This window comes from Manis pentadactyla, chromosome 5 (genome assembly GCF_030020395.1).
Source record: "Manis pentadactyla isolate mManPen7 chromosome 5, mManPen7.hap1, whole genome shotgun sequence".
NCBI lineage: Eukaryota > Metazoa > Chordata > Mammalia > Pholidota > Manidae > Manis > Manis pentadactyla.
The window spans coordinates 98,257,418-98,329,506 of record NC_080023.1 but is presented as its reverse complement, the minus strand read 5'-3'; positions in this window follow the sequence as shown (position 1 = coordinate 98,329,506).

Below are 72,089 nucleotides of genomic sequence, written 5' to 3'. Positions count from 1 at the left end.
CAATTGTAAAATAAATAAGTAACCAGGATGTAATGTATAGCATAAGGAATATAGTCAAAATATTGTAACAACTTGGTATGGTGATAGATGGTACCTAGAATTATCATGTATATAAATGTTGAATCACTGTGTTGTACACCTGAAACTAATGTAATACTGTGTGTCAACTACCCTTCAATAATAATTATCTACAAAAAAAAAATGAGAGCATTTATCAATAATATACTGTCACTTCATAAAGAGGAAAATATTTCTATGATGTAAGATGTAATAAGAAAATATACAAGAGGTTAAATTAAACAAGCATTGACTTGAAGTAATAATAATTATACCTAATTTGTTGATATAAAAACACAATTTAGATACTGAACAGCAGTGATTTTGATTAGCAGATTAGGTTTAAAAAATTCTACAGACTATTGTTTAGCAAAGTGAGAATAGTGACAACTTCACACTTGGTAAAATGTTATTTTAAATTAGATTCTATTAAATTATATGTTATATTACTTATCAGAGTCATGAGACAAATACTAAAGAAAAGAAAAGAGTTCACTAGATGAGGCAGGAAGAACTAGAATGGGAAAACATGTTACAGAAACAGAACAGTTTATACAACAGTCATATAGTAGAAGAAAGGTTATCTTTTATGAATAACAAAAAAAATCCATGTCAATCTTTTAGAAATGACTGTGTGATGATTAATTTTATGTCAGCTTGGCTGGGCTAAAGAATGAACAAAAAGTTTATAAAATATTATATTTCGGTTTGTTTGTGTTGGCATCTGTGGATGAGACTACATTTGAATCAGGAGACTGGGTACAGATAATCCTTCCAGTGCAAGTGAGCATTATCTAATCCAGTGAGTAGAACAAAAAAGGCAGAGGAAGGACGAGCACACCCCTGCTTGAGCTGAGACAGCAGCACTTGGGCGCTGGCATATCTGGTTTTCCTGATTTAGGACTTGGACTGGGAATACACCATAGGCCCCTAATTATCAGGCCTTTGGACTCAAATTACACCACTACCTTTTCTGGTTTTGTAGCTTACAGAGGGCAGGTCATGGGGCTTCTAGACATCCATAACCCTGAGCCAATTCCTAAAGCAAATCTCCTCATATATATATGTGTCTCCTTCTGGTTCTCTTTCTCTGGAGAACCCTGACTAATACTAACAACTCAGCTTCATTCAGAATAGCTCCTATGTAAAACAGGTAAAAAAGCTAGAGAAAGTACCGGCTTTCATGCTCACACTTACTCTTACTCTCGCCCTCTCTCTCTCTGTCTGAAGGTGTTAAAGAACCACAAAGCAACCAGAACATGAGAGACCAGGGTCCTGGAGAAAAGGGACATGCATTGAGATAAGCATTACAAGTTTGGGAGTTCTCTCCCTTGAAGTATTTGTCAATTCACAACCACTGCAAGTCCAAAAGGATAAAAGCCAGAGTAGAAATCTGAACTAAAGGATCAGGAACTTCAGTGGAATTTAGGGGAGTTTTACATGAAAATACTATGGTCACAATACATAGACTTTAAGAATATCAAAGAAGCTAGGTCTTGAGTGGTGAAGTTTTGGTCATAAGAAGATAACACTGAGACCAGCCTAACATTCTGCATCAGTGTTTAATGAACTGGGCTAAGGGACTAACACTTAGTAGGAAGTCTTAAATAAGAAAACCAGAACATATGGAGGTCAAAGTTTACCAAGGAGTAGAAATATTGGTAAACACCATATCCCAGATTTCCTTTTAAAATTAAACAGGAAATAAACCAATCTTTACAGAGGCTAAAATTCAGGTTTGAAGGGATTCAAATCCAGAAGTGGATCTGCTGTACTTTATTGGCATGCTAGAGAGCAAAATGAAATTTTTGAAAGAAGGTAACTTTGGAAAGACTTTACGTTATCTGCAGCTTTCCACATAAGCTATCCAGCTTTTAATCAAAATCATTAATCATATTAGTGGAAAGACCCAAATGCAAAATTAAGAAGAAGGAAGACAAAGAGGAAAAGGAGGAGAAGAACAAGAGGAAAGCAGCAGTAAAGAAGGGGTGGGGAGAAAGAGAGAGGGAAGGGAGGGAGGGAGGGAGGAAGGAAGGAAGGAAGGAAGAAGGAATGAAGGAAGGAAGGAAGGAAGGAAGGGAGGAAGGAAAAAGGAAGAAGGAAGAAGGAAGAAGGAAGGAAGGGAGGAAGGGAGGAAGGGAGGAAGGGAGGAAGGGGCGAAGGGACGAAGGAAGGAAGGAAGGAAAAATTTACAAAAACAAGTTAATGAACTTACCATGCATGGATTCTAAATTTACTGTGCTTTTTTTTTTCTTTTTCAGAAAATAGATGTTGAAATGGAGAATGGAGAATTTGCAGAACATTTGGGGATAAAATAAGGGAGTCTAAAGAGTTGGTAGATTGCTAACAAAAAAAACAGAAAAGAAAAAATAATCAATGGAGAAGGTAGTCCAGAAAAATAAAAGAACTGTAATAAAAAATTCAGTAGAATGGTAGAATTTCTTAGTAAGAGAATGTGTAAGCAGTGTGATAAATCAACAGAAATTATGTAGATCATCATGTGGAGAGAAAGAAAAATGGAAAAGACTATATAGGACATGATGACTCCAGAATAACCTAAATTCTGAAACCTGTCGAAAATACTACAAAAAAGAAAAATTTTAGTTCAATAGTTCTCATGAACATAGACATAAAAATCTTAAGCGAAATATTAGCAAACTGAATCCAAAGATATATCCAGAAGTTCTGAATTAGTTTAACATTTGAAAGCCAATAAATATAATTTATCACATTAGTAAAATAAAGAAGAAACACTGTATGATCACCCCCAAAATGATGGAAAGGCACTTAGTAAATTTTATACCCATCATAAATAAAACTCTTAGCAAATCAAAAACAAAAAGGAACTTCCCTAACTTCATAACAGCCATTTATAAAAGAAAATATGCAAATAGTCAATGAGCATATAACTACCAACACACATGGTAATTAGGAGCATGTGCTAAACTATACTAACATATTTTTACATACCCATTAGGATGGCAAAACTGAAAAGACTAAAAGTACAAAAAACTGGGAAGATTGTAGAACAACAGAATCTCTCACATACTTACAACAGGAAGGAGAATTAGTAAAACTACATTCGAAACAGCTTGTCAACGTATGAAAATGACTACACAAATGTACTACATCTCCAAAATTTCACTCCTATTTGCATAAATAACACAAACCTGTGAATACATATACAGAAGACATATACAAGAATGCTAGCTATAATATTATTTGTGACGTCGAAGCACCCAAATACCTATCAACAATCTACAAAGAAAATAAATTTTTGTTTCATGCAATAGACATGAATCTCATCTTAAGTGAAACATGCCAAAGACAAAATAAAATATGTCATTTACACATATTTCAAACATAGAGAAAGCTAATCTATCATGTTAATAATCCAGGTAGTTACTCTTTAGAAGGGAAGGTCATGTGGTGACTGGTAGAAAGCATGAGGAAGTTTTTGGGTTGCATTCAATGTTCTATTTCTCAAGAACGTTGTGGTTGCATGTAATTCTGGGGAAAAATATGTTCCCAGCCCAGAGCAAATAACTTTTGAAGCCAACATCAGTCAAAGGGAGAAATAAAATGGGAGAAGTTCTTTGCTTACAAGCAGTCATCTATTTCTTACCTGTGTCTCTTGTGACCTGACTACAAAAGGACCCCACCAAACCTCTCTGGTCCAGATATGTCTTTGCTCCCTCCACCTTATAATCACCTATTGATATGCAGATGGCTACTTCTCTCCACCCCATGGAAACATCTATTGATATGAAGATACACTAAGGCCATGTGAGAGATCCTGGAAATACTGCAATTTTACCTACATTGCATGCGTGATTACATTAAGAAAATCACTAGATGTACACTTATGATTTGTTCTTTTATCTGAATGTATACTATAGAACAATAAATAAATTTATTTAAAGTATTAGTGTTGGTCATGGTATCACATTGTGAGAAGATGCTAGGGACATGTAGAGGTCAGATCATATAGCACTTCATGAAGCAAATATTAAAGATTTTTATGTTTAAGAACATTGAAGAGCCATTTAAATGTTTTAATGAAGGGCTTGGTCTTATGGTGACACCTGCAATTCAAAATTTGATGAAGAAATGGAAAATAAATTGCAAGTGGGAAAAGTAGATTCTGGAGAATAACTAATATTCCAGAAGTTACATGACAGTAACTTGGACTACTTTGTGTATGTGTGAGGGTGTTTGTGTGTGAGACATTATCAAGAGAAATTGGTAGATCTAAGAATATAGGTCATACCGATAGGGTTTCATCCTGGGCTGGATTTTGGTGGGACTAGAGAAGGAAAGTAAGGTTTAAATTTAACTTCTAAGTTTCTGTACTGTGTAACAGAAGAGTTGGAAATGTCTTTTATTAATAGGTAAGTATGTAAGATGTGTACATAGGGAAATGTAATTTATTTTATGCTGTAGAATGTTGAGTGTGAAGTGTTTTAATGAAATTCAAACAGTGATGCCAAATATGAATTTCCCATCGTGAGTTCTGGAAAGAGATCAAAACTAAGAATGCACACATAAGTTTTCTGTCTTTAAGTAGATTTTGAAACCAAAGACATGGATAAAATAATTCAGGGAGAGAACATGGATAGAAGTCTTTTTAGGTCTAAACCTTGAAGCACTCAGTTTACAAAAGTGTTGAAGTTGAAAATGAGTCTGCAAAAGAAAAATGTGAATGAGTGCTCAGTGAAGCAAGAAAATAATGACAATACTGTAAGAGAGAAGACAGAACAAATGGGAATCCAAGAGCAGAAAGGAGGAGGGGCTACTGTGGGTGGAATGAGGGGTGCAGTCAGTGACACTGTGGCTATGGTTTAATTTAGTAGTGGGAGCTGTTTTGGTCATTAAGACAGAAAACTGTTATAGTCATTTGCTGGATGTGTAGATGATAGCAAAAATGGGCAAACTTGAGAACATTGCTTACGCAGGAGAGTTTACCTCTCGTCACTCACAGGGAGATGTGGGATCAGCAAGATTTTGTTGTCGTTGCTGATGTTGCTATTGATGTTTGGATGACGAGATTTGAGAACATATTTTAAAAATGAGAAAAAAAATCCAATTGTGGGAATCTGATTGCACATTGAAGAGAAAGAATAGATAATAAGCAGCAGAAGAGAAGATCACTGAAAAAGATCCAAAGCACAGATTGAAGCATTCTCCTGTCTAAAGGATGAGGTGCTCACCTGCTGGAGCAGGTGGTTGGACTCCAAATCAATGGGGTTTGAAATTGGGGAAAAAAAAAAGGTGCCCAAATATGTGATTTTAGAATGAATTTTAAATATACCATTTTTAATGTAAAAAATTTATGTTCAAAGTTTATATTCTACAAAAGCCTTGTTAAGAAAGTATGTATATTCAGAATTGTTCAAATAGTATTAAATAAATTAATTATTTTAAAATAATTATTTACCATATTTAGTTAGGGCAAGTCATATTACTTATATATTTGTCATATATACTCCTCACAGCACTCCATATAAAAGTGTTACTGATATCAGCATTACATACGATTTAATAATTTCAGATTTTAGGGAGATGACATTTCTGGTAATGAAACAATTATAACCTCAAAGTTTTGAGTTCTTTTTGAAGACAGAAGGTCTAAATATTTTGCCCTTCATAATTTTAAGATAAAGTATATCATTTAAACTATTAGGATCATTTTATAGTAATAAGTGTTAATTTATAGAAAAATTAATTAATTAAAAGAGTAACTCTGTATCTCCATAACCCAACCTTTTTCTAATTTTCCTTTAGCTGGTTTCATGTTTTGGATATAACAAAACTTATTTTAATTGCCTGAATTCTATATTGGGAAGGCATGACACGCGTTATGCAATGCTTGCCTCTGCAACTATCAAGTTGTCAAAATAACTGTAAGCACTGAATTCTGATTCCAAAAGACATCCCTTTGTTAAAATCAGATATTTTCATATTTCAACAAGAAGGATAAATCTTGAAGTTCATACTAACAGAAACTTTACAGCTACCAGTTAGAGGACAAAAATGATTTAGCCTAATTTTTTAAAAATCTAGGATAGATAGGTATGATCTATTCATGTTCTCAAATACCATAAACTTCAAGGAATATATAATAAAACATGGAATTACAAGGGAAAGGAAGGACTGCACAAGTTAACCAAATTTAAAAAGTAACACGTGAATCTAATATGCTTTAATATGCATTGCAATTTTACTACCAGTGTCAAAGGTATACTAAATTTAATACTGCAGATAGAAGCTTCATAAGGCAGTGCTATAAATTTCACATTATATTTCACTTATTTGTGGAATATAAAAACAAAGCGAAACAGGAGAAACAAAACAGCAGTGGACTCATAAGACACTGAGATGGGACTTAGTGGTTACCAAGGAGGAGGGGTTAGGGTCCATGTGTGGGAGGGAGGGAGGGGGATTAAGGGGGACAAAAATTCTCAATCATAATATAAATTGTTCATGCGGATGGCAGCACAGCATGGAGAACATAGCCAGTGATTCTGTAACATCTTCCTGTGTTGACAGATTGAAACTGAATTAGTGGGGATGAGGAGTTACTAATATGGGTAACTGTCACACCACTGTGTTGTATATTTGAAACCAATATAAGATTGTGTATCAACAATACTTCAATTAAAAAAAAGTCAGTGAAGATTCTTTCCCAGGAGCCACAGGTAATTTCCTTCCATGTTTTATTCAACAAAATTGGCTTATAGCCCATCCATTAGTCATTCACCCTGGGTAAGGGATGAGAGGTATTAGTCAGAGTGAGGAAATCAGGCTTCCCAAGGAATTCCAGGGAATGACGGGGCCAATCTACTAAAAAGCCCCAAGTGTTCTTGGAGGAATAGTGGAAATCCAAACTAAAATTGTGGAACTGTTACAAATGAAAGTGAAGAATGTAACTGAGCCAAAACTGGCAAATGTGGCATATATACACATGCATATTATTACAATTTAATGTTTATTGCAGAAAATAATAGAAAATGTGAATTATTCTATTTTCTGACTCTCAAGAGATCTTAGTCATTCTTATTGACAATAGCCAAGTGATGAAAAGACAATGAAAATAACGTATATTTAAAAAGCATTTCAAGTGTTCAGAAACGAACGAGTTCTGCTCAAAACACGTAATTTTTATTAAAATTACATCAAAACTAAAATTTTAGGCTCTTTAAATGGAGTAAAACTTATTTTTATAGGAGAAATATTATGGGGAAATTTTATTCAGAAAAAGCAATTAGATGGAATTACAATTAGTAACAAGCATATTACTAGTGCAAATTGTCAATTTCCCTTTTCCTTCTGTAGTATTGGCTCTTACATATATTTTGTATCTGGGGTGAATAAAAAGGCTAAAAAATAAGAAATCTTTAATTCATTTGCTTAATTTTTTTCAGAATAGTTTTACATGTGTGTAGCAGGAAATTTTACAATTCTAAATATACATTCATCTTTCCATGAGAGGAAAAATGTGCTAACATTATCCCTGGTATTTAAAATAATTTAGCCAATGTTACACTCATATATCTTAGTATTTATTTTAAATGAAAATGCTAATTTTGATATTTTCCTATTATATTTAATCTCTTGGTTTACAGTTTTATAGTTTATATATATAGTTTTCAGTACTAGAAGATGAACAATTCACAAATAAGATCAGTCTTCTTCAGTTTTAAAGTTATCAGTGGTAAGTACAAACAGTGGAAATACTCTGCCCATTACTACATGGTAATCTGAGAACTGTGCTTGTAACAATGTTCTTGGCCTTCAAACTTAAAAATTTTATATGCAAAACATTATAACCTGAGCCTTCCAGGATAAGACTGGTATAGCTTTACTTATAAAATTTTTAAAAATGCATTTGAAGAGAAGGCTTATTATCTCATTAATGTGCTGCCGGTCCTGTTTTACTTTTGCACTTGGCAATAGCTATGACAGCTTTGCAAGTTTGGAAGCTCTTTCTGTCTGTACTGGGGTAGGAGGAATTGGTCTCCAAAATCTGTATATGAGTCGAGAATAAATTTCAGGATATATGATAGAGCCAGAGTAGAACAGCAGGGATTATACTGAGGGATTAACTACAGGTGAAGTGAAGAAATATTGAATGGAAATAAGTGTGAGGAATCTCCTTTCTTCTTTTTTATGAATTCAGGAATGGAAGTAACTGAAAAATCTAAGTAAGGACAATACTGAGCCTAGGAAAAGAGAAGATTGTGTTTGAAGAGATAAATATAAGGAGAAATTAAAAGTAATTGTTAAAGTTTTTCCATCAATTAATTCTGTTCATCAGAATGGGTGATATGAATGAAATATAATTTGGGCATGATCTTTGTACTTTGTTTACTTGCTTGCAAAATTCTTTCTTTCATATAGTAAGTAATGAATGATTAAGTGAAGAAAGGAAGAAACTAACACATAAGGGAATTAAAGAAAAACAGAAACACTACCTTGTCTAGTTCCACTGCTGGCACTGGCCAACTAACCATAATGGTCTAGCACATGGTTTCCTAAGGAGAAACTATAAAAGTCATCTCTCACCAGGTGGTATAAAATAAATTTTGAAATGATTCAAGATTTTTCTGAAACTTTTCCAGCAACCTTTTGCAGGTGTTTTTAATAAAAAAAACATACCCATCTGCGAATGTTTACACACAAAGACTGTATCAACAGATCCATAGATTCAAAACAACCTAACACTCAGCAGGCTCCTATTATGTGCCTAAGCATATGTGATTAATTTTATTTACAGTAGTTTATTACTGTCTATATTTATTCATGAATGAGACAATGAAGAAGATACGGACACAGCTGTCTGTGATTTAGCACTCAGATTTTTTGGATCAAGCAACTAAGCTATCACATACTTCTTCAAAAGGATCTTACGAAAGTCATCGACCACCTAGAGCTCTCAATGTTTTGCTGATTGCCTTTTGTACGGCATTTCCCCTTTATGAGAAGCATTACTGCATGCGTGCTACATGTGGCCATGTCTTTACTGAGGCACTGCAGTAGTGCTGATCAAAACCCAGAGATAAATCTGTAGTTCATATAATATGTAAAAAGGAAGAGGGAAGAATAGATAAATCTTCATATTTCATTTGCATGGACTTCAACTCTATCTTCATGTCAGCAGCACTGAAGGGAATTTAACACCTGCCAGTATAGTGCCTATCAGTTAAACCAACTACCTCGGATGGGGGTAGGCCATCTGCTTTTTTTTTTTTTTTAATTTATTTTTCACATCTCCTCAGATAATTCCTATGTGCAATTAGAGTTGAGAAATCCTGTTCTATCGAGAAAATGTACAAACTATTTTGAGGGGAATGTAAAGTATATTAAACATCATAAATAAAAATTTTAAGAAAATAAGACAAAACTAAATTGGGTATAAAAATTAGGAAAGAACAATATTATAAAATGATACCAAATTTGGTATGTTTTAACTTAAAGGTAGGTTATAACAAGAAGAAAATGTTGAACAAAGGGATATAAAATAAACATGTTTGAATTTCCATAGCAGGCCAAGATAAATGGAAAAAAATGAAAGATTAATTTCAGAGAAGACAGAAAGAACAAAATACCTCTACAGTATTTATAAGTTATATTCCAAATCTAACTGATAATGATAAGCACAGTCAAAGATTTAGTGGTATTGACAATTATTTTAGGGCTCTTGACCCACCTGTAATGCATAATCTATAGCTCTACTCAAAATATTTTTCTTATCTTCTAGCCAGTGCTATTCCTTGCCACTCTGTGGCCATAACTGGGTATGTTCTGCAATGTAATCCCCTCGACTTCTACATGGTGGCACTGCTTGCCTTCTTTTCTACTTAACTCTCTGTGGTAATATCATAATGAGACTCCCCCCAAAACTATGAAGGTATTCTCAAACTTCAGTGTATCTAGCTCTAGTTCTTTAGAAATCATTGTTTTGCTGCATAAACCATACAGACTTTTGTTACTCACAATATGGTCCAGGGTCCCAAAGTACTGGCATTACTCAGGAACTTACAGAATTGTAATATCATGACTCTTACCCATGACATATTGAAGCAGAATCATTAAATACGTTTAAAGGTTATTTGTTTGCAAATTAGAATTGAGAGGCATTGATACAGACCACTTATGCTGAGTCTTGCGGTAAAACCAGATTCACTATTTTATCAAACCATTAGGCTAAGGTATCATGCTCTATGTACCCTTCTCCCAAAAAGTTCACCCCACTCTGCCATGCGTTCATGTATTTCAGGCACAACCCACCTGCTTGCTTGCTTTCCAAATCCAAAATTCTGCATTCAAATCTCAGAGCTTTCACAGCCAATCTCTTGCATCTGCTTGTTGGCAGTGCCTATCACAATGGGCTGAATAGAAAGGAACATATAATCCCACGTTACAACAAGATCACCCTTAGGCCTTGTTTAAAAGTTGTGAAGTGTAAAGACCCACCAGCCTACAAGAATAGGTGACTCTAAGGCCATCATGTTTTGATTTCTATTTTAATATATTACTGACCCCTCTTCCAAATTATCTTTGGTATTTTTATTTCCATTCTGCTTTGTGCTGTTTCTTCTCTTATCTAATGCTCTTCCTTTCTCTCCCCAAATCATGGAATTTCCTCTTTTGACTTTGTGCTCCATAATCATAGAACTCTTCTCTACTCCCAGTTCTTCTATGAAGGTTCTTTTCAACCGTATGCCTTAACTGAAATACGGCCTATCCCCCTGGGCTTCTTTCCCCTGCAATATCAAGACAAGACAAAGATGGTTATTTTTTCAGTATCTCATATACATTAGGGTCAGGAGTTGTCTACTTTCTCCTCACTGAAAGTATCATATTACTACTACTCTATCTTCTTGAATGAACACTACTTCCTTGAGACAGATACACTTTTGTTTGTATCGCTATGTTTCCTTGCTGTTATTGACCCATTTCTGTTAAACTTATCAGCCTTCAGTGTATGTAAAGTTTGGAAATTGAATTAATCTTTATTTCCAATTCCATGACCTATAGTCATGTGGAATGCCTTAAATATCCACATAGACAATCTATCCAATATAACTATCCAATATCAAAAACACTTAGTTTTTTGTCTTCTGAACTCCAAGAATCTTCTTCAGTGGAGCTCCCTACAAACTCCCTTGTTCATGTATGAATTTGGATACCCACCCTGTAACTCACTATTCCTACTCTGAACTTAATATTCTACCCTTTTAGGTTTCTTACACCATCAAAATAGCTATACTTTGACTTCAGCAATACTTTCATACAATTTATACATCTAAGTTGTATAATTTCAATATCCCTTACTCCACTCTCCTTTTCCAGCTAAATCACATGTGCTATCTTTTAAATACCCTCTTACTGATATCTGGTATGTCTCAGATTCAGGTAATTCAGGAAACTTTTGTATATAGATTATATGTAAAACTGTGGATCTGAATGGAAAGAGAAAAGCTGTTGAAACTTGGGTTATGCTCTGCATTATCTCACTCAACATGACTTACAAGGCTCGTACATGCTGCTGTTCTAGGTAGTATGCAAAGTTTTATACTGGGGTCTGTATCGGTTGAAAAAGTCTGAACACGTTTATGCAAATTTTATTTCCCTGTTCATGGCATACATAAGTGTAATTTTTAGAATCATGTACCTCAAGAAAAAGATAAGTAAGTTCACAGACAGAAGAAACCAGTACTTTTTATCATGACCCTACATCTTTCTTTTCCATCATGGTCCCAGGGCAGCTTGTTTTCATAAAGGAGGCATTCTTCTCCAGGGTAAACATGGTTGCCAGCTCTTGACTAGACTTTGTTACAAGTTATTATTAAGTCTTTTTTTATTCTAAAGTCAAGGGGGAGAGTGGATTTTAGTTCATCACTGAGCGAGGAAAGATATGCTAATCTTAGCAACCAACTACAGCAACAGCAAGGACTTCAGATTTTAGGAAGTACATTGCACAAGGAATGTACACTTGAGACAAGAAAAGCCTAACTGGTTTTCTGCAAAACCCATATTGAAACAGGAACCTACCTTAGATTAACTCAGAGGAGATTTAGGCTTAATAAAGATTGGCCCAGCTGATTTATTCTACTTAGAAAAAGTTAATTCATGTCATTGAATTATTGATATGGGTAAGCCTCAGTAAAAGATAAAACATTATCTCTGATTTATTACATATTTGACTCAAAACATGCTATCTAAAAATGTATTAAATATAAATTTCAGTTTGTCATTTCCTCATGAACTGAAGAACATTTTTCAATTCAAGAATACTCATTTTTCAGTGATATTAAAAATATGACATAATATCCTATGTTCTCTCATTGTAAGTTGTACTGTTAGAACTTATTCATATAAGAACTTATTCATGTACATCCACAAAACATTGAAAAAAAAGGGCTAACAAAAGGGAAAAGACAATCTTTTATTTCTTAAAACATCCAACAGAGAATAATTACAGATTAAAGTCCATACAATACTTCTCAGTGACTAAAACTGTAGGTAGCACTGTGGTTCTGATTGAAGTTTGGGTGTTTTTTTAAAGTTGAAACTCATTTATAGACTGATGGATTTAAGAAAATATTACCTTATTCTATAAAATTTCTGTAAAAAATGTTTAAAAGGGATGACATGCATAATGCTCACCATTCCCTACAGTCTTATTTAGGGTCTCTTTTACATGTAAATTAATTCTAAAAAATTTTATCTGTCATTACCAATATATCTACATCATTGTACTTCTCATCAATTTACCTTGGGTAACAAAACCCCCTAAAGGAAAATACACTGAAATATATATTTTATACAATTAGGAGTACTATGGAGTGTTAAAACTGTGTTTAAAATATAACAGAGTAAAAAAAAGTCACATTTTATTAAAATTATAGGTGCTATGTCTAATATAATAAATCTTTTTATTTCAAATAGCATTTCAAGATAGTGGAGTAATTATTATAAAATAGTTAATTTACTTCCCAGTATCTCAAATAGAAAATATTTCATATTAAAGAAAAGTATTGGAATTTTGGGAATTTTTGTTTCTCTTTTTCTGTCTTTAGTATGTTTACCCTCACATACAGAAATTGGTGTGAAAGTAAAATAAAAAGACAAATCTGCTATTCAATATGATCGATTTTGATTCATGGACAGCATAAATAAACAGCACTGAAAAAGAAACTGGCTTTGGATATTGCCATTTCAATGAACTAAACATGCATATTTACATTCTCCCAATAGTACTTTAAACTGACAAAGGATACAAACAAAAGAATAACAATAACAAAATAAATCTTTGGTTGTGTAAGCTCTGTCTTAAAAATAACCACATACCATGGTTTTCTGTTACTAAATCTACGATGTGTCTGGATTGAAAAGCATAGCTCTGGGCTGATAGTCACATCCACTTTATTAAAAAAAAAAACTGCTCCTCATTAAAAAAAAGTAAAAAAAAAGAGATGGACAGGTCCAAAGGATGTAGTTGAAAGCTTCATCTCATTGATACTCTCAGCCAGCTTCCAATTATATCTCTAAATGTAAAACTGTAAAAGTCATTACAGAATCAGAAACTAGTGTGCACCTAAACTACCCTCAAATTTTACTTCTGAGTCCATCCAAAAAAAAAAACCGCTCTCAATAAATAATTCAGCTGGAAAAAGAGAAGATTTAAAAATGTTTCCAAATATGCTCAGTTGCCTTTGACAAAGCTTGAAAAATACTTTTCGAGAGAAAGTGATCAGAGCAACATAAGCTGAAAGATATAAGCCTTCATGCATTAAGGATCATACAGCAATCAAAAGCTGGAAACTTCACCTGAGGTCAGCTTAGTCCAGGAGAATACAGATCCTCAGAGTCATAGACACTCTAGAATCAATACAGAAGACTCCAAAAGATGAAATTGTATCAGGTGTGGAAAATTGCCATAACAGCTGGAACTATAAGCCTGGATATTGAAAGATGGCATAGATAAGCATGAGTTTGGAAAGTGGATGCAATACGAAGATAAATTGGAATATGAGAATGATGGCAAGGGGCCTATTTTTTTATCAGGATTATTTGAGACATCTTGATAGTCTAAGATACAAAAGTGGAAATGGGGTAGATAGGGCAGTTTGCACAGAAATGTGTGGCATAACAGTCACATGGGTTAAAGATAAGCAGAAAGGAAACAACAAAAACTACTTTAAAAAATAGTGGTATATTAATTTCCTTGGGCTGACATAAAAATATACCACAAATTGGGTAGTTCAAACAATGAAATTTGTTGTCCTCAGACTTAGAGAGGCTAAAATTCCCAGCTCAAAGTGCTGGCTGGTTATTTCTGAGGACTGTTTGGAAGAATCTGCTCCATACCTCTATCCCGGCTTCTGGTGACTTGTTGGAATTTCTGGTGTTCAATAGCTTGAAGAAGCATCACCCTGATCTCTGCCTTCATTTTCACATGTTCTTCCCATCTGAGCATCTTTGTTCAAATTTCTCCCTTTAATAAAGGCACAAATCACATTGGATTAGGGCCCTAACATGTGTCAGTATGACCTCAAATTAATTACTTATTCAATGACCCTTTTTCCAAATAATGTCACATTTGACATTCCAAAGAATGTCACATTCTGAGGTGCTGAAGCTTGGAACTTTATCAATTTTTGGGGTAGACACACTCAACTCATAATTAGTGGTGAAGAAATAAACTTGTAAATTGTAATACGATATTAATATTTTTGCATAAATTTGTATAATGAGCAGTGATGTGGAATAAACATCCAAACAACCCCAAACTAGGGAGGAACAAAAATGTGAACATTTCTTGTGAAATTCAGATGCAAATATATTTACTTCTGTGTATTAAATATTTTTTAGTTTGTGATGGGTGGGCACAAATTCTAGAATGTTATAAATGGGTGGGTAGTAGAAAAGTTTGTTAGTTCACTCCAGAAATAAAACAAGAAAAGGGTTACCATAAATCATGAAAAAGTATGTAATGTATACATTGTTTACATCCATTAAAAAGCAGAGGAAATTGGGTTAAAAAATTCACTTTATGTTAGCTTAGGAAACATCTAAAAACAGAACAAGGAAAGTTGAAAAGTAATGCATGGGAAATGATACATCAAGCAAATGAGATTCACAGATGAATCAATATTAATGCCATACAAAAGAAAAAAAAAACTTACAATAGCACCAGTGGGCATACTTCATGTTGACCAAATATATAATTTAATAAGAATCTGCTATAAACACTTATACATGGAAAAGCATAGCATCAAAATATGTAAAATTAAAAAGTAAAAGATGACAAATACAAATAGTGGAATAAATTTTTAAAATTAAACTTTTGTAGGAAAATATTTCAGTATATAGCATAACTGAAAAATATAATTTGCAAACTAAATTAAATAAATCTATTGACCTTTACCCAACAATCAGAGAATACATAATCTTCCCGGGGGTGTATATTGCCCTGCGGAGGGCAATCTTCAAAAAAGAGAGCAGAAGCACTAGCCTTCCAAATGAAGGAATAAGCCATTCCTACAGGCTCATGGTATCCAAGGGAATCTGGAGATTCAAGACTTTTAGGTTTATCTGTCCAGTTGTTACCATCTGTCATCTGATTCTTTTCTGATAAGGGCCTTGACCTTGACAGATCAGGCTATTTTCAGCCTGACCTTAACTTTCTTTGAGCTTTGATACTTACCAGTCAATCCTGAGCCTAATCTTGATCTTCCACTTAGGATCAATGCTTGTGGAAGGTAAATATAGGTGTGTGTGTGTGTGTGTGTGTGTCTGGGATTAGGTAGAGGGAGAAAATGCAATCCCAGTGAAAATCTCATCTATCCCAATGTGTGGTTCTGGAAGGGAAATGGCTTTTCATCATTACCAAGAAGAGAGGAAATTCCTTCATTAATCATCCTGGTTCCAAGCCAACTTGAGAGGTGGGTGTAAACTGGGGTCATGGGCCGGCACTCTGGACAATTTAAAAATTCTGTACATATTCTATGTATATATCTGTGTTTAAGAGAAGTGGGTACTTTTCAGGATCAATTTTGCCATATAAAGAAATATCTGCATATATGAATAAAAGACATAATCATAATTTTGGAGGACTTTAAACACATATATTGGAATAAAGAGTTTTCACATTTATGATTTAACAATTATCAGTGTTGTAATTAGCCAACAGAGTACATTTGATGTTTTGTTCTTTTAATTTTTTTCCCTTACACTAAGATTTGTAGTCATCTGATTTAATGACAATTCAATTTTTAAATTAGAGAAGATAATTAAAATGTTCTGTTAAACATTTTGAGAATTGGGAGAGTAAAATTTGGATAATTTTACATAACAAATATGCTGATTTTCTTAGTAAACTTCCATTAGTAACAAAATCGTTAATCTCTACAACCTTTAGGAAAAAGTCATTTATGATCCCTGGAAACATTTTAAATATATCAGTGAAAATTTAGTCTGTTTTTAATTGTGCCTTACAAAAGTGATGTCAAACTCAAGCTTGGCAGAGAGTCAGTTTCTGACCATCTCAACTAACACATACCCAACACTAACAGAAGTTCCCCAAGCTTTGCTTTGCTTTTCATGATACAGCAAAGATCAAATTTAAGGCTATTTTAAGTAGCATTGTTTACCCTAGTGATAAAAAATAGGTTGAAAAGGCTAAATAACTAGTGGCATGTATCTAGCAAAGGTGCAACTTTAAATTGACAATTTTCTATGAAGAGGAAAAATAAAAATAAAAAGGTGTTAGCCTTTATTTTTTTATTGAACTAAAATTACTATAATTCAGTATCTTAGGTACACTTAATTCAAAAGCGCAAAAAGAAAAAGGACAAGTGAAATAAAGGTAGTGCAATGGAGACTTTCTCAATATAATATTATCTTAAATTTTAAAAATATGTTTAAATATTTTGTTTTTAATTCATGTGGTCAGACTATTTTTAAATAAAACTTATTTATAAATTGTACAAAAGATATATTTACTTATTATTCATCTATATCCAATTTACATGCAATTTTCTTTTAAACAGCTTTACTGGTTTTCTTTTTGTCAATATAATAGTAGTATGTATGAATTGTCATAAAAAGTTTGCTGAACTATGAAATGCTTTGTTTTTTAATATTTGGAAATATTCATAAAGCTGTGTACTTCAAACTTATGTTTGTGATTTATTTAATTATAATTTGACAGTTATACATTTTTGTCTCAGACTTTTATTATAAAATAAATGCAATAATTAGTTATAATGCTAATTGGACTCCCATGAAATCTATAATAATTTTGTCAAAGAGTACATATTATTTAAAAAGTACTCTAAAGTTTCAATTGCTTTTCAATTGTTTTACTTTAATGTGGGATTTTTTTTCTTAAAATAATGTTAATTTTAACATGTTTTTCTTGTTTTCAGAATTCATCTCTAAGTTTAGATTTAAAAAATATTACATAATCTTTTAGCTAAGTACGCCAAACTTTGTCTTCCTAACTTTTAAAACATCATACTTGTATCCAAATGGCAATACAGTGTTCTATGATGGCTAATTCAAAAACTATTTATATATTTAGAAGCCATTCCTTGACACTAGTTTTGAATTAAGAAGTTTTTGATTAAATGATACTTTACTTTTATAGATCTATTTGACCTAGTTTTCCAATAGTCTTAAATTTTCAATGCATTTTTAGTTGTTTTTACCTCATATTTATCATACTTTAATGTAGATTTCATATACTTATGTATATGAAATATGTATCCTTAAATATTTCTTTTCCCCTATGTTTTTCTCAAACCTTTATGATTTTATCTGAAAGTTACCACCACCCATTCATTTCTGTAACTCTTTGTAAAATAACTAGCTGAAATACTAGATAGTCTGTTTCACTACCTTATTATTTTCTCATCACTTTGACTTTACTTTTTGCTTTTCACCATTGCTTTCATGTTGTTACTTTTTAAAAATATTCACATCTTTTGTTAAGCAAATTCTTCAGTTTTGTGTATGAACACATTTTTCTTTAGATATAGAAAAATATAACCACTACCAAAGAAATCTTGCACAGGGGAATAAGAAAACATGCATTAGAATGTTTATTGCCATAGGATGTCTATTAGCAAAGAGTTGGCAGTAATCTACCTGCTTGTTCCAGATAATTTTGAAGTGATTTGTATGTATGCATGTGATAGGATAGTATCTAGTAATCACAAAGAAGGAATATTTATTCATATAAAAATAAGACAATATCAAAAGTAAATTTCTGGATGAAAAATAAACAGGAAATGAATTTATAGCAAATTATTACTTACAGAAAATTTAAATACATAGATCAATATTCTTTGTGGAAATATGTGTGTGTGTGTAAGTATATCTTTGGGAGTTGTATATGGGTATACATGCACATGTGCAGAGCTAAATAACCATACCACAGTATATTCAAAGAAAATAAACACAAAAGATGGGGTGTTAGTAGTGATTAAGGACTAGGACCAGAAGTAAAAATAAATTTTTAAAAAATGTTACATAATAATAATAAACCCAGGTGTTTGTTTAACTTTTTACTTCAGAGTACTAAAATAAATACATAAAAATTAAAAACAATAATTCATCATGGTTTCATGATTTGCTTGGGAATCTTTCTTTAATAGTATGGTAGTTTTTTATGTATTTCATGATTCCTTCTAAAATATTCTTCCTTCCTACTTCCTTATGGACAATATTCTGAATTCAAAAAGATGTCCCCAAATCTTTTGTTCCTCTAATCCTTTTCATGGTAAATATTTGCACTTGGCCAGAAAACATGCCAAATATAGACATTTTCTTGAAAGGTTTGCATCCTTTGTTTAACTAAAGTTTTTATTTTGCAAGGACTGTAGATTTACAAACATTTGTAAGAAATGATACTGTGTCCTACTTCCACATGATTTACTTTTTTCACCTAGTGTAACTCTGGAGATTCATCTGAGTTACTTTGTATATCAACAATGTGTTCATTTTCATTGCTGAGTAGTATTCCATGGTGTGGATATACCACCTTTTGTTTAACCATCTGTTATTGGACAAACATTTGGGTTGTTTCCAGGTTTTAGCTATTATAAATAGAGCTGCTTATAAACTATGTGTAGGCTTTTGTGTAAACATAAATCTTCATTTCTAGGAGAAATAATTGCCTAGGAAAGCTAAGAGCAATTTGAAAAAGAGAAAAAAAAACATTTGGATATGCTCTTTCCATTCTCCTTTTCACCCTCACTTTTAGGTAATTTTACTGTTTGTGCACCAACTGAGCAAATAGCTCTTACTTACTCTGCTTTCTCCCTCTTACCTATCATTGTTTAAAGCATAAAATTTTCTTTCAATTTTAGAGGAACTACAATTATGTCCTGAGGATCTACCACTAAAATACTTGTATGGCAGCACATATTATGCTCTGTAAGTCTTATTTAAGGTTATATTTTTTTATCAGTTAACACTTTTCTTTGTCACGAATGAAATCCCTTAGTAGGGAATTATCTTATTCCTTCATAACCTAATTCTATTTGCCAGTAACATTTTAGTATTCACACCAAATGTATCTGTTCCTTTTCTTGATCCATTTTAAGCATATTTAACCAGATTACATCTGGAAAATTTTATTTTGTTCATTTGAGGAAAAAAAGAATATCTTCCAGTCTTGCCATGAAAAATTCAATTTTTCAAAACATCCTCATACTCCTATCTTTATTCTGATGTTATTTTGACTGTGATTTAAATAATATCGTCCTGTGGTCATTCCTACTGTATATTATTTGACAACCTAAATATACAATCTCTTCTTGGACAGAAATTCAGTGTTTATCTAGTGGACCACCTACAAAGTCTTACCTTGTAAAGTCATTCACTTAATGAATACTTGCCATAATTTATATGTAACTCTGGGGAAAAATCCCAGGGCAAAATACCTTTGAAACCAAAATCAGTCAAAGGGAGAAATAAAGTCGGAGAAACCCATTTATTTCTTACAATCAGTAGTCCTGTTTCTTTCTCGACCTGGCTGCAACAGAAGAAAGAGCTCCACCCAACCTCTCTGATCCAGATAAGCCCTTGCTTGCCCTTGTAATTAAGCACTGATATGGAGATGGCTACTTCTCTCCATCCCTTGGTAACACCTATTGATATGGAGATTCACTAAGCCCAGGTGAGAGATTTTGGAAATATTGCAATTTTACCCACACTTCATAATATATATTACATCATATATTTATATACAGAAGTGTAATATGAATATGTGTATAGCATCATATCTTAGTTATCACAGGATTTTCAGAGAGCTATTATTCCTTTATGAAAATCATTATACATCAGTAAACAGCAAAGCTTCCCTTGAGAAGCCATGCCATTTTCTTGTTTTTATTTCTCAATTTCACTTCTTCAGTCTACCTTAGTGTGGATAAAATGAAAGTTACGGTGGCCAGGATTCTCACCTGGCCCTGGTTGACTAGCTCAGCACACACATGTGGGCAATATGTTGTTATTAACTCTATATAAAAGAGTTGTGCCCAGGGCTCTGGGTGACACGGTAGCACAGCTGCAAGACTGCAGGAGAGCAGAGCAGAGACTAGAGTGGTGGCAGTGCTGAGGACAGAGGCCCAGAGGATGGCTGTGTGGGACAAGAGTCCCAGAGGCAGAGACTGGCTTGCTGTATGCAGACTAAGACCAAGAGGATGGGATTTTAGTGATTGACCTGCCACCTGGAAATAAAGTTGGGTATAACCCTTTCACCCCAAGAACATTCTACTGTCATTTCTTTGGTCACACTGAATCCATAGTGAACTTGCCCGGGGCTGAAACCCATTGACAAAGACACTTAGTTACTCATGTTAGGCTAAAGGTTTAGTAGATTACAGAAATATGGAAATAATATATGTTAAACTGCTCTGATGCTTATTTAAATTTATAAATAGATTTCCATTACTGTACCAAAATAGAGTATTTATGCAATTTGCAGAATTACCTAGACTATAGACTCACAAAAATAATAACAATTTATTGGTTAGCATTAATCAAGAGCATTATAAAACTAAATTTAACAATAGCTTTTTCAGACATCTCAGTATGAGATTTTAGTGGGATGAGAAATAAGCAGTAAAAGGCAGAGCCCCTGGAGTTAGCCAGTCAATATTGTACTTTGTTCTTGTCATTTTCTTATAACTGACAAGCTCTTTTACTGCTTTCAGTGCCCAGAAAAATCTTACAGTCATGACATGTTGACATGAACAGGTGGAAGAAATATGGATCTTGCTTGAATAAGCAAGACTCTCTAAGTGACATAAGCATGTGAAACATATTGGCTTTAATGCACCAGGGTTTTGCAAGAACAAGCAATTAAGCATTCTTAGACTCTTAGCACCTGTGGCAACGCCCGTTCCAAATTCATTAAGCAGACATCTGTGTTCAGAGGAAGGTCTGTTGATTTTGTATTTGCTAACATGAAAACCAAAGCTAATTTACACATTACTACAGTAAATTATAAAAGAAAAGATAACCGTTTCAAGAAGTTTGGTTGCTGTTGTTTTGTTGTTGTGGAGTTGTTTTATTTTTTCCTAGTCCACAGAGAACTTTGTAGATTTAAATGATATAAAGGGAGAGGATTTCCAATTCCCAACATAATTTTCAAAGTATGTATAGCAATGATAATTAATTCTATTGTGGTCTTTGAAAATCTGAAGAAAGCAATAGAATATCTCCTCAAAAATTCCATGTAATCTCAATATTTTTCATATATTTCAACAAATATCAGTTGATAAATAAGTTTTTTTAAGAGACTAGAAAAATGGTTTAAATATGGTAGAAGCTTATTTGTCTCTCTTGCAATAGTCTAGTTTAAGAGGAATAGATGGGCTTTGATCAAGATTTCATTCCTTTGTTTCAACACTATAACCTAGGTTGTTATTTGCATATCTATGGTCAAAATACAATCACTGCTATGTTTGTATTTCAAATATAAACAAAAGAGGGAGAAAACATGGGGCACAAGCAAACTCATTTGTATAATTTTTAAGCAGTAGGTGTATACATAATTTTCACTCAAACGCAACTCATCAGAAGGGTAGCTAAGAAATAAAATCCATAGCTGAGTAACCAGTTACACAGCCAAACTACAGTCTAATGGGGACACTATTAATTAATAGCAACATGCCAAAATCAGGTTCATTGAACTCTGGTTCTTTCTATAGACAGTTTTCAAGGACATTAACACCTTAATATTTCTTACAAATATGTTCAGATATGTCTGAAAGTTTTACATAATTCCTAAAGGAGACTCCTGCCCCCAAAATTTTTCAGAAAACATTCCCTCCTCTACTGTGCCCTTATCATCCAGTTGTTAATGTCAAAGACCTGGAAATAATGCTTGATATTTTTGCTCATATGATCCCGACATTTAGGTCACATGTTTTCATTAGTTCTTCCACCAGATATACTTCTAAGTCAGTCAATTTCCACAAATTTCCACAATCACCAACCTAGTCTAAGTTATCAAAGATACCATCATTTCCATGACCCTTATTTTAAGAGCCTAACTTGTCCCTGATGTCCTTTTTTGTTCCTTTCTCATCCCTTCAAAGATAGTCAGATTTATCTCCCTAATATTAAAAAAATAGGATTATATGACTTCTCAACTTAAATGTTTAATGGCCTTTCACTTATTTATATCATATTTAAGATTTATTAATGTGACATGCAAGATCATGCATTCATGATACTGTCTCTCTAATGTAATTTCAGGACAAACCATTCTGTTCTCCAGCCACCAGACTCTATAATCTTTCTCTGTCTTCAAATACACCAACCTATTTCCCAACTGAGAGATGTCACTATGCTTTTTCTTTTATTTTTTGTGCTTTCCTCCCACATTTTCAAAATATTTTATTGAAAATTTCTTCTAAATGATTTAAAATTAGTAATACATGTATTCAGGTATTCTAAAAGGACAATATGGATTTTTCTGGTTCATATAAGTTATTTGCATTATTTATCTAGTTCTTACCTTTCATTGATACATAACATCTATATTGCCAAAAATTCTAATGAAATTCAGAAAGCCTCTACTATTTTTATTGCCTAGATTGTATTAACCCTACTAGACTAATGAACTCTTGCCTCTTTTCTGCTACAAAACATGGTACCAAATGTGTTTTGAGGATTTATTAAAAAAGCAGCATCTACCATGTTAAGCATTAAAGGAACATCAATTAAAATTTGCTTTCTGTCAAGAAATAGCTTATTTCAATTGTCTTCCTCTCCATTCTGGCTTCTTCATCTAACGTCTTTAATATGTCCTTAAAGATGCCGAAAGTTGTTAAGTATTTATAGTACTTCTGGTGCCCAGGAGGAGGTTATCACCCATCCCAAATATATAGGTTCCTATTATACTAGAAATATATATATATATATATATATATATATATATATATTTGCTTTCAAAATCATAATAGATTCTATAATGAGAGGGGTTATTTTCACACCTTGTTAAGCTTTGGCCTCATGGTTCCAATCCTACACTGCTTATAAATATATAAAAATATCACCTCCTAACATTTGCCCTAATATACTACAATAAAATATTTAATTTAGAATGCTTTAAACTCCAAAATAACAGAAATATCCAACTCAAATTATTAGTTTAAAATTGTAACCCCAAAAAACTTAAGAGTCCAAGTTTGTGTGAGGAATTCTAGGCATAAGAAATACATATGTTGATAAATAGAAAAACTGCTGATTAATTTATTTTCCCCATTATTAGCAATTACCAAATACATACAAATATGTTTTAATAAAGATTATAGACAACCTAATCCTCTTATTTTGAGGAATAAAGGAAATATTAAAATGCCAAATCTGTATGTGCCCTAAAATAATATTAAATAAATATAAAGCAAAACTTGATCAGGCTAAAAAAAAGTAAACAAATAAACATAGAAAATTTAACCCTCCTCTTAACAGAAGTGAAAAAAAACTAAACAATATAAAGAGCTATTCAAACTGAAATGAGTAAAAATGTTGGAAATAATATAGGAAATAATATCAATGCCATAAAGAAGGAAGGAGATTATCCAGAGACAGACACCCCCATATGAAATCAACTTATTAATGAAATAATCAATACTGTTCTGCACTGCAAAAATTATAGCGTTTTCAATAATTAGTGCTGAGTCAATTGGCTCCTCTGTGGAAGAAATGTATTCCTAAGTCACAGTATTCATAAATATCAATTTTAGTTGCATTATGATTACAATGTGATAGATAAAGCAATAAACTTTCAGAAGCAATATATAAGAATGATAAGCAAAGATTTCTCAAATAGGGCACAAAAACATTAACTATAAAAGGAAAAATTATAACACTTGACTGTATTAATGACTAGATCTTCTGGTCATCAAATATTCCACTGATACAGTGAAAAAACTCATAGTGAGAGAAGATATTTTCAATACTTGTATCTGAAAAATAACTTGTTTCCAAAATGTACACAAAACCCCTAAACATGAATAAGATAAGGCTACCCTTTTCAGTAGCAAAAAAAAGGCTGAAAAATGTAACACATGTTCCACATGAGAGGCTATCTAAACAGCCAAACGATACATGAAAAGATATTTTATTTCATTAATCATTAAGGAGATGCAAATTAAAACTACAATAAAATACAACTACACACTTGTCAGAATGACTAATAATAATACCAGTGTTACTGAGAACATGGAACAACTTCAAGTCTCAGGTACTGCTGGTTAGAGAGGAAAGAGACAAAACCACATGCTGGTGTGCTATGACCCAGCACTTCTATGCCTAGTTACATATGCAGAAGAAATACTGATATAGCCACTAAATCAATTATACAATCAATTATTAGAATGTTTATGGCAGCAATATTTAGAATTGATAAAATCAATAAGAATGAAAAAATTCCAACAGTGATATGAATGTTAGCTACAGATACAGTGCTGAGTGAAAGAAATCAGACAAGAAGAACATAAACTAAAAAGTTCAATATCACTCTAATGAAGTCCTAAAACAGCAAAACTAAAATATAATATTAAAAGTTAGGATGGTGGTTATCCTGGGAGACACAGTAACTGGAAAAGGAACAAGGGGGTTTCTGGAATTCTGATGATACTGATTTAATGATTTGGGTGTTTACAACTTGTGTTCAGTTTGTGAAAATTCATCCAGCTACGTGCTTATTATTTCTATATTTGACTTTGATATAAAATTTACATAGGACATATTGTAATATAGTCAATTTCTTCTCTCATAATTGGTTTGTTTAAATTTTGTGTTTCTTCCTTGGTCAGTCGTTGAAGGTTGACTTTTTCTAGGAAGTTGTCCATTTCTTCTAGGTTTTCCAGCTTGTTAACATATAGGTTTTCAGAGTAGTCTCTATTAATTCTTTGTATTTCTGTGGAGTCTGTCATGATTTTTCCATTCTCATTTCTGATTCTGTTGATGTGTGTTGATTCTCTTTTTCTCTTAATAAGTTTGTCTAGAGGCTTATCTATTTTGTTTATTTTCTCAAAGAACCAGCTCTTGTTTTCATTGATTTTTTCCATTGTTTTATTCTTCTCACTTTTGTTTATTTGTTCTCTGATCTTTATTATGTCCCTCCTTCTGTTGACATTGGGCCTCATTTGTTCTTCTTTTTCCAATTTCGATAATTGTAACGTTAGACATTTGGGTTTGTTCTTCCTTCTTTAAATATGCCTGGATTGCTATATACTTTCCTCTTAAGACTGCTTTCACTGCGTCCCACAGAATTTGGGGCTTTACGTTTTTGTTGTCATCTGTTTCCATATATTGCTTGATCACTATTTTAATTTGTTAGTTGATCCATTGATTATTTAGGAGCATGTTGTTAAGCCTCCATGTGTTTGTGAGCCTTTTTGCTTTCTTGGTACAATTTATTTCTAGTTTCATACCTTTGTGGTCTGAAAAGTTGGTTGGTAGGATTTCAATCTTTTTGAATTTACTGAGGCTCTTTTTGTGGCCTAGTATGTGGTCTATTCTGGAGAATGTTCCATGTGCACTTGAGAAGAATGTGTATCCTGTTGCTTTCAGGTGTAGAGTTCTATAGATGTCTATTATGTCCATCTGTTCTAGTATGTTGTTCAGTGCCTCTGTGCCCTTACTTATTTTCTGTCTGGTGGATACATCCTTCATAGTGAGTGGCATGTTGAAGTCTCCTAAAATGAATGCATTGCATTCTATTTCCTCCTTTAGGTCTCTTAGTATTTGTTTCACATATGCTGCTGCTCCTGTGTTGCGTGCATATATGTTTATAGTGGTTATATCCTCTTGTTGGACTGAGCCCTTAATCATTATGTAATGTCCTTCTTTATCTCTTGTCACTTTCTTTGTTTTGAAGTCTATTTTGTGTAATTCTAGTACGGCAACACCTGTTTTTTTATCCCTATTGTTTGCATGAAATATCTTTTTCCATCCCTTGAGTTTTAGTCTGTGCATGTCTTTGGGTTTGAGGTGCGTCTCTTGTAAGCAGCTTATAGATGGGTCTTGTTTTCTTGTCCATTCAGTGACTCTATATCTTTTGATTGGTGCATTCAGTCCATTTACATTTAGGGTGATTATCAATAGGTATGTACTTATTGCCATTTCAGGCTTTAGATTCGTGGTTACCCAAGGTTCAAGGTTAATTTCCTTACTATCTAAGAGTCTAACTTAACTCACTTAGTATGCTGTTACAAACACAAACTAAAGGTTATTTTCTGTTTCTCCTTCTTTTTCTTCCTCCTCCATTCTTTATATATTTGGTATCATATTCTGTACTTTTTGTCTATCCCTTGATTGACTTTGGGTAATGTTAATTTAATTTTGCATTTGCTTAGTAATTAGCTCTTCTACTTTCTTTTCTGTGGTTTTATTAACTCTGGTGACAGCTATTCAACCTTAGGAACACTTCCATCTATAGCAGTCCCTCCAAAATAGACTGTAGAGATGGTTTGTGGGAGATAAATTCTCTCAGCTTTTGCTTATCTGGAAACTGTTTAATCCCTCCTTCAAATTTAAATGATTATCTTGCTGGATAAAGTAATCTTGGTTCCAGACCCTTCTGCTTCATGGCACAAAATACATAATGCCACTCCCTTCTGGCCTGTAAGGTTTCTGCTGAGAAGTCTGATGTTAGCCTGATGGGCTTTCCTTTGTATGTGATCTTATTTCTGTCTTTGGCTGCTTTTAACAGTCTGTCCTTATCCTTGATCTTTCCCATTTTAATTACTATGTGTCTTGGTGTTGTCTTCCTTGGGTCCCTTGTGTTAGGAGATCTGTGGATCTCCATGGCCTGAGAGACTATCTCCTTCCCCAGATTGGGGAAGTTTTCAGCAACTACCTCCTCAAAGGCACTTTCTATCCCTTTCTCTCTCTCTTCTTCTTCTGGTATCCCTATAATGTGAATATTGTTCCGCTTGGTTTGGTCACACAGTTCTCTCAGTATTCTTTCATTTTTAGAGATCCTTTTCCTTTCTGTACCTCAGTTTCTTTGTATTCCTCTTCTCTAGTTTCTATTTCACTTATCGTCCCCTCCACCGTATCCAACCTGCTTTTAATACCCTCCATTGTGCTCTTCAATGATTTAATCTCCAACCTGAGTTCATTCCTGAGTTCTTGAATGTCTCTCCGTACTTCCATTAGCATGTTGATGATTGTTAGTTTGAATTCCCTTCCAGGAAGAGTCATGAGGTCCATATCATTTAAATATTTCTTTGGAGTTGTATTAATAATTTTACTCTGGACAGGGTTCCTTTGGCGTTTCATGTTTGTATATGTCACCCTCTAGTGTCCAGAAGCTCTATTCTGGAGCTGCTCAGCCCCTGAAGCAATGCCGGAGTTGCAGGGGGGGCGTACTGCTTCCTAGGGGGAAGAGATAGCTGTTCCCTGCTTCCTGGCTGCTGTGCCTGTCTCCACTGCCTGAACCAGTGGGCCGAGCACACAGATATAAGTTTTTGTCCCAGAGCAGCCGGATATGGATCCCTGCAAGCAGGGATTCCATAAGCAGCCGTAATCCCAGTCTCCCCAGGAACTCCACCTGTCCCAGCTTTCCAACCCTGTAATCAAAAGAGTATGATGAAAGCACCATGAAATGTAGGTTTGTGCTCCCAGCGCAGATCTCCAGAGCTATGTATTCAGCAAACCCAAGCCTTCTACTCCCTCCCTGCTCCATTTGTCTTCCTCCCGCCGGTGAGCTGGGGTGGGGGAGGGGCTCGGGTCCCATGGAGCCACAGCTCTGGTATGTTACCCCTGTTCGGTGAAGTCTGCTCTTTTCTCCAGGTGTGTGCAGTCTGGCACCATCCTCTTTCCTGTTGCTCTCTCAGGATTAGTTGCACCAACTATATTTTCTAATGTATCCAGTTTTAGGAGGAAGCCTCGTCTCTTTCACACCACCATCTTTAATCCTCTCAACATATCTTTTTAATTGTGCATTAATCACAATTGCTTTGAAATAATTCCTCAACCCCTGGCAAACTCTTTAAGCTTCAGCCACTTAGATCTGAAAGCAAAGCTTGCAGAAACAATTTCCAACACTTTTTTCCTCTAACCAGACTGCTTTCTGAATGGACCATGTTAATGATAAGACAGTGTTCATCAAATATCTTGGTGGGTTTGGGTACATACAATATCAGAGTAGGAGCCAGATATAATAAAACTGTTCCATATAATCGTAGGAGCTTGAAACTGGGGTATAGGGATCAAAAAGTCTGATTGTATTAGTCTCTCTTGCCCTCGTGCCCCCTCTCCCTTTCCATCTCCCTCTCCCTCTCCCTTCCCTATGTATGTGTATATATATATATATATGTATATATATATACACACACACACACATATATATATGTATATATATATATACACACACACACATACATACACCAGCATATAGTGCTGACTTGAAACAAACAGATCAGACATCCTCAAAGTTTTGGAAACTGTATGCTAAAGAAAAAATATGCCCAAACTGCATAATCCACTCTAAGGACCATGAAAAAAGGCATATTTTCCAATACCTACATCCAGAGGGTCACAGAGAACAGTACAGTTTATTTACTTTTACAAATGTCAAAGGCCCAGTTCATAAAATACAATGGATACTATGGACAGAATGCTTGTGTTCCCTGAAAACTCCCACTGTGAAGGTGCTTGGAGGTGGGTCCACTGGGAGTTGATTAAGTCATGAGAGGGGATCCCTCATGAATGGTTTTAGCACCCTTGCAAAGAAGACCCCAGAGAGCTCTGTCATCCTTTCACCACTGGAGGACACAGAGGGGAGATGGCCATCCATGAACAAAACTGAGCCCTCAACATTTCCTAATCTCCAGACTGTGTGAAATAACTGTCTGTTTTTTAACATTTTGTGGTGGTTTTATTAATAGAAGCCCTAATGTACTCAGATGAGGATGATGAAATTATGCCAGGCAGGTGGCTAGATAAACTAAGGAAATAATTCATTTCACTTCTGTAGTAGGAGGTTTCCTAATTCCTGCCAGATAATCTTCTAATCATTATCAATTAATAACTATTCAACCAGTCTTCCCATTTTCAGTGACTGCTTCTACTAAGGTTGTCTGCACACTGTATGTTGGGAGGAGTAACTCCCATGTATAGGTTTGGGCTACTATATATTGAAAGTGGGTTAAATTTAGGGAGGCCATGAAAAGCCACATTTAAACTGATAGAGAGGTTTGTACATCATCCAGATATTTGGAATTTGAAGTGGATATAGTAATTATATGAGATTTTGAATTTCTCATACCAGTAGGAAGTAAATGTATTCTTTGCATGGGAAGAAGGGAGATCAGAGTGTCAGTCTATGGTGAGACCATTAGCAGCACACACACACACACACACATGCACACACACTCAAACATACAATTTGCTTTCCTCTTATTCTTTGGAATATTATTTGTTGGGGCAAAAAGCTTTCTAGGAACAGTTTATTACCTACTTTGCTTTGTTGTTGGGCCAGTGGAATGTGACCAGAAATAATGTGTACTAGTGTGGGTAAAATTGCAATATTTCCAGAATCTCGCCTGGCTTTAGTACATCTCTTTATCAATAGGTGTTTCCAAGGGGTGGAAAGAAGTAGCCCATCTCCATATCTATAGGCAATTACAAGGGACAGTGAGGGACCAGAGAGGTTGGGTGGAGTTTTTGGCTCTGCTATGGCAGCCAGGTCAAGAGAGACACAGGACGACTACTTGTAAGCAATAAATGAGTTTCTTAAACTTTATTTCTCCCTTTGGCTGATTTTGGTTTCAAAGGTATTTTGTCCCAGGATTTGCCCCCTGGAGTTACAACTAGTGACATCTCAGAATCTTAAGTGATTGATTTACTTTCCTCTGTTCCTCCATCCAACTAGTAGAAAGCTTCATAACTCAATGTCATTCTTTGACACCAAAGATGTGCCAGAGGATGGTGGGCCATCTGATGCAGGAAACTTGGGCCCTTGAGAATCTATGGAGAGTAGAGATGCATGCACACCTTAACCATTCACACCTGATCAGCTACATGAAGATAAACAGAATCCCTCTTCAAAAGTCAATGAGTTTGTGGGATTCTTTGTTATAGCAGCTTAGCTTTTGTTCTAACTACTGCAGGTTGGCATAAATATAACACTGGAGATTATAGAGGCCAGAGCTAAGGAAATATAAAGTTCAAGACTCAGGGAATTTACAGAAATCTTTGAAAAGCATAAACCTGAACACAGTAAAATCCAAGGTTAATGTTAGACCATACCTAGATATAAAGAATGAGACTTCCTTAGTGATAAATATGTCTTGCAAGTAAAACAGCATGCTATCTTTTATCTCCCTACTTCAAATAAAGGGATGGATTGGATGAGGCACTAAGATTGGTTTAGGTTTAAAAACAGCATGAAATCCAGAAATGAAGTGAAAGTCAGTGATTCCTACAATGTTGGCTATTTGGTAAAATCACAAATATACATTTTAAACATCTCTTAAAATTACTGCCAAAATTCAGTGTCAAATTAAAATGTTTAGTTGCCTGACACCCTCATTTCAGTCACACATATCACTTTTGCCTTGATTTCTAAAACACAGAAAAAAATGTGCTACTGCCAAAGATGTTATTAGATGCTTCCAAATGTTAAAGAACTCAGCAGAAAATTTTGAGCTGAAGATTATATGGAGCTAACCAAGAGAAGTTGATTTTTTTCCATGCCATCTCTTAATGTTTATAAAAAAAAAAGATGTAAATAAAACTGAGATCAGCACACTACCATTTGTAGGTTGACTTCACAGTTCCAATGACAGCTATTTTTCTTTGCTCAAAATCTAAACTAAAATTATATTTTAATATTGATCAGGAAAAAAATAACACATATAGAAGTCATGACAATTATTTTATTATTACATAGGTGGTGCTTAAATGATCTGTTATTGAAAACAAAGTTTTATTTAGAATTTAGGGTAAATGAAGATCTGGATCTGATTTCCACTAGGTACTAAAGCCATGATTGCTGTGACAAATATAGTCTTTTTTTTTTTAAGGGAGAAAGCAACATTTATAAGATATAGCAGAGGATGAGGTGAGCAGGCTATATAAAACAAAAGAAAGGCTGATGTTGGGTGGTATTCAGAAAGAATGCAGAGGGACTTTGAATCTGGGTTTTCTTACTACTTGATGTCAGGGAGGAGACAAAGGCAATTTAAATTGTCACAGTACAAGTTCCTTTTAAAAAAAATTTTTTAAATTGAATTGTCTGGCTCCTACATGAACAAATTCTTCCTCAAATAAAAGTCTATAAAATAGATTGTGATAGAAAACTTTGGTGTACGATGTTGTGGCAATCCTGTAAATCCTAGAAAACACAAACACTAAACATTATTATTTTTTTGATATATAGAGCACATTTGGGGTGTATTACTGTGTATGATATATGTAAAAGTGTTACAAATCTTTTTTCTTAGGGTCTTTTGGTTACCTAGTAACAGAAGAATAGAAGGAGTGGTAAAAACAGGTCACCATTAAATGAGGGATTTTCTTATTTTTTATTTCAGGAAATATTGTTTGAAGATAATAATAGACATAAATCATTGATATGCTGTGCACTGTGGTGAGGCAGTCTAACCTCTGTAAACAATACCATTTTTTTATATCATTCTTTAACCATTTTTCTCCTTCTGGAAAGATGTCAAATATAAAATAAGTAATTTCTCTGTGCTTCTGTAAATGTTAACAATTTTTTCTTAATAGCCTATGAATACTTCAAATTATATATGAAGTGAAATAACATTCATTGCACATTTGGAGGTACCGCCAATGTTTATTACAACAATAATCACTGTTCTGGGACTTCCAAACTCAAATGAGTCATTCTTACTCTGCAAACAAAAAAAAATATAAAATGCATTACTTCATTAAGTTTTGATTTTATGTTAATGGCAAATGTAAATATCTAGGACATTTAATTTAGACTGATTTAGGTAATCATTTTGTAGGTGTGCTACATTAATTATAATCACATTAGTTCAGTGATATTCTAATTATGTGTTTGTTTACATAAAACAGTTTAGCCTGAAATCATTGAGGATTTCTTTCTTAGATTAGATCAAGAAGAGAAAAGCACTGTAATGATTTATTTTCATTAATGAAAAGGCATGACATTGGGTTTTGCTTCTAGATACCCAAATAGCAATTAATAAATGTGAACAGAATACATTTAAAAAATGCAAATATCCAAAGGCATCGAAGAATAAGTAAAATAAAATAAAAATAAAAATAAAAACAAAAACTAGAAATGAACAGATACTGAAAAGAAGGGAAATATGCAATGGAACATTTCCATTTATATGACTTTCCACAAAATGTATAGCCTAGTTGCACACTAGAGGGTAAATAGAAATCCAGCAAAAAGCAATGGTGTTGCTGGTAACAAACTGAAGAACTGCCAGAGCTATTGTTAAATGAGGGGACAGAATCTGGTAAGGAAAGGGCCATAAAAGGGAATTGTCTCACATAAATGGAAGAGATCACGGGATTCTTAGAAGGAAAAAGCTGGAAGACTAAAAGAACTAAGCAAAGATGTCAGCTACTGCCCACCAAAGGAAAGACAATGTTTGAAGTCTGAGTCCAGTCAAGGTAAATACCAGGTAGACCAAAAATCATCAATCATCCTAAGAGAATAACAGAATCAAGAGTTTCTAAAAATCTCTGATTCACAATACCTTGTCTACAGTCAAAACAAACAGGCAAAAAAACTAGGCAGCAGAAAAAAATATTAAGCTGTAGTTAAGATAAAAAGTAGTCAATAAAAATTAACCCTTGAGTTGGGACATAACTTGGAATTAGTAGTTAAGAAATAAAAGGAAAATATGTTTACACTGAATTTACAGGCTGGTAAAAGCAAGAGAAAAAAATTGAAACTATAAAAGCAACCAAATAAAAATTCTGGAACAAACTGTACAGTACCTGTAAAGAAAAATATGATAGCTAGAATTAATAAGAGATTAGTGATAGCAGAAAAATGAGTAATTGAAATTACAGATAATCCATAGATTTCCAATGTGAAGAATGGATTTTTAAAAAAGGTTAAGGGAATAATAGATTAGTACTAAGATGTGGAACAATATCAAACATCTAACGTGGCACTGGAGTTCCAGAACAGTAGGGAAGAAAACAATATACTAAAAATAAATAAATAAATAAATAAATAAATAAATAAATAAATAAATGAGGCCATGAATGTTCTCAAATTTTGTGAAAAATATAAACTTTCATATTCAAGGAGTCCATCAAACCCAAATGAGATGAATAGAAATAACCAAATAGCAAAACAAACAGGTACAACATATCATACTGGTAAGAGAAAATTGAAAGCAGACTGAAATACCATATAATATATGAAGAAACAATGATACAAAGGATGCCTCAATTTTCATATACAAAAAATTGGAAGATATAAGACTATGGAATGAAATCATTAAAATTCTTAAAGAAAAATATTTCACCATATAATTCCATTTCCATTTTTAAAATCCTTCAAAATAAAATCAAAATAATATCCCTTTCCTTTGAATGACATCTGAGAGAATTCATCATTATCCAAACAATTACATGAAATTCAAAAGCAAAACCTCCAGGATGAAATAAAATGACAAAAAGATGGACACTTAGATCTATAGGAAAGAATGAAGAACATAAAGAATGTTAAACAATAATAAAACAAAAAGGCCAAAAATTCTTCCATTATTTTTGTCCAATATTTCAATAACTTTTTCAATAATTGAGGGTCAAAATAATTAATCAGTAAGGATATACAAGAACAACACTACAAACAACACTACCAGAAACATGACTTAGGTTTCATTAATAGAAACCTTCACCCAATAATAGCAGAATACATATTTTTTCAAATGAATATCAAACATTTTTCAAGAGAGATCATTTTCTGGGTCATAAAATTAATCTCAATAAGTTTGAGAAGATCCAGGTCATAAAATATGTTTGTCAACAACCATGGAATTAAGTTGAAAACAATAACAGAAATATCTGGAAAATCCATGTCTTAGGGTTCTCCAGAGCAACAAAACCAATTAGAAAGAAAGAGTGAGAGTGAAAGTCATTATAGAGTTTATTGTGGGATTACAAGAACTTGGTTTTCGTGATTACAGAGGCTGGGAAATCCCACAATCTGTCATCTGGAAGCTTGGGACCCAGGAGAGCTAAAGACATAGTTCTGGTTCAAGTGCAAAGTCCCGAGGACCAGGAGGGCCAAAGGTGTAATTCAAGTCCAAGAGCTGGAGACCAGTGTTCCAGCTCAACAGTCATGAAGAGGGAATGAACTCTCCCTTCCTCCACCTTTTGTTCTATCCAGGTTCTCAAAGAATTATATCATGCCTATAGATTTAGAGAGGGCAATTTCCCTTATTAGCGTAACAATTCAAATGTTAATCTCATCCAGAACACCCTCACAGACACACTCAGACATAATGTTTAACCAAATATCTAGGTAAATCTGTAGCTTAATTAAGTTGATGTATAATATTAACCATCACAATTCCCAAATATCCTGAACTAAGCTAAGTAACACACATCTAAATAACCCATGGATAAAAGAAGAAATTAAAGTCAAGATTTTAAAGCATTTTGAACCAAATGAAAATGAAAATACAGTATATCATAATTTGGAGGGATGCTGCTAAATCAGTACATAAGTGACAATTTATAACATATAGTGCCTATATTGATAAAGAAGAAAGATCTCAAAACCATTACCTCATTTTCTACCTTAGAAAAACTAAAATAAATAAACTAGTGAAATCCAAAGTAAACAGAAGGAAGGAATTAATAACAAACAGATTGTAATCAATAATAAGGAAATAAAAAATCCCCATGAAATCAAAAGCTGATTCTTTGGGAAGAAAAATGCAAGTGATAAACTTTTAGCCAGACTGATCAGGAAAAAGACCTAAGACACATTTAAGCCATAACAAGAATGAGAAAGAAGACATCATTGCAGACTCTAAAGGATATTTGACAGATAATAAGAATATCATTTGTCAGTTTATGCCAAGGGGATTTTACATCCATTTAGATTAAATGACAGACTTATTAAAAGACATAAATTACAAAATTTCATTCTAGAAGAAACAGATAACCTGAATGGCCATGTGCCTACTGCAGCATTACTGAAAATCTTTTCTCAAAGAACCTTCAGGCTGAGAGAACTTTGTAGTTAATTCTCCCATTTGTGGGAGAAATAATACCAACTCAGTACAAACTCTTACAGAAAACTGGAGGAGTATCTCCAAACTCATTTTACATGGCCAGAGTCATTATGATGAAAGGAAAACTACAGACCAAATTCCTTCATGAACTTAGAGGTGATAGTAAATCAAACCCAGCAATATGGTAAGATGATAATGTCTTATGAACAAGTGGAGTTTATTCAGAAATATGAGATTTGTTTAATATTTAAAAATCAATGTAATTCACCATATGAAATAATTTAAAAGGAATAATGGTAAAAACTTCCAGCAGGTTAGGAATAGATGGAAACATAATCACAAAAAGGGCATTGTGAAAAAACACACAGCTAACCACATGCCTAATGGCAAAGATTGAAACCTTTTTCTTTAAGTCAGGAGGGTAATAAGTATGTTTATTCTTACCAGGTCTATTAAACATTTTATTGGAGATTCTAATCAGTGCGATAAGACAAAAATAATTCAGCCATAAAAAATAATATTTCCTTCAAGTTCCTGCTCCAGAATCTATTACTTTCCCAAGAATACTTCCCATGAAACTCTCTATTTTTTTTTCACCTTGATTCTTACGCCATCAAACTTGAATGTAGCTAAGAGGTCTCCTTTGTTTCTGCCATGGTTATTTTCCAAGGATCTTTCTCCTAATCCTTCATGGTCAAGTAGGAACCCTTAGTTTTGAATCTCATGATTTCAATTCTCACACTATATTACATATGGAACCTATTAGTGTTGCTATTATGTATTAACCACCAGGATATCCCCCCCTTTTTTTCCAACATGTTCAGTCCTTGGCTCAATGTATTCATCTGATAGTGTGTCTTTGATTGGCAGCTTCACCTCACACGTGACTGCTTCCCCTGCTGCTCTTGCTCTCAGTTCTTTGAGTCCCCTCCTCAGATGATCAGGCCCTCTTCCTTACCTCAGCTTTCCACTTCCAAAGTGTATGCAGCAATTGAAAGTTTGCTATAATCATAAATCCATGCATGGCAACATAGGAATCGCTATATTTTCAACTCTTTTTGAACTCTGACTCCAATAATGATTCTCCCTCTTAGTACCTCTAATCCATTGATCCTGATTGCTTAGCATTGCTCCTCACCTCCTTGAATCTTCTCACTCCTTTCCACTCAATTCAAGCAATGATAAAGCTTTATAGTCACTCTTGTGCATACTCTCTACTCCTTTGCCTTGTTGAAGGAAGAGGACATTCCTCAGTATGTGAAACAAAAAGCTGGATTTACTGCTTCTAATTGAGGGAGAACTCTGTTTTGTTGAACACAGTGTCTCTGAATGAAGCAAGCTATAGAACTTCTGTAGAATTTGGAGAAGTATGGATTTCAAAGATTGTAGACTTTCAGAAACAGTGATATTTAGGAATGGTGAACTTCAGCAGATAAAAGGTTGTTAAAGTGGTGTGGCTGATGCTGACTGATTGGTGATCTTTCAAAAGTGAGGGAATGCCCCTAACTGGACTGCTTTCAGAGCACTGGTAATTGGTGCAGAGTTGTCATCGATCAATTAGACCGGGTTTACCCCTAGTTCTGGTGTTTTTGTTCATTTGTGTTTGTTTTACTGTTGCAAAGGGGTAATCAATATTCTTTCTTGAATTTGGAGTAGAGGAACATTTTTGTCTTACCCATTTTTTTGTTGTTGGAAAACAAAAATTATGATTAAATTCACTTTTTCCCCAATTAAATTCAATTTTTTCTCTGATTAAATTCAGCTTTTTCTCTGATATGTGTTTGGAGCTATATAGCTGAATATTCCCAGAGAAAGCCACAAAACTACAATGACTGGCTTCATTGATAATTCATGGTCTGTTACTTTAATGACAGCAGAAAATAATACTTACAAACCTAATCTGCATATTCTTCCACTTCTCTCAACCACTATTTTACATCTTCTCCTTCCTCCTCAAATTATTAACACCTTTCCTCCATTCTCACTTGCAAGACCATTTTTCCTATTTCACTGAAAAAGTCAAGTTATTAGAAGAGAATGTCTATAACTACCTTATTATTAGAGACTTCCACAAAGATTTTGTCTTACTGATTCTTACACTAGGTATTCTATCACTGATCCTTTCTAAAACTATACCTTAAATTTCTGAAATATATCCCATTCCTTCACGTTAAAAACAATGATTTAGAATTTTCTACTCTCTGACATATTATTAGTATTTGTTTTATCTAAATGATTCCTATTCACATAGAAACTTCCTATTAGTTCTTATATTCTTTAAAAAAATATAAATGCGAGGGGCAGAAGATGGCGGCATGAGTAGGGCAGCGGAAATCTCCTCCCAAAACAACATATATCTATGAAAATATAACAAAGACAACCCTTCCTAGAATAAAGACCAGAGGACACAGGACAATATCCAGACCACATCCGCACCTGAGAGAACCCAGCGCCTCGCGAAGGGGGTAAGATACAAGCCCCGGCCCCGTGGGAGCCGAGCGCCCCTCCCCCCAGCTCCCGGCGGGAGAAGAGCAGGCAGAGCGGGAGGGAGACGGAGCCCAGGGCTGCCGAACACCCAGCCCCAGCCATCCGGGCCAGAGTGCAGGGCGCTTGATACTAGGAAAACAGGGCAGCAAGAACAGTGAGCAGGCACTGGAGGATGGGCGACAGAGGGCATAAGAAAAGCGCGCGACCATTTTTTTTTGCTTTTCTGCTGTTTTGTTTTGGCGAGAGCTTTTTGGAAGTCTTAAAGGGATAGGGACCCCAATACTAGGGAAAAAGGGCAGAAAGACCGGTGAGCAGAGGCCTGAGGCTGGCACCGCAGAATAAAGAAAAACGAACAACCACCTTTTTTTTTTTTTTTTTTTTTTTAATTAAAAACTTTTTTTTTTTTTTTAATTAAAAAAATTTTTTTTTCTTTTTTTTTTGGTGGGCGTTGTTTTGTTTTGGCGGGTGCTTTTTGGAAGTCTTAAAGGGGCAGGGCGGGTCACTTAATCCAGAGGTAGGGAATCCGGGATCTCTGGGCACCCTAACCCCTGGGCTGCAGGGAGCAGGGAGGCCCCTTACGGAGATAAATAGCATCCCAGCCGCTCCTGCTCCAACGCGACTCCACCATTTTGGAGCAGCTGCCCGAGCCAGGCCACGCAAACAGCAACAGCGGAGATTAACTCCATAGCAGCCGGGCAGGAAGCAGAAACCCTGTCTGCGCGCAGCTGCGCAGCACAAGCCACTAGAGGCCGCTGTTCTCCCAGGAGAGGAGGGCCACAAACCAACAAGAAAGGAAGCCCTTCCAGCCGTCACTCGTCCCAGTTCTGCAGACTATTCCTATCACCATGAAAAGGCAAAGCTACAGGCAGACAAAGATCACAGAGACAACACCAGAGAAGGAGACAGACCTAACCAGTCTCCCTGAAAAAGAATTCAAAATAAGAATCATAAACATGCTGACAGAGATGCAGAGAAATACGCAAGAGAAATGGGATGAAGTCCGGAAGGAGATCACAGATGCCAGAAAGGAGATCGCAGAAATGAAATAAACTCTGGAAGGGTTTATAAGCAGAATGGATAGAATGCAAGAGGCCATTGATGGAATTGAAATCAGAGAACAGGAACGCATAGAAGCTGACATAGAGAGAGACAAAAGGATCTCCACGAATGAAACAATATTAAGAGAACTGTGTGACCAATCCAAAAGGAACAATATCCGTATTATAGTGGTCCCAGAAGAAGAAGAGAGAGGAAAAGAGATGGAAAGTATCTTAGAAGAAATAATTGCTGAAAACTTCCCCACACTGGGGGAGGAAGTAATCGAACAGACCACGGAAATACTCAGAACCCCCAACAGAAAGGATCCAAGAAGGGCAACACCAAGACACATAATAATTAAAATGGCAAAGATCAAGGACAAGGAAAGAGTGTTAAAGGCAGCTGGAGAGAAAAAGGTCACCTATAAAGGGAAACCCATCAGGCTAATGTCAGATTTCTCAACAGAAACCCTACAGGCCAGAAGAGAATGGCATGATATATTTAATACAATGAAACAGAAGGGCCTTGAACCAAGGATACTGTATCCAGCACGACTATCATTCAAATATGACGGTGGGATTAAACAATTCCCAGACAAACAAAAGCTGAGGGAATTTGCTTTCCACAAACCACCTCTACAGAACATATTACAGGGACTGCTCTAGATGGGAGCACTCCTAGAAAGAGCACAGCACAAAACACCCAACATATGAAGAATCGAGGAGGAGGAATAAAAAGGGAGAGAAGAAAAGAATCTCCAGATAGTGTATATAACAGCTCAATAAGCGAGCTAAGTTAGGCAGTAAGATACTAAAGAGGCTAACCTTGAACCTTTGGTAACCACGAATTTAAAGCCTGCAATGGCAATAAGTACATATCTTTCAATAGTCACCCTAAATGTTAATGGGTTGAATGCACCAATCAAAACACACAGAGTAACAGAATGGAAAAAAAAGCAAGACCCATCTATATGCTGCTTACAAGAAACTCACGTCAAACCCAAAGACATGTACAGACTAAAAGTCAAGGGATGGAAAAACATATTTCAAGCAAACAACAGTGAGAAGAAAGCAGGGGTTGCAGTACTAATATCAGACAAAATAGACTTCAAAACAAAGAAAGTAACAAGAGATAAAGAAGGACACTACATAATGATAAAAGGCTCAGTCAAACAAGAGGATATAACCATTCTAAATATATATGCACCCAACACAGGAGCACCAGCATATGTGAAACAAATACTAACAGAACTAAAGGGGGATATAGACTGCAATGCATTCATTCTAGGAGACTTCAACACACCACTCACCCCAAAGGATAGATCCACTGGGCAGAAAATAAGTAAGGACACGGAAGCACTGAACAACACAGTAGAGCAGATGGACCTAATAGACATCTATAGAACTCTACATCCAAAAGCAGTGGGATATACATTCTTCTCAAGTGCACATGGAACATTCTCCAGAATAGACCACATACTAGGCCACAAAAAGAGCCTCAGAAAATTCCAAAAGATTGAAATCCTACCAACCAACTTTTCAGACCACAAAGGCATAAAACTAGAAATAAACTGTACAAAGAAAGCAAAGAGGCTCACAAACACATGGAGGCTTAACAACACGCTCCTAAATAATCAATGGATCAATGACAAAATTAAAATGAAGATCCAGCAATATATGGAAACAAATGACAACAACAACACTAAGCCCCAACTTCTGTGGGACACAGCAAAAGCAGTCTTAAGAGGAAAGTATATAGCAATCCAAGCATATTTAAAAAAGGAAGAGCAATCCCAAATGAATGGTCTAATGTCACAATTATCAAAATTGGAAAAAGAAGAACAGATGAGGCCTAAGGTCAGCAGAAGGAGGGACATAATAAAGATCAGAGAAGAAATAAAAAAAATTGAGAAGAATAAAACAATAGCAAAAATCAATGAAACCAAGAGCTGGTTCTTCGAGAAAATAAACAAAATAGATAAGCCTCTAGCCAGACTTATTAAGAAGAAAAGAGAGTCAACACAAATCAACAGTATCAGAAACGAGAAAGGAAAAATCACGACGGACCCCACGGAAATGCAAAGAATTATTGGAGAATACTATGAAAACCTATATGCTAACAAGCTGGGAAACCTAGGAGAAATGGACAACTTCCTAGAAAAATATAACCTTCCAAGATTGACCCAGGAAGAAACAGAAAATCTAAACAGACCAATTACCAGCAACGAAATTGAAGCGGTAATCAAAAAACTACCAAAGAACAAAACCCCCGGGCCAGATGGATTTACCTCGGAATTTTATCAGACATACAGGGAAGACATAATACCCATTCTCCTTAAAGTTTTCAAAAAAATAGAGGAGGAGGGGATACTCCCAAACTCATTCTATGAAGCTAACATCACCCTAATACCAAAACCAGGCAAAGACCACACCAAAAAAGAAAACTACAGACCAATATCCCTGATGAAAGTAGATGCAAAAATACTCAGCAAAATATTAGCAAACCGAATTCAAAAATACATCAAAAGGATCATACACCATGACTAAGTGGGATTCATCCCAGGGATGCAAGGATGGTACAACATTTGAAAGTCCATCAACATCATCCACCACATAAACAAAAAGAAAGACAAAAACCACATGATCATCTCCATAGATGCTGAAAAAGCATTTGGCAAAGTTCAACATCCATTCATGTTAAAAACTCTCAGCAAAATGGGAATAGAGGGCAAGTACCTCAACATAATAAAGGCCATCTATGATAAACCCACAGCCAACATTATATTGAACAGAGAGAAGCTGAAAGCATTTCCTCTGAGATCGGGAACTAGACAGGGATGCCCACTCTCTCCACTGTTATTTAACATAGTACTGGAGATCCTAGCCACGGCAATCAGACAAAATAAAGAAATACAAGGAATCCAGATTGGTAAAGAAGAAGTTAAACTGTCACTATTTGCAGATGACATGATACTGTACATAAAAAACCCTAAAGACTCCACCCCAAAACTACTAGAACTGATATCGGAATAGAGCAAGGTTGCAGGATACAAAATCAACACACAGAAATCTGTGGCTTTCCTATACACTAACAATGAACCAACAGAAAGAGAAATCAGGAAAACAACTCCATTCACAATTTCATCAAAAAAAAATAAAATACCTAGGAATAAACCTAACCAAAGAAGTGAAAGACTTATACTCTGAAAACTACAAGTCACTCTTAAGAGAAATTAAAGGGGACACTAACAGATGGAAACTCATCCCATGCTCGTGGCTAGGAAGAATTAATATCGTTAAAATGGCCATCCTGCCCAAAGCAATATACAGATTTGATGCAATCCCTATGAAACTACCAGCAACATTCTTCAATGAACTGGAACAAATAATTCAAAAATTCATATGGAAACACCAAAGACCCCGAATAGCCAAAGCAATCCTGAGAAAGAAGAATAAAGTAGGGGGGATCTCACTCCCCAACTTCAAGCTCTACTATAAAGCCATAGTAATCAAGACAATTTGGTACTGGCACAAGAGCAGAGCCACAGACCAATGGAACACACTAGAGAATCCAGACATTAACCCAGACATATATGGTCAATTAATATTTGATAAAGGAACCATGGACATACAATGGCGAAATGACAGTCTCTTCAACAGGTGGTGCTGGCAAAACTGGACAGCTACATGTAGGAGAATGAAACTGGACCTTTGTCTAACCCCATATACAAAAGTAAACACAAAATGGATCAAAGACCTGAATGTAAGCCATGAAACCATTAAACTCTTGGAAGAAAACTTAGGCAAAAACCTCTTAGACATAAACATGAGTGACCTCTTCTTGAACATATCTCCCCGGGCAAGGAAAACAACAGCAAAAATGAGTAAGTGCGACTATATTAAGCTGAAAAGCTTCTGTACAGCAAAAGACACCATCAATAGAACAAGATGGATCCCTACAGTATGGGAGAATATATTTGAAAATGACATATCCGATAAAGGCTTGATGTCCAGAATATATAAGGAGCTCACACGCCTCAACAAACAAAAAACAAATAACCCAATTAAAAAATGGGCAGAGGAACTGAACAGACAGTTCTCCAAAAAAGAAATACAGATGGCCAACAGACACATGAAAAGATGCTCCACATCGCTAATTATCAGTGAAATGCAAATTAAAACTACAATGAGATATCACCTCACACCAGTAAGGATGGCTGCCATCCAAAAGACAAACAACAACAAATGTTGGCGAGGCTGTGCAGAAAGGGGAACCCTCCTACACTGCTGGTGGGAATGTAAACTAGTTCAACCATTGTGGAAAGCAGTATGGAGGTACATCAAAATGCTCAAAACAGACTTACCATTTGACCCAGGAATTGCACTCCTAGGAATTTACCCTAAGAACGCAGCAATCAAGTTTGAGAAAGACAGATGCACCACTATGTTTATTGCAGCACTATTTACAATAGCCAAGAATTGGAAGCAACCTAAATGTTCATGAATAGATGAATGGATAAAGAAGAGGTGGTACATATACACAATGGAATACTACTCAACCATAAGAAAAGGGCAAATCCAATCATTTGCAGCAACATGGATGGAGCTGGAGGGTATTATGCTCAGTGAAACAAGCCAAGCGGAGAAAGAGAAATACCAAATGATTTCACTTATCTGTGGAATATAAGAACAAAGGAAAAACTGAAGGAACAAAACAGCAGCAGAATCACAGAACTCAAGAATGGACTAACAGGTACCAAAGGGAAAGAGACTGGGGAGGATGGGTGGGTAGGGAGGGATAAGGGGGGGAGAAGTAGGGGGGTATTAAGATTAACATACATGGGGGGGTAGGAGAAAAGGGAGGGCTGTACAACACAGAGAAGGCAAGTAGTGATTCTACAACATTTTGCTATGCTGATGGACAGTGACTGTAAAGGGGTTTATAGGGGAGACCTGGTATAGGGGATAGCCTAGTAAACATAATAATCATCATGTAAGTGTAGATTAGTGATACCAAAAACAAAGCAAAAAAAAAAAAAAAAAAAGGGCAGTTCCTGTGTGGTAACCTCCAACGAATTCTACACAAGGGTATAAAGGGCATATAAAAGTGTAGGCAAAGGGTCTGTTTGTGTTTATACAGAGGATCAAAGCCTAATTGGGCTACCCCGAAAATGAACTAAGATACGATATGAAAAAGAACTTCCAACATCAGCACTCTCTGGAAGACTCATGCCAGAAGATGATCATCAAAAAACCCCAACAAAGATCCACGCACTGCTACAGCTGTAGATGCACTCATCCCACCAGTTCCTGGACTTGCCATGGGAATGAGGAAGGAGATATCTAAGCTGGCCTGTGCATACAGTAAAACAACAAATTTGACTGGATCTATACTGTTGGAACTCAACCAAGAATTTGGAGAAGTGCAAATTGTAGCGCTCCAAAGTCTTACAACTACAGACTATTTACTGTTAAAAGAACATATTGGATGTGAACAGTCCCCAGGAATGGGTTGTTTTAATTTGTCTGATTTCTCTCAGACTGTTCACGTTCAGTTGGACAATATCCACCATATCATAGATAAGTTTTCACAAATGCCTAAGGTGCCTTAATGGTTTTCTTGGTTTCACTGGAGATGGCTGGTAATTACAGGTATGCTTTGGTTATGTAACTATACTCCTATTATGTTAATGTGTGTGCGCAATTTAAGTAGTAGCTTAAAACCTATATATGCTGAAGTTACTCTACAAGAAGTTATGTCAAAGAAATAATCAATCTTCCCATGTTTTCTTCCGTCTGCTACTTCTATAGCTTTACTTCTTCCTTCCTAATTACAACCCTTAAATAGAATTCGTGCCTCATATCAAATTTACCGAGTATCATAACTCCTCCAAGTGGTAAAGATACCGCAAGACAAATGCTGGGCATAGAAGCCACAGGGCATAAATATGCAAAGAAGTAAAAAGCTAACCTTTTCAAACAATAAGGCTTCCCTCTCACTTACCAACTTCACATTTCCCTGTATGGCCCCGGAAGATGACTGGTTAGCCAGAGACGGGTAAGATTCCTCAAGGGGGGAACAACCTAAGACAGGCACAGTCGCAGGGGGGCCATCAGGTGAGAAATTGGGGATTAACAGAGGTGAGGCTTAGAACCTCACCCCCCCTGTTCTGAGAGAAATCTTCTGCATACGTGGATGTTTTATTGCCCTGGTCTAGCTTGGATTAACACATAGTCTACAGGCACACACCTGATCATCTACATTTGCTCTCTTACAACACTAAACTATGTTTTCTACCTTTATCTTGTATCTACCTACCACTTCAGCATTTTATTAAAAATAATAATAATAGAGAAATGTGGTATCCACATATAAGTCAAGTATAAAAACCAAATGAGTATTCATATTTGACCTGACTGTTTAGAGTTCATAATGCATGAGCAAAACCGAAAGTTTCTGTGATGACTGCCCTTGTACTGTTCACTATGTAACTTATTCATTATGTAAGAATTTGTTCTCCATGTAAGAACTTGTTTGTTATGCCTCAGAAGATTGGAGACTGACGAAAATTAGGCTTGAGGTGGATTAATGATTGTGCATTGAGCATTGACTCCCCTATACAGAATTTTATTGTCGTTAACAACCATTTGATCAATAAATATGAGAGATGCCCTCACCAAAAAAAAAAAAGAAAAAAAGGATAGACTTCCAATGGTAAAATAAATAAGTAACCGGGATGTAATGTATAGCATAAGGAATATAGTCAAGATATTGTAACAGCTTGGTAGGGTGATAGCTGGAACCTAGAATTATGTATATAAATGTTCTACCACTGTGTTGTACACTTGAAACTAATGTAATGTAATACTGTGCGTCAACTACCCTTCAATAAAAAATAATTATTTAAAAAATAAAATAAAAAATAAATGCTCTAAGCCACACTTTCCACATCAGCTAGTGCCTCATGTTTTTGTTTCACTTTTGAAGCCATCATCCACAATACTTTATACTTCTTTATACTTACTGTCTTCAAATCCTCTGGGGCTGGTGGGGAAGCCAGAGGGTTATTTACTACTCCTTATTAGTAACTTGGATATATTCTACCTCTGTAGGTCTAGATTAGTCTGAGGACTATAAAACATCCTGATACTACCAGAGTCTGAGGTTCAGAGTCATACTTTTTTCAAGAAAACCAATTGGTAACTAGTGTACTACTTATTTCCTGACCAAGTTACAACTTTTCTTTAAATAGCACTTATTTCAGGCTTTAAGAAAAAAATCTCAAAAATCTTAGATAATTTTTTCTTATAGGGGGCCTTTACATTTTTTTTCAGATTAATTCCTAGGAAATTATATACTATTTACTATAGTTCTTGAATATATCAATCTATAAGTAGATTATTTAATTATTTGCTAAAAAAAGTTAAAAGCTGTAACTGAATTTATATATATTTGTATATTACAATGATTTGTGAAATTCTCCATTATGTTTTGTGTGTCTATTCTTTGGGGTTCACTAATAAATATTAATATGTGAAAGTAATGAGTTTCATTTATTATTTTCCAAACTTATACATTAATTACTTTTTCTCATTTTATTGAACTGACTAGTGTCTCCAATATCATGTTAAATATAAGTGATATTCTGGGCATTTTTATAATATTCATTATTTAAAGGAATACTTCTCATCTTTTCATATTTACAACTAATTGCTCTGATGTGTTAATGTGGCAAAAGACATCTGTGGATATTTGATATAAGATGGTATCCTTGTGAAATGGGATTAAATAGATCTAGTGATTATTATCTTTAGAATCACTGTTGAATTTCAATATTTTTTTCTTTCAAATTTTTGCAACTTTATACCTGAAGGAAATTTGCCTGTGACATTTTGTCTAGTTTTGTTATTAGATAAAGCTGATGTCATTGACTGAATCATGAGCAGTCTTCTATTTTTTTTAAAAAAAGAAAAATTAGGACCCTATATAATTAGGATGAACATTTCTTGAAATTATGTGGATTTCTCATATGAAATTACCTGACAGATATTTTCTTTAAGTGTCATTTAACTACTGCTTACATTTATTACTTAAAGGAAAGGTCAAACTTTTTCATTTCATCTTGAGTAATTTTTGTTGACACATTTATAGGCATTTCACCATTTAAAAATTATTGGCATGTAATCATTGATGATATTCTTATTAGCTTTTACATATCTACTGAATCTATAGTAATTCCTCCCCCTACATTTCTAGCAAATGATATGACTTCTCTGTTTTCCCATTATTCTTGCAAAAAATATTTACTTTTTGGTAGACACTTACGAGTTTTCTAATACTATGATTTTCTCTAGGAGAATATAAGTGTATGACTGTGGCATGAATTCATATTTTCACACACCTTTAATTTATTATAGTTCTCCAGATTCTATATGAATTGTATGGAAATAAAATTTGGCATTTAATTTCCAAAAGCTATCGAGTTTAACATGGTCAATATTTCTTTAAAAGGAAATTGCAATGAATTCAGAAAGACTACCTAATATCTCTGCAAGTTCATGTGAAGACAAATAGAAATAGAGGTAATATCAGTTAAATGGAAAGTAGCGATATACCTTAGTTGTTTTCTGGTCCCCCTATAATTGAAAACATGTCCTGAAAGACAATCATGTAGACCTAATCATTTTTTAGTCCCAGATGGTATTGGGTTTAGTAGAACTAATTATTTTTTTTAATCACAGAGTAATAGTCAATACAATACTATTACAACAAACATCATAATTTTGTATAACAAATCAGAGTAATGAATGAAATAATTATATCTACTTCCATTCTGTAGCTGCAGTTCCTGCGAACAAATATTTAAATACTGTATCTGTTGGGGAATGTATCATAGTATATTCAAGCGAAGAACAGTTCATGATCACAATATTTTTCAGTAAAGTAGTAATGAGTGAGAAATTAGAGGAAATAATATTTTATGTTTCTGAATAAAATTTTGAAGAAAAAGAACTATGAATTGTAACATTGCTTTTAATCTTAAAGACACCATAGTTCTGTCAATAAATCCACTCAACATCCCACCGCATAAGAATTATGTTCAAAACAAGCCTGTGAAAATATATAATGCCTTTAGTGCTATTTGTTAATAAAAAATTACCTTTTTTCACAAAGGCATATTTTTACTTCTTGATTTAGACTTTGGCTTACCCTCAACTTCACAATCTCTAGCTCATACATGAAAAGAAGACCACTCTAATCACCCACAATTTGAATCAGGTTTCAGATGGATAACAGTACGATCTTCTCATCCAATTGGTAACATCAGGGAACTGTAAAGTTTAACTAGATTTATTCAATTTTAATATTAATAGTCTAGTTTAAAGCATTTGAAATCAAGCTCTAAAATACTGAACATGCACATTAATTGCTAATACAAAGTTAATGATTTAGTTTATTAATATAAATATTGAAGAGAAGTGAATGAGATAGTTCCTTACTACTCTTCACTGGAGCTATTCTTATTAGCACCTAGTAGCAACGTTCAGAGTACAATCCCAACAAACTTGCCCTATCTACAAGGTTGATGTTTAAATGAATCTAAGCTTTTTGCGTCTTTTTAATTATAAAATTAAAGCACATAAATCAATCAATAAAAATTGAAACATACATTAGGCAATTAACAAAATAATAATAGTAATAATTTGATTATGAGTTGATATTTAAACAATTAAAATAGGTATGAGAAAGTGGATGTAACTAAAATGGACCTTTTTAAACTTGCAGAATGGTAAAATAATATTTTTGAAAATAGTGATTAAATTTAAACATTCTCATGAGCAATTTTTATTACTAACATTGAGTCAACAACAAATAGAAAATTTCTAGTTTAATGTGGCACCTAATATATATCTCCTGTCAATTTACCCTTATAGTAACCATGATAACACACATATAATAAAGAAAAACCTAACCCATGAACTTGCAAATAAATGCAAGTGAAGATAAAACAAAATTACCTGGGGAATTGTTTACTAACCCCATCAACATTTGGAATTCAACAAGCAGGTCCACACTCTCATTTACAATTACTCAAGAGGCTCCTGTGTACCTAAAGGTAGACTGTGATTCATTCTCATTGCTTCATTCTAACTTCAGGTTGCTGGGAATATAATAACTTTATATGGGAATAGAATAAAATTAATCATACCTAAAATACTTAGGCGCTCTTGCAAACCAGCTAGAGAAAAATTTCAGCCTCCGGTCCATTTGTTCAACTCTTTTCAGGATTAGTTATTTTAATTTAGAAACCATTTAGATACATCGATGTTTGTAATAAAGCATGAAATGGAGAGGAATTTACATGTGTTGTATTCTGGCATTCATAGTAGCATAAAGGAAACAGTTCCTTGAAATATAAAAATCAAAACCAGAAATGTTTTTTAAATTATTCTATTAGTAACAGAAAGCTTGTTAAGCTTTATCTATTCTCTAGTCTTGTCACAGTACTTAATGGTCTATACCACTGAATACCAGTAAATGGAAGCCTGGTAGGTATAACAAATAACTTGAATTAAGGGTTATATTTGAGAGATCAATGCTTAAAACATGTAAGTTGAAAGAAAAGGGAGCTAAAAACATCCCATGGATATTGCCTGTTGAAAATCAACATGCCTGAGTAGAAACATTCACGATCATAGTGTTTTAAGCAGGCCCCAGCATGGTCCCACGTTCATGCTTTATATTACTGACCCCACCTTTAGTGTGGGGATGCTCCTGTGTCTTGAATATGGCAATGTCGATATAATGTCACTCTCATGTATATGTTATGCTATTTAGGATCTGTCTCACAGTGTGAGAAAAATGACTCTCCTTTGTTAGCTTTGCAAACTGAGCTGTCATCTTGTAAGTGGGCCAATGGGGAGGGACATGTTTCAAATAAATGTGGGAAACCTCTAGAAGCTGAGCGGCCCCTCACCCATAGCCAGAGAGATAATGGGAACTTATTCTTGTAGACCCAGGAGATGAATTCTGCCAACAACCTGAGGAAACCTGGAAGCAGATCTTTACCCAAACAAGTTTCTAACGTGATCACAGCCCTTGCCAACACCTTGATTGTAGCCTTGAAGCAGAGAACCCAGCTAAGCTGCATGCCCAGAACTCTGACCTATAGAAATTGTTGAGATAGTAAATAAATATGTGTTTTAAGTTGCTGTGTGTATTGTTTTTTGTTTCTCAGAAAGAGACAACCACTACAATAAAACCTTTAGAAAACAAAATATCATAAAAGAAAGGGAAAGTTTCCTTTATAACCCAGTAATAATAGGATATACATGAAAATCATTTTCTAAAGAGATAAATAAAAATTCTAAATATATGAACTTCAAGTTCTCCAAACATAAAAGGTATGTGGCTTATATGAAGAAGAAGAAACCATTAAAATTTGAAAAAAGAGTTTGAATATTTTGAAAAAGGGTGATATGCAAAAACCTGCTTAAAATTTTAAAAATAGAAGAATAAAATTCAATACCTATTTTTAAATATATCAAAAGCTACTGAAATAAAACAATCAGGATTCTATAAAAATACAATAAGTTTCTTAGAGTAAACACAAGGATTTCTCATAACATACAGAAATTTCTGGGCTTCAATGTAACTTGATTACCCTACATTTAAAAATCTCATTCATCTCCCACATTCCTTATCCTCCCTGTTCTATTTTGCCACTAGTAATTTTTACCTTCAAATTTGTTATATATTTTATTTATTCAATATGTTTATTAACTCTCTACTTCTCCTCAATTAAAAGACCTCTGCATGAAGAATTTTGGCTTGTTTGCACATTGGTGTCTCCCACATTTCTAAACCAAGGCCTGCCTCATCCTAGGTGCCCAAGGAACATTTGTTCAATGAGTGGGAAAAAAAAATAAATATAAAGAGAGAAGAGAGTCATAAAAAAAAATGAAACCAGAAGAGATAAGGAAAAGATTCCTAACATACATCCTAGAAAACACCCATAAGGTTTCAGGAGTTGTCAGTTCACAGATCAAAACTCATTAGTTTCCTATAAGCACTCATCATGTAGTCGATCCTAAGGAGTGCTTGGAAGTAACAGAATTTCTATGCAGATGATAAGGTGTGGAATTTTCAATTTATTATTTTCAAATGTTTAAATAGACTTTAATAAGCTTTCATTCAATTATTCAAATTATATTCATTAACTAAAAATATTTTTAATATAAATTCAAATCAATTCAACATCAAATTCAACATAATTATTAATATCTATGAAATGTTTTGTTTTCTATAAAATTGCTGATATAGTATTGTTATTTTACTAAATTATATATTATGGCTTTTAGATTTGCTTTTATCTAGTACTTAACGAGCCAGATATTTGCTTATCTTTCATTATACTGCCATACACATTAAGTTAAATGAATTTGATAATTTCACAACTTGCACTTGAAGATTTGGAACTGTTCTCTGCAGAAAAATTTTGTCTTCCTATTTAATTTGGTATCGGCATATTTCATTCAGAGCAGTAAACACTTAATATACAGCTCAACAGCTGCTCTTCACTTTGCTTAATGTTTTGTATCATGGCCTGCATTTTTCATCTTGCTAGTTTTTAAATTATTTTCCTATTTCTGGGTAACATCTGGTATTCTTTCTTTTCATGTTCTAAATGTATTCATTTTCTGAGCAATAACTTTTGTAGGTTTGGAATACTTTCAATTTTGAAGCTTATTTTAATTTTGATAACAGTAATTTGGAGACTACACTTATTTGTGGTGAAATATGCTTCTGCAAGTGACCTCACATTCTGGAAAAGGAAAGCACAGGATTTCAAGAAGTACAGTTATGCTAATGTGATATCCATCAAAGACTAAATGTGATGACATACTATCTCTTGTAAATTCTCTAAGTAGTCTAAAGTTTATTACTAATATTTATTAAGTACTGTTGAAAGTGTAATCTACATTTTGTTATGTTTTATTGATTAATGTACAATTTCAGTGATATTTTTGAGGCCTCCCTACTAAAACACAATACACATACATCAGGTTATACCTAAAAACTTAGGGGAAAAAAAGTTGGATCATCCATGGATTAAATAATATTAATTCTTATAAAATATTGGAAATTGGTTAACAATATCATTCACTTATCAAACTGTGGGGCATGGGTAGAGCAGTGCTAAAGAGAAATTTAGAGTTTTTAATACTTGTATTCACTCACTCACTATCAAATGTGCACTGAGCAAATACCACATGCTGGACAGTTATCCTAAAAATGGCCCATGCTTCATACGAAACTCAAAAAGACAGAAAAATATGAAAACACAAATACAAACAAAAAGGAGGAAATAATATGTTTAAGGTCAGAAATTAATGAAAAATAGTAGCACAAAAGTAATGGAGCTGATTACAATTACAAAATTGTAATTCTTTGAAAAATAACCACACTTAAGAGATACGAGAGGATAGTGAGAACTTAAAACCTTTTATACATAAAAATATATGATGAAGTTGACATGTCAGATATTATTCTGGGTAATATATGTAGCAGGTGAATAAAACACAATGTTCCCTGATGTCTTGGATTTTCAGTTAAAGTTCCAAAACTGACAGCAGTAAATAGTAAGTGCTCCCCATATTCTAAAGAGGAGCTGCTCATCTTACACACGGAGGACTTGTTAAAGAATTGGTGAAACAGGGCAGTTACATCGTCTCATCATCTACTGCCAGTATACATCAAAAGACCAGAAGGGCAAAGAGTGATGAAATAGTATATTAGAATAATGAGATTTGTAGTTTGTGTGCTGTGGCATTCTCCTCTGTCCTTGAAATGGCACTCTCCAACTGAAGGCAAGAGAGGATAGTTTCAAGAGGCCTAATGATAAATACTGAGTCTACAGAGAGTCTCTTGTAGTGCCCCTTATGTGGGTTCTTTCTGGGTGGCTGGCAGTCCAAGGCATGTCCCAGAGCTACAGGCAAAATGCAGCTGAGGGTCCAAAGAGACCTTGACTGTATATCCTGAAATTTGGAACTATTAGTAACATGAAGTCTGTTTTCCAGCCCCCACCTTGTGAATTCTAAACTGGGGATTCTGTTTGGTGGAGCCATGGATGTCAGGATTAATAAAGAAGGCAGAGAGGTAGGCAGCCTGAGCTAGAAGTGTTTGGCATATATTGTACAACAATGTTAATGTACATTTTCTGTATGCCAGCTAAACCCTGAAGAAGATAAGAGACTTGGACAATCACTATTAGAACCCACCAAAAAGATGCAGCCTGCCTGTAGTGACAAGACTCCAGAAATATGGCCCAGAAAGAGGACAGCCCCCAGAACAGCAGGGCAGTATTCCTTGGTAACCTCTGAACACACATACATGTCTATCCCAAAAGGGAGCCAACATCTAGTTGTTGAAAGCAGACAGTGAAACATGAAAGATGTATACAATAAAACCTAAAGTAACTAAAATTTACAGAAAAAGGGGTGTTAATAAACCAACAATAGAAACAAAATGGAATCATAAAAAATGTTTAATCCAATAAGTCAGGAAAAGAGGGAAAACAGAAATAACAAAAAGGAAAAATACATAATAACTAGATTTAGCTGCAAAAGATACCAAAATAAAGTATTTCATAGTGCTTTGTATTTCTAAAAACATTGAGAAGAGTGCATGGTGGATGTGCTGTGCTTGGCAATTGCTTACTAAAAGAGAGCTGGGCTAGCTACAATACTTAGACCAAGTACCCTTTAAGGCAAAACATACCATTAGATTTGAAGAAAGTCATTACCCAAAAATAAGAGGAAGAATTCACCATTAATATATAAAACTTTGTAATAAATCAAGAAGTTAAAATAATGTGTGGACCCAAAAATTTGAAAAGCAAAATTAACATAATCTAAGGGATGCACACACACACACAACACACACACACACACACACACACACGATTCTACACTCAATAATTAGAAAATACCCATATCACTTAAGTCCACACAGCCATAATACAACTGATTCCCCACAATGAAAAGACCTTAACTCTTCACTATAAATGTAATGGTGTCTTTTCTCCATTTAAAAATCTTTAAACGACCTGTTTCATTGGAATAAAGTCAAAAGTGTGTACAAGTATAATGGCTTGAATGTACTTTCAAGATCCAGTCCTTAACTGTGTGTTCACTATGCTCTTTTTTCTTTAATTACGTGTCCAGTAGATGTGGACCTTTGATTTCTTGAACATAAAGTTTCTCTTAAGACTCTATTTCTGTAAGTTCACTCTCTCCTCTGTCTGGAAGATTCTCTCCTCACAGTTCTAACCCATCACCACCTCCCGTTCATGCTTACAACTCTGTTTAGATTCTGTTCCTACAGGGAGGCTTTCTCTGATTTCTAGTCAAGGTCAAATACCCTCAATATATTCTCCCCCCATTCTTCTTCCATTTTATTCATGCATACTCTATAATTACTTTAATGGGCTTTATTTTTTCCACTAGGCTCCTTAAAGTTTAGTATATTTTCTAAATTAATCATTCTATTAACTGTTCCTAATGGAATGATTGGAATGTAAAGGACCCTCAAAAATGTTAGAACAAATAACTTATATCACATTGGTAATGTGTAAACCATATGTTACATAACAGATGCAGCATTTCTAAGCTTGCTACTTCATAAATCTATAATGAAACTATTGTTATACCACCTTTTGCACATATATTCTTAGCTAATTCTAACATAATTAAAAACCTAAAGCAAATGCCTCATTTCAGGTAGAATATACTTACACTAAACCAGTCCTTACTCCACAATGCTAGTAATATTTCCTTCCTCTCATCTTGACTTATCAGCATTTATATTTCAAGAAGTAATAAGATCTACTTTGCTCTGTAGCTATTTTCATGCACACCTTTCTTTTTCATTATTAAATTGCTAGGGGAGACTGGAAGTAAAGTTTTCATCATTGCCTAAGACGGAGCTAATGTCCACTCATTATTGGTAGACTACAAACTGAATGAAGCCAGATGCCATGTCAGTATTTCCAAATTGTACGGAGGTGCCCAAGGGAACAATAGGGTATTTGACAATTATGTGAACCTTAACTTGTAAAATAATTAACTGAAATTAGAAAAGTGATATGTTATTGGAACATTCCCAAATACCTTGGTATGATGTACTTTCTGCTACGTCTAAGCGGGGCCCTGACCACCAGCGACTTCCCTGTGTGCCAGGTCTTCTCTCGTGACATTCCATACTGAAGGCTCACCGAGTCCAGCCCAGCGTGCTGCCTCTTATCCATCAGTTATACTAGGGCAGCAGCCTCACCTACTGAACAGATATGTCCTCTTAGATGGAAGTGCAAATCCTAGCAATTGTACGACTTTTGGAAAATTGCCAAAATGGCACAAATACCAAATAGCAGACCCTGACTTCTAGTCAAGGTCAAATACCCTCAATATATGCACCCACCATTCTTCTTCCATTTTATTCATGTATACTCTATAATTACTATAATGGACTTTATTTTTTCCACTAGGCTTCTTAAAGTTTAGTACCATGAAAATGGTGCAGAAGTACTACCTACATAAAGCACACTTGTGAACATTACAGGAAAAGTGTGTCCCACTACTGGCAGATACTAGTTGTTCAAGCAAGTATAGGAATTAGTGTGACTGTTCATGTATGTTACACTTCTTAGTCCAGGTTTTTGTCCTGGGTCTACTTCCCTCATTGTTTATATCTGGTCTAAGCCAATGCTTATATATATATATATATATATATATATATATATATAATTTATAAAAAATAAGAGGAATTAAGAAAAGCTGTATAAAATGAGGAATAGTTAACAGGTAAAAAATCTGACTCAGCATCCTTAATGGCTCTGGAAGCAATTTATTTTTGCCCAATGATATTTGGACTTGTAATAACCTATCTTAGCATTATCTTAGCATATCCCACAAAGGATCATTGAAGAATTTACTAGAGTCACAGAATTAACATGTACTGATGGTTTCACTCCATTCAATATCTGTCAGCTGAAGAAAAATAATAATTCTTATGTGTACTGGAGCATATGCCAAATAAAATACATGCAACATTTTCTGCTACAAAACAGCAAGCAAAGTAATTGCAAATTATTTGCATACACTGTGAATTACTTTACAAGACATACCAATGTTAGGTAGTTTTTTCCTCCTCAGGATTACCATGGAAGCACTGTCTTTTAATATTGTGGATATCAGGATAAAGGCACTCCATTAAACTAGAGCAATGAGCACTGTTACATAAAATATATGGAGATTATTCTAATCCCAATGTTGCTGTAACACTCTGAAGGTCTGTGTAACTACAATTATAAAATACATCAGTGAATATTGATATAAGCAAAATTTTTTTTTCAAAAATTGAGATTTTTGAACTGCTTGCAAATGCAATGATATTTCATTGTTATCAACAAATTTATCCTGGCAATTATGACTTAAGTGTATCTTCCAGGATGACTGATTCAACTATTCAACAATCTCTTCAGTATAAGAATGGAAAAACTTAGCTCTTAACTCCAGCAGATGTTTGAAAACTTTCAATTAGATGGTGAGAAAAAACAAATTATCTTTTTAGATCCCAGTTTCTGCTACTGTTCCACTGAAATTGCAAATTTCTTCCATCTGTCCAGTCTTTTTTCACCTATTTCCCTTTGGTCATATGTAGTATCAGTTAGCAGCAATCATTTCTATTAAAACACATTGTTCACTGACACACTATTCTACATATTTATAAAGCTTAAACAATCATTTAAAATACAAATGGACAAGGGGGATGAATGACAAATTTAGAAGTTGAGCATCCTTAAACAAGTTACAGAATGAAAACCAAATAAAATAGACAACAAAGTTAATTAGACTCTTATTGATAATTGTGAGTCTTAATGGATGAGGAGCAATTAGAATTAGCATCTATAAAAATATGGTGTAAATGACTGCAATTAATGTCACTCTCCACAGAGTGTGGTGTTGCTTTAGAAAAATGTGTGGTCACGAGAGGGAAAAGTTACTGAAAATGTTTCTTGCCATAGTTCTGAAACCGGGAGTATTGATCCACTTTTTATTATTCTATGCCATTTTGGGGTTTCGAGGTAGGTTTGTGCATCGTTTTTGGATTTTAGGTGAAAAGGCCATCCATGTTCATCTAATTTGGTCCATGGACAATAGTGACTACTCTACTCTACATATCAAGACTTGGACACATGAACCTGTGAGCAGAGGGCTACCAGACACCTTGTGGTGGAGGACCTTCAATTACCAACATGTATCAGGTGCTACGGGACTGTTCTCAGAATGGGTTGTCACTCTACATAGGTTCCATTTCTCTGCTATCCATCCATCTGTCTATTAGAAAAGAAAGCTGCTAAAACTTTTATTCAAAATTATCTTATTTCCAAAAATACATCTCCTAGAACTTTCTGAAAAACATATCAATTAGATTTGATTATATCTGATGCTATAAGCCAACGTAAGTTTGATTTAAAGAGAATCTATTTGTCAACTTCCAGCTCTCTCCCCACCACGGATGTTTCTGGAGTATAATATTGCAGAGTCAATCAACGAATTATAATAATCACAATGATACAAATAAATTATGCTTATTAGAGAAGAGGAATATCTGCTAAACCTAAAATCTTCTATTCAACAGTCCATTTAATTATGTAATCACAGAAAAATACTCTGCAATAGATTACAAAATTTGAATAGATGAGGATAAAAAGCTATTTTGTTTCAGGAAGGTGTGAAATGATCTAGTGCAGTATGCCAGCCATTTGGTTCTTCAGCGTGAAAAGACAGCTGCTCCAAGATAGCCTTCAAGAACTCATTAGGAAGTAAAGGCAGCAAGTGATGCTTTCTTATTATTAGGTAATACATATAAAATTCATTGGAAGAAAATGAGTATTCAATGAAACCTCTATGACTTCCTAGATATTTTTTAAAATCACAGTTATTATTTAGGGGACTCACTTTGCTTTGCCTGATAGCATCGAGATGGAGAGTGAAAGAGCATAATAAGTGGAGAAAAAAGTACATTCTTTTCTTACATGTTTCAAAACAAACTGCTAGTATCAGAGTTTTGAGGCACTCCTATGTTTATATCTAACATTTAAAGAAATAGAAATATTGCTAAAAAGAGGGAAAGAGCAAGAATAATTTCAGAATTCAGAAATTACAGAGAGATTAGAAGTGGTGACAGCTCAGCTGACCTAGAGCCTTGATATTCCAAGTATGGTCAGAACCATCAGTATCAGCATTACCAGGGACTTTACTAAAAATGCAGGATTTGTGTTGCCAAGAAACACTCCTCTAGATGAAAATTAAGCACACTGAGAAAGCAGAGATTAATAAAAGGGAAGAGCCTGAGGGAGACAGGGAGCAAAAATAAATTGTACATATCTATTCTAGGCATTTGTTTGAAGCTAATACTATCCTTAGCTTTCACTGTAAAGACTTAACAGTACTGCACTGCCCTCTGAACCACTTAGTATCTCCCCCAACGTGTATCTTGCCTAATGTTTCTTTATTCTTTTTTATTAGCTCTTCTTTTTTAGCCCACCAGTAAATATCCCAAAAGTCTCTGACTTTAGCTCACAATTCTTAGTGACTCCTCTTTGCTGAGTAGCTCTTGCAGTTTTTCAGATCCCTTCTAATATAATTATTCTTGTTTTTCTGTCATCACGTTTTTCCCAGAAAGTTTATCACAGAAATATCTTCCTACATAGTGTGTTTCTATTTAACTAAGATTTCAGATAAATGTCTAAATCCATCATAATCCCTAATAAAACTGCTTTTTCTTCTCAAACCAATACTTGCTTCTCTCAATCATGCCAGTCAACCAGAACAAATTCTAAGAATTCCTCCTCCATACTCCTCCATATGTTCTAAGATCCTGATCTAAGGTTAACTGTTCTTAAGATAAATTTTAAGGTAAATAATATAACAATTTATTACATGGATCTATTATTTTTCCCATGCCCATTCTAATTTTAACTACATTAGCTCAGTTATAGAATATTCTAACTTATTTTTATTATTTTATATCATGTAATTTATTTTATTTTATTACAATTTTTATTAAGGTATTATTGATATACACTCTTATGAAGGTGCCACATGAAAAACAATGTGGTTACTACATTCACCTATGTTATTGAGTGCCCCCCATACCCCACTGCAGTCCCTGACATCAGTGTAGTAAGATGCTATAGAGTCACTACTGGTCTTCTCTGTGCTACACTGTCTACCCCATGATCCCCCCCACACAATGTGTATTAATCATAATACCTCTCAATCTCATTCTCCCTGCCTCCCAACCTGCCCTCCTCCACCCTTTCCCTCTGGTAAATGCTAGTCCCTTCTTGGAGTTTGTGGGTCTGCTGTTGTTTTGTTCCTTCAGTTTTGCTTTGTTATTATACTCCACAAAAAAGGGAAATCATTTGCTACTTGTCGTTCTCCGCCTGGCTTATTTCACTGAGCATAATGTCCTCCAGATTCATCCATGTTGTTGCAAATGGTAGGATTTGTTTCTTTCTTATGGCTGAATAGTATTCCATTGTGTATATGTACCACATCTTCTTTATCCATTCATCTACTGATGCACATTTAGGTTGCTTCCATTTCTTGACTATTGTAAATAGTGCTACAATAAACATGGGGTGCACATGTTTATTTGAATATGAGAGGTTGTTTTCTTTGGGTAAATTCCTAGGAGTGTAATTCCTGGGTCAAATAATATTTATTTTCAGTTTTTTGAGGAACCTCCACATTGCTTTCCACAATGGTTGAACTAGTTTACATTCCCACCAGCAGTGTAGGAGGGTTCCCCTTTCTCTGCATCCTTGCCAGCATTTGTTGTTCTTAGTCTTTTCGATGCTGGCCATCCTAACTGGTGTGAGGTGATATCTTCTTGTAGTTTTACTTTGCATTTCCCTGATAATTAGCAATGTGGAGCATCTTTTCATATGCCTGTTGGCCATCTGAATTTCTTTTTTGAAGAACTGTCTGTTCATTATTTAAACCTAGATATTCTTTCAAAATTTTATATTTTCATTGTACCTATTTATTGTAATTATTTCAAAATCTCCACTTTTCCATATCGCTAAACACAGGTATGTATAACATATGCTTACCCATTCTGAGTATCAGTATCTGCCTGATTTTGAAGAGTCTTCTTTATTTACTATATGGTAGTGTTCATTGGGTATTATCAATTCACACTCTAGATTGTCATCATAGGTTTGTTTTAGGTATCTATAGGCACAGTATTTGCTAAAGCAGTTTTTCTTTTTAAGTTAATAAACCATTTTTAGAGTGATTTTAGGAGGTTTACAGAAACATTGAGAAGAAATCAGAGAATTCCCTTATGCCCCCTCTTCCAATCAACCCATATAAATTATCTCATATAATTAACATTTTGCAGTAGTGTGGTACATGTATTATAATTGTACTAATACTGATACATTATTATTAGCTAAATCCTATAGTTTCCATGAAATTGCTTTTTAGGTTGTATAGTTCTGTGGGTTTTGACAGATGTATAATGCATGCATTCACCACCATAGTATCAGACAGAATAGATTTATTGCCCTAAGTAGCCCCTGTATTCAACCTGTTCATCTCCCTACTCCAGGCAAACAGTGATATTTTAATCATCGCTATTTTTTTTGCCTTTTCTGGCATATCATATAATTGGGATCAAATCATATGTACACTTTTCAGATTGCTTCTTTCACTTGGAAATATACATTGAAGTTCTTCCATGACCTTGATAGCTCATTCCTTTTTATAGCTGAATGATATCTGCTCTATGAATGAACCACAGTTTGCTTAACCATTTACTGATTGGAGGCCATCTTGCTTGTTTCCAAGTTTTGGCAATTATAAATGAAGCTGCTATAAATATTTTTGTTCAACTTTTTATGTGAATATAAATTTTCAACACATTTGGGTAAATATCTATGAGCATGACTTTTGGATTATGCGTAAAGGACACGTTTAGCTCTGTAAGAAATTGCCAAAATGTCTTAAGAAATGGCTGTACTATTATGCATTCCCACTAACAGTGAGAGTTCCTGTTCCTCCACATCTAACAGTAATAGATTTACCTATTTTAACTTGTAGTTTATCGGTTTTAGCATTATATATTTTGATATTCTGTTGTTAGCTGTATATACATTAAGGGTTAATATGTTCTTGGAGTCTTGACCCTTTTATCATTATATAATGTTCCTCTTTATACCCCAAAATTTTACTTGCTGTGAAGTCTGATATTAATACAGTACTCCAGCTTTGCTGTGTTTGGTGTTAGCATCGTGTTTTATGCCATCCCTTTAAAAACATCCGTATCTTTGTATTTAAAGTGGTTTTCTTATAGACAAAATATAGTTGATTTTGCCTTTATATTCACTCTGACAGTCTGTTTTTTATTGGATATTTAGACCATTCACAATTAAAGACTTACTTATAGAGCTGGAATAACATTTACAATATTTGTATCTTCGTTTATTGCTCCCTCTCCTTTTTGGTCTTCTACTGGTTTCCTGCCTCCAGCACTTTATATGATTCTTTTTTTTCTCCTCTTTTAGCATATTTATTATACCTCTTAATTTTAGTTCTTGTTACAGAGTTTGCAAGGCATATTTACAACTAATCTAAATTATCTTTCAGATAACACTATTTTACTTCATGAGTTGAAGTGAACCAGAGTATTTTCAATTGTTCCCTCCCATATTTTATTATATTGCTGTCATTCCTAAGGTATAATCACATAATAAACTGTTGCTATTATTATTTGTACAAACTTTAATCTGTTAAGATCAATTAAGTAAAAGAAAAATATTTTATTTTACCTTAGTTCTTTCTCTAATACTATTACTCTATATATATTTCGAAGTTTCTAACATCATTTTCTTTTTGTCTTAAAAATTGCTTTTTAACTTTGTTTTCAAGGTAAATATACTGGCAACAGATTTCCTGGCAATATTTTCCAAAAATGGAAGTCTTTGTGTTTAATTTATATTTCATTTTATCAAATATGTATACACATATATCTGTATGAAGTTATAAAAGGAAGCTCAATCTGTAAGTTTATTTAAAAAATTAGTCCTCTTCTTTTACCCTCCAACTCTGATTTCTACTCCCCAAAAATAACTGCTTTCAACAATTTCAGGAGCTTTTTTCCTTATATTTATCTCCATGATATATATAAATGGCTTACACAAAATCACAAAATTTTTTAAGTTTCTAATAGATCAACCTCTACAGAAGGGATATAGCTTTCATGTGCCCTTCTGCTATACCTTTTCCTATCCTACTATGCACTATCATTTTCCTCTATTTGCAGTTTTGTTTTAATATTTGTCTAGCATAATGCATATTGCTTATATTATATGTATAAAAGTACATTTTTTATTTGACTCAGATATTAATATAATTTTGGCATATCATAGCTTTCTTTACATTGTTTTTATTCTTCTGAGTTTACTTTTACATATACAAATATTAATCCAAGTTTAAGCTCTTTGTCATCAATAACAATGTCTTCTCAATGCAATGAAAATCTCCAGATAATCTAGCAATATTATTTTTATTTATGGTGAAGTTACTCTGGGATGAACTCATTCTCTTTTTCGTTCTGGAATAATTCTATGTCTGCTGCTGATTTCCAAGCTTCTGTTTAATGTATATGTTTGTGCTTGTTTATTATTTGTTCCATGATTGCTACTTTTATAGAGCCTCAGAGTAATTTTTGATGAATATAATATTCTTTAATCTCTTTAAGAATATAAATTGTAGTTCTTGATGTTGTTTTCAATATCCCTATTCTCTATATAATTACATCTAAATTTAAAGGACTTCTCTATTTATTTAGTTAAATTTGATATATTAGTAACTGACTTCTAAGAAAGTTTTTTTACTGACCAGGTCTGAACCAGAATCAAAGTATGGACATACTTAGCTGGGAAACATGTATATTGTGACAAATGTAAACAAACACAGGAAAATACTGGACTTATATAAAAGAACATGTTCATTAAGTATTTCAGTAGTGTCAACTTGCTTATAGACTTAGTAACAATTGCATTCATTTATTAATTACAATATATTCTCTAAGACAGGTATTTATATATTATTTAATTTGATGAATTATTAATAATTATCATTATGTTCACATTTGTTCATAAATATAGTATGAAGTAATTTTGTTTCAAACTGGTGGTTTCTGGTCTCAGTCTGGCCAGCTGAACTATTTTAGTTTTTGGAAATTTTTTGTTTGATTTTCCATCTTTTTAATAAATGTGAGAACCTTTATGGGACTGATGTGTTCTCTAGTTCATTGGTATCTATTTCTCACACCCAGATGCTTCACACATTTACATTGCTTACAGGCCTCTGAAGTCATTGTGATCCCTAGGTAAGATCAAATAAACTTCCCTCCTGGGAACATCTGACTTTTCTTGTTTTTATATTCTCTATTTCATCACTCTTAGTTATTGTAAATAAATTTAAATCCAAATCACCTATGTAAATTCTTGAGATACCAAAATTATTTTTATAGCAAAGCGTACTGAGCCTAAGAAATAAATATTTTATTTAATAAAGATATTAAAAACTATAATTTCTAATATGGACAGAAACAATGACTTATTTGTAACTTTAATCATTAGTTGCAACAGATATAATTTTATATGAAAACTAGTGTTTCATGCTATGATTATTCTATTATGTTCACAATGTGGTCATTAGAAATGTACATTCAACCTGCCCTACTCTTTTCCATGCTTTAAGTATTTTTAATATAGCTGAATTGATCACAGCGAAAAACAATTCAATGTTGTAAATTAGCCTCAAGCAACACTACATCCTTGATGATACTGAGTGGGAAATCTGGACTGAGATGATTTCTTGATAGAACTAGTGGTTACAGCCATAGGCACCAGATATATTTAATGATCCTATAGATTTTGGTTTCATAGAATAGTTACAACTTATCTGCCTCCAAAGGTTGACAAAATTGGCTAATTTAGAATTTTATTTACCAATAAAATATAATGGAAGTATGTCAGATCTAAAGTTAGTATATGTGATAACTGAACTGAATTCTATCAATAAAATCTATAAGTGTATTTACATATATTTTATAAACAAACATTACAAAAAAGATATGGGAATCTTAAAATGCAAACAGGATAAAAATTAAATGGAAATGCATGAAAGGGAAAAAAGTAGAGGAAATAAGCATATTGCTTGAAGGGAAAATTAGTACAAAAATGGTTGGATTAAAGTTACATAACATTTCTAGAGACATCGAATTGTTCGAATCTGAGAATACTGGAAGCAGACTAAAATACATCAGATCAATTATAGAGTTTATTGTACTAAACAACTCATTTTATCCATAATTTAGCATCTGATTGTTCAGTAAATTGCATTGTTTATCCCTGCTATTCACAACCCACTGCAAACAGATAAGCGATCTTTATTAGACCCATACTAATCGGCCTGGAAATCATACAGAGTTTATGCTCAGTAAAATAGAGATTAAGTTAATTAATACGTATAAGCAGACCTCAGTTTTTAATTCATTTCTGGTACATTTCTGCATGAGCACACCCACAGACATACACATACATACACACACCATTCTTACCTTTTAAAGCAATTGGCTTTCTCACCCAGAGAGATGTAAGAAAAACAACAATGTATAAGATTTTGTTGCCATTATTTTTCATTACAAAGAGAATTGAAAATCTTACTAGCTGTTTTTGTAATTATTAAGTCAAGTAAACTAGAATAAAAAAATACTAAGCTAGAAATTGATTTTAATAAACTTATATTCCTGGTTGAAGAGTAAGTGGATTGCTGAATAGTACGAATTTGGTTACTCTAGAGAATATACCACTTCTGACACAACATTTAGAGAACTTCATAACTTCCTTTTAGTTTAGGAATAGATGAGTAAATGTAAGATAATACCTCATTTACAACAGAATATATTTGAAGAGAAGGACTAGTGAGAATTGGGTACAATTAAAAAACAAACACACACATAACAACAAAAACAAAAGTAGGATATGGAAAAATTAGTTTTAAAAGCTGAAATCTCATTACTAATTCAGGAACTATATAACTAAAATTCACTTCTTTGAATCACCCTCCATCCTAAAAAATAAAGAGTACTAAGGAAGTGTATTCTTTCCTTGACCCAACATGAGCCTTCCTGACATACTTATGAATACTATCCAAACACTTATTATGGCATAAATATCCCACATAACCTGGATTCTGCCTGCCATTGACCTCATTTGATATTTTCTCTCCCACCTAATATGATCTAATCTTTGAAAAGCCCCCAGAATCATTCCCTTTCCATTTCCTGTTCTATACTTGCAATGCTCTCCCACAGATCATTTTGGTAAACTGGTTCTCTTTTATTTAATAATTCTGTGATTCATATCATTCTTCTTTAATAAATTAAAGAATTTTTGTCTATCTTAATTAATTACTTCTGTCCTTATGACTAAAATGTATCTTCTATGAAACCAGGATATTCATCATTTTTATCTTTTTCACAATTCTAATCCTAAAATCCTGAATGGGGCCCGACTCAACAGGTAACATTTATGTTTTAGGAATATAAATATACTACTCAATTTGATGGATAAATTTAATAAAGTTAAGGAAAACCAAGAGAGAATTTTTTTTTAATTGGCTTTCTTAGACATGATTCTGAATTTTAAAAGATTTCCTGGATATCAGCAACATTTGTGAGATATATAAACTTTTCTTTCATACTTAATATTAGCATTACCCAAACTTTCATTCATTATTATACTGTTTTCCCTCATAGATACACAATTTTCCATACTTTTTTACTCTCCATTTTTCTGACTTTATTTTACAATAATTTTAACATTGTAAGGGGCCTCAAAATGGTGCTAGATATAACCTTAGTATAGAAGGATGCTTTTATAATAGGCACTTCCTTCCTTCTCAATCAGAATACTTTTTATTTCCATATGGAGCTTTTGTTTTCAGAATCTAATTGTAAATTTAAAAAAAAATCACCAGGGCAAGTCTACAACAATACACAGTAACAAACAAATATGTATATACATCAGGACAGCAGGAAAATTTTTTCTAAGTTTTGCACAAACATAATGATTGTGTTAACATTTGATAGGTGGTTGTTATGTAGTTATCTTAGTAATACAAATAGTTAAACTACCTAGTAAAAATGGGTAAGGTATTGGTGGAACATTTAACATATTTTGAAAAATGGTCTTACAATGTAAAATGCCTGATTTTTAGAGTAAGAGACTTGGTTTCAGGTCTGACCAAAATGGCCTCTTATTAAAGATATCATCTAGGAAAATTCTTAACTTGCAAACCAAGTGATGGTCTGGAAAACTGTGGTAGAAATAATCTGATTATAACTGATTTTGTCTTTAGTAGGCTAATTTCACCTTCTCTGATCTGATCTAATTTTTTCTTCCATAGCTTAGGAAAAAATAAAAAAATTATAGGACTTTTCCAAAAGCAGTGCATTCCTCTTATCTTAGGCCAGCTTCCAAGAAAAAGTATACTTAACTTCTTTCAAACTTTGATTTCTACTCAATAAAATGGGAACTGTTATATCTTTAATATGGTTAATAGTAAAGTAACTGAAATGGCCATGTAAGATGACTATCAAAAAATAATTTTTCACTCTCCTTTGCTGATGGAGTAAACTGATCTTTTATATTGAAGTCATCATAAATGGCTGTCAAAGAATATAATATAATTTTACAACTAGAAATTACCCATATACTTCACTTTATATCTATTGGAACCATAACCTATAGAGAATGTAACTATTTAAATAATGTGAAAGATGTGGATGGGCTTGTGATGAGAATCCAGCAGAGCATACATACTCAAGAAATATTCTACCCTTTTATCAACTTACTTCCTTTGCTTCCTTTTATTTTCTTGCTTTATTTGTATTCTTTCTTTGTGTGGTGACAGAAAAATTTGTTAGCCAAAATATACAGAGTTAAAAAGATGCAGATTTCTCCAGGAAAAGTGGATATATTTCAGCACAGCATTCATACAACCAAGCACATCATATATTATGTTCATCACAGCTCAAACTCGACTACTCTGTTGCTGTAAGAGATTTACTATATCTAGGACCATCCCGTCTCTTGTTCCTTCCCCCTCCTCTGCCTCCTCCTCATCCCTGGTCTCCTCCTCCGCCTCCTCATCCCCTTCCCCATCCTCCTCCATGCTGCTTAAAGGAAAAATGATGAGCCAAAGCAGCATTCCGGTCACTTCTCTACTCACTAAAAGCAAACTGTATTTCAAGCAATCAGTATGTATACAGACATATTCTATTAGGATAGTAATTAGTGGCAATGGACTTCAGTGTACTAAAAGACTTCCTAATTAGCAATAAGGAATATAGCTTCATTGGCATTTTAATGACAGCATCAATATTTGATAGTGTCAAGTCACCTTGTTAAGGAAGAAAATAATGGTTAATTGTAATATAAATAAATTACCTTTCACATATTTAGAATGCCTATGTCTCCTATATCTTTGTCCCCAAATCAAAAAATATTATGAATTCCTTTATACTCAGTAAAATGTAGGACAAAAAATTCTTGAAAAACAGACACAAACATGTTCTTTTTAGTGTTTTCTGAAAGCAAGGAGAGCTGCAAATGAATATTTTGACAGCATATGTTAATTCTATCTTGGTATATCACAAAGAACTGTAGTGTCCAGTAAGGTGTTGGCTTCTGATGACTTTAGCAAATAGTTCTAGTTTTCTTCCTTACTGAATTGGGCATTATGTTTGTTATTAAAATTTTTAACGTTTATTTAAGGTTCTATTTTAAGAACTAAGTAAGAAAATGAAGGTAAAACTGCTTATAGGTTTGTCGTAAAAAATATTGTTTCTTCCATTTCCTCTCTATTAATAGTAACAAAACATGCTTTCCTCTCTGATATTTTCAGAACATAAAAAGATATTAAAATATGGCTGAAATGGTTTTGAATGGAATACATCATAGACAATCTATGCAATTTCATGTCTATTCATGTTTACAAAGTAGAAAAAAAGTATAAATGTACAAAGTAAGTATGAAACATCAGGGAATATATCTCAGCAATCTCTGCTTCTATGTCAGTTATCAATTTATTGTCTCAGTTCCAAATTCACTCTTTGGTATATGTATGCTTTGATAACAGGTGGATTTCCTCTAAGCATTTCTCCATTGAAGGAAGCACAGTGCTAAATTCTCTCAGTAGAGGGCGCTGTAGGGACATTGTGGCAAGAAGGGGTTCTGCAGTTCCTGGCTGCTGTGGGCTCTCTGGGAGTAAGGACAGACTGCTAAAAATGCCCCAGTCATTGTGCAGAACATCATCCCTGAGTAACCTTTGCCTTAGCTTGGTGGTAACTTTCCCTGTGGCCCTCTCAACACAAAAAGCAGAACCTCAAAGGCTTCCTGACAATAGGCTTCCCGATTCCCCTCTGCAAGCTCACGCACAGGTTGCCTGCAGCCAGGAGAGCCCCAGTGGAGTCTCTCCACCTGTGCAAGTCTGGGTATGGTCTGCCTGTGCCCCAGGGGCTGCTGCATAGCCTGCTCCCTCTGCAGCTCCTGCCACCCAACCTCCTCCGAGTTACCTGCCTGGCTGCACTTGGAGGGGTCTGCTTCCTGCTTGCCCAGTTACCATGGATGAACTCCTGCTTGGACAAATAAGCAAATATCTCCACTATCCTGTGGATGGAGCTACAACATTTCCATTGAGGTATGAATCCCAGCCTTGGGGAGGGGCCCCCTTCCAGGCTTGTCCTTTGGATACTTTCCCTTAGCCCTGGGGTTCCATAAAAGGTTTCCTCATATCGTATAGTTACTCATCATAGTTAAATAACTTTTTCCAATAAAATTTTGTCTGTTTAACCCACTATATAGCTTCTATCTTCTTACTGACCCTAGACTGGCACACCCCTAAACCATGTTTTTATGCTACTACTCTGGTCCTGTGGAAAACACAAGTTAAACCTTTGCTTTAAGTCACAAATCAGCATTCATCTTCCTTAAACCTACTCTGGTTGACTTTGAACTTTCTCCCACTAACAGGTTTGTTTGTTTGTTTGTTTGTTTGTTTTTGTATTTAGTCATGTACTCTATTTTGTCCTTGAAACTCAGCACCCTGTTAGACACACAGTAAATATAAAGTAAGTGACTGAGTCTAGGAACCAAATTTGCAAAAATAAATATTGTACTATATTGAGATGATGACATGCCATTTTAGCAACTTTGAGAGCATTCATGTAACTTTCAAGATATATAGAGGTAAGGAGTGCAAAGGAAAACAAATATTACATATGTACATATGGGGAAATTGAAGCTCAGAGAGAGAAACTGAATTATATAAAGCCAACAATGTTGTAATACTGAGTGAGGGTTTTATGTCAATAGTTTGGGCTCCAGAGCTCCTGTGACCCGTAAACTGTGTGTGCTCAGCTTATTGGCTTTAAATTGCAGAGAAAAAGAGAAGAAAGCAGGGGCAAGGAGAAGAGAGAGGGAAGAGGAGAAGAAGGGAAAAGAGGGGAAAGTAGGGAAGAGAAATGGAAAAAAAAATAGCAAAAGAAGAGAAAAGGGAGTGAAGAAGCAGTGTAACTTGAAAAGTTTGGAAACAGATGGATTAAAAAGTTTTTAGGACCTATTGAATATTTACCCTGCTATTTCCCATTGTAAATATTGAAGGAAGCAGATAAATTTCATCCTGTAACTCATTCATCTTTGGCTATTCTGGATAGAATCTTTGGCACTTTTGTAAGGAAATGTTGGAAAGAAAGATAGTAATATTATTTTACTTACTCATTGAATTTGAAATATAATCCTGAATGGAAAGAAAATATGTTGGTATTTTACTGTAAAACAAGTTAAATTAACAAATGTTCCAGAAAGGTCAAGTAGTATGCCAGAAAACTGATCTCACAGTTTGCAGCCTGTTTTAAAATTTTACATCTGAAGATACAGGTAAAAAGATACCATCAGGAGAGTAAATAATATTATTGATGCTCATCAGAAAGTTAAGAGAATCATACAATTGAATTTATTTGTGTATAAAATATTCATAATGCTGGTATAAAATAGAAGGAATTAATCTTTAATTATAATGAACTAGTTAATTATGATAAGAAGACATGTGATGACAATTTATGTTAGAAACTTAATGTTAAAATAAGGGGAAAAAAGAATATTTAATATCATATCAACCTCAGCATATTGTCTTTGCTGGGAACGATGTATGCCTCTTATAGTGGGGAATGTTCAGATTAAGATGTATAGTAACTGTGACAAACTGAAAGGAGAAAGTAAAGTTATACACTTAAAAAAAAAGCCTTATAAAATACAACTTGCCATAACATTCAGATTCTTATCTTAATTTTGATTGTCTCTCTAACTATTAAAACCAGCAATAATATATTTAGGACAATATTGATAATATGAACTGGAGGGTGTGTCCAGTGTTAGCCCAGATAGAAAAGAAAAGCATCTGCCATGACATCTGTTTGCAAAGCAGGGCTTGTATTAGCACTTTGAAATTGCTTACTGCATGCAGTGCTAAGACTAGAAGGATTACCGAAGTCAGTGTTAGAGCCTGTGCAGTTAACTGAATAAGGAAATCAACAAATATATTAAATGCTGATAGGTCTAAAGCTTTCTCTGAAAATAGCTACTATGCCACTTTTAAATATGTATCTTATTTTAATTTTAAAAAATAATGCCTTGCATTTTATCAAATATATAATGGTAACTTGCACTGGGAAATACTTGAATATCAATCATAAATAAAAAATGTAACAAAAGTGAATGCCAACTTATAGCATAATCTATGCAAAATACTACCATAAAGCTAGCCGCAGGAATTCTCTAACTGGACAAAGATAAATCATATTTAATAAAATATAAATAGGGAAAAAGCATGCCAAAATTTTCCTGGAGGCTCATAACCTCAGCACTTACATGTAATTATTTTAAATACTAAAGTTGCTTTTCCTGCTATCTCTGATGAATTGTTTCTGACAACTTTTCTGCTTTCTGATATAATTTTTGTGAAGATTGAAGCTCCAAGTTCACCAAGGTATGGTTATGCTGCTGAAATTTACCATAAGAAATGTGTAATTCAAATAATTGTTTTAGAGGGAACAGGTCATTTTTATCTAGCTTTTTAAAATTTGTATTTAATGTATTTCCAGTTTGTTAAACATTACATTGGTCACTGGGAACTGCTTTCAAAATGTAATATCACATTCTAATTATCTTAGACTTTGTCAACAGCTGAGAAAACATTTGTAAAATTTTTGTCATACACATGTAATTTAGGAATCTCTCTTGTATCAGAAATGTTCCTAGAGTTACAGTAAGGATTCTGAGTTGTGGATAATGGGAAAAATGTAATTTAGTAAAATAACTGTCAATTTAAAAAATACATATCTCAGTACACATTTTGGTAAGATAAAATTTTAGCATACAAACCAGCAAGCACAAGACTGAATCTCTTGTTATGAATGGATCTGTCATCTTATCAGTGAAGACCATGGGTACTTTTTCCAGAATGCCTGGATCCTATCCTAATTCTTCCATTTACTGTTTTTATAATTGTGAGAGAATTACCTAACCCTTCTATGCTGCAGTTCCTTTAT